The sequence below is a fragment of the Oncorhynchus tshawytscha genome, linkage group LG20 (assembly GCF_018296145.1).
Source record: "Oncorhynchus tshawytscha isolate Ot180627B linkage group LG20, Otsh_v2.0, whole genome shotgun sequence".
NCBI lineage: Eukaryota > Metazoa > Chordata > Actinopteri > Salmoniformes > Salmonidae > Oncorhynchus > Oncorhynchus tshawytscha.
Genome location: NC_056448.1, coordinates 27478786 through 27550874, shown reverse-complemented (window position 1 = coordinate 27550874; position 72089 = coordinate 27478786). Strand labels below are relative to the sequence as shown.

At 42.9% G+C, this 72089-nt stretch overlaps 1 protein-coding gene across 7 annotated transcripts; it reads left to right on the top strand.

Annotated features, from left to right (window-relative positions):
- The first annotated feature begins 28326 nt into the window (after positions 1-28326).
- Positions 28327-69448, top strand: tnca (tenascin Ca). 7 transcript variants are annotated; one of them, XM_024382094.2, is made up of 29 exons: positions 28327-28650; positions 46042-46605; positions 47198-48511; positions 48989-49252; positions 49597-49712; positions 50612-50765; positions 51837-52106; positions 52316-52501; positions 52703-52792; positions 53333-53596; positions 54143-54550; positions 55998-56462; positions 57124-57399; positions 59446-59718; positions 60002-60274; positions 60507-60779; positions 61270-61575; positions 62981-63253; positions 64386-64508; positions 64884-65027; positions 65389-65508; positions 65690-65833; positions 66454-66584; positions 66703-66835; positions 66981-67132; positions 67291-67387; positions 67563-67724; positions 67926-68089; positions 68304-69448. In XM_024382094.2, exons 2-29 carry the CDS (start codon positions 46122-46124, stop codon positions 68412-68414), a joined length of 7170 nt encoding a protein of 2389 aa, XP_024237862.1. In that variant the 5' UTR covers positions 28327-28650; positions 46042-46121; the 3' UTR covers positions 68415-69448. The 7 variants fall into 7 exon arrangements, with proteins under 7 accessions (XP_024237862.1, XP_024237863.1, XP_024237864.1 ...); XM_024382095.2 differs by lacking the exon at positions 54143-54550 and having other exon boundaries at positions 28328-28650; XM_024382096.2 differs by lacking the exons at positions 54143-54550; positions 55998-56462 and having other exon boundaries at positions 28328-28650.
- Positions 69449-72089: the final 2641 nt, after the last annotated feature.

The window sequence follows — 72089 nt, the reverse complement described above, 5'->3', positions numbered from 1 at the left end:
GCCCCAGTGATGTACTGGGCCGTACGCACTACCCACTATAGTGCCTTGCGGTCGGAGGCCGAGCATTTGCCATACCAGGCAGTGATGCAACCAGTCAGGATGCTCTCGATGTTGCAGGGGCATAACCTTTTGAGGATCTGAGGACCCATGCCAAATCTTTTCAGTCTCCTGAGGGGGAATAGGTTTTGTCGTGCCCTCTTCACGACTATCTTGGTGTGCTTGGACCATGTTAGTTTGTTGGTGATGTGGACACCAAGGAACTTGAAGCTCTCAACCTGATCCACTACAGCCCCATCGATGAGAATGGGGGTGTGCTCGGGCCTCTCTTTCCTGTAGTCCACAATAATCTCCTTTGTCTTGATCACGTTGAGGGAGAGGTTGCTGTCCTGGCACCACACGGCCAGGTCTCTGACCTCCTCCTCCTGTTGTGTCATCTGCAAACTTAATGATGGTGTTGGAGTCATGCCTGGCCGTGCAGGCATGAGTGAACAGGGAGTACCAGGAGGGGACTGAGCACGTACCCCTGAGGGGCCCCTGTGTTGAGGATCAGCGTGGTGGATGTGTTGTTACCTACCCTTACCTCCTGGGGGCAACCCCTCAGGAAGTCCAGTTTCCAGTTGCAGAGGGAGGTGTTTAGTCCCAGGGTCCTTAGCTTATTGATGAGCTTTGAGGGCACTATGGTGTTGAACGCTGAGCTGTAGTCAATGAATAGCAATTCTCACATAGGTGTTCCTTTTGTCCAGGTGGGAAAAGGCAGTGTGGAGTGCAATAGAGATTGCATCATCTGTGGATCTGATGGGGCAGTATGCACATTGGAGTGGGTCTAGGGTTTCTGGGATAAAGGTGTTGATTTGAGCTATGAACAGCCTTTCAAAGCACTTCATGGCTACAGACATGAGTGCTATGGGTCGGTAGTCATTTAGGCAGGTTACCTTAGTGTTCTTGGGCACAGGGACTATGGGGCTCTGATTAAAACATGTTGGTGTTACAGACTCGGACAGGGAGAGGTTGAAAATATCAGTGAAGACACTTGCCAGTTGGTCAGCGCATGCTCGCAGTACACATCCTGTTAATTTATCTGGCCCTGCAGCCTTGTGAATGTTTACCTGTTTAAAGGTCTTACTCACATCAGCTGCGGAGAGTGTGATCCCACAGTCTTCCGGAACAGCTGGTGCTCTCATGCATGCTTCAGTGTAATTTGCATCGAAGCGAGCATAGAAGTAGTTTAGCTCGTCCGGTAGGCTCATTTCACTGGGCAGCTCTCGGCTGTGCTTCCCTTTGTAGTCTGTAATGCTGTAATGGTTTGCAGGCCCTGCCACATCCGACGAGTGTCAGTGCCGCTGTAGTACGATTCGATCTTAGTCCTGTATTGCCTGTTTGATGGTTCGTTGGAGGGCATAGCGGGATTTCTTATAAGCTTCCGGGTTAGAATCTCGCTCCTTGAAAGCGGCAGCTCTAGCCTTTAGCTCAGTTTGGATGTTGCCTGTAATCCATGGCCTCTGGTTGGTGTTATGTATGTACGGTCACTGTGGGAACGATGTCATCAATGCACTTATTGATGAAGCCAATGACTGATGTGGTGTACTCCTCAATGCCATTGGAGGACTCCAAGAACATATTCCAGTCTGTGCTGTGAAAACAGTCCTGTAGCTTAGCATCTGCTTCATCTGACCACTTTTTTTTATTGATCGAGTCACTGGTGCTTCCTGCTTGCCAAATGGAGCATGATGGAGAGCTTTGCCTTAGAACTAATTAAGAGTAATCTTGGAAGGAACTATGATCATGCAGAACTCACTTTGGGAAGACAATGTACTACAACTATAACATACTATCAGACCTGGGCAGAAAATAGTTGTATTTTGTATTTTATTTGAAAATACAAACTTTTTCCAAATACTTGAGGTAGTTGAATATAGTTTATATAGAGTTTCAACTAAAAGGCTCATTAAAATACAGGTATCAGAATGTTTTTTTTTTTGTTAAAATTGAGATAAAATAATATATATATATATATATTTGATGGCTGCCAAATACTTGACAAAAAAACAAAAATTACAACAGTTAGTTGAGTTATATTGTCATAAGCACAGGGTTTGGAGGCCTCTTAGATATGAATCCTAATATAGCCTATAGCCTAGAATTAAATACATGAGGGACATGGAATCACCTCAACACTAGAGTAGACCACTTTTGCAGCTTCAAAATGAATAATACAGTAAAACTTGATATCAAGTTCTTATACATGTGTTGTAACTTTAGGATTATTCCAATAGCAACATTGTTGTTACATAGGACTTTAGAAATGGCTTTATAAGTGCATAATAATGGGGTTATTACATAAATGGAGTAAGGAACAGTCACTATTTCTCTTGTGTACAGTAGTTATAAAAACTCAGCTCATTGCTACAGAATTAAAATTGAATTACCAAAGTATTATGTAACAACATGCTAATAATATGTTGTTCCAACAGTAATTACAGTTTGAGTACACAGGCACAATAATAGTTTGTTAAGTGTTACTGAGAATGCTAACAGTAATATGACTAATACGTGTTGAAAGGAAACGAAATATCCAAAACTGATTCTTGAATAAACTACAGCCAAGGTAGTTGGAAAATCATGTTAGTTGGTATTCTGAGTAGACCATCCCTTTTAATGATGGTATAGTGTGTGTTTGAATCAAGAATACTTACCCGCAGATGGTTCGCATATGGTTCAAAGTTGTTTTTACTAAGCTTCCAACTTGCTGTTTGCACTGCAGCATTTTCAGGTATCATAAAATTAATTGCAGCTTTCTACCTTTTCAGTGTCATGTTGAAAGAGTCATACAGTAGTTGAGCGTCACAACTTATTTATACTTATCTGTACAAAATATAATGGGCAATGGACATTCAAGAGAATGGACATTTACAGAATGTACAGATAGAAATGTATTGTGTAGATCAAATATGACTGTCAGATAGATTGAATTACTATATTGTGTTATCTAGTAATTATATTTCTTCAACATGCAGTTCCAGATAAAGCCTTGCCATTAGTTGAAGGCAGCCAATCCAATAGTTTCTGAAAAGTAGTCACTTCCTGAGATCTTTAGTCCCCAAAATGGAGTTGCTGCTTTCTCAGATCTGTATTCAACTAGTTTTGAAAAAGTAGTTGCTTCCTGAGACCTGTATTCAAATATGTTTTCAGGTAGCTGCTTTCTCAGATCTGTATTCAAATCGTTTTAAAAAGTAGTCACTTTCTGAGATTTGTATTCAAATAGTTGTAGTCCCCTCCAAAGTAACTATTTGTTCACCCAAAATAAATAGTTACTTTCCACAAAGCATAGTTAAAACTGTAGTTATCCCAGGTCTGCATACTATTAGTGATAATACTACTGTAATACCAACATGCCTTGAAGTGATGCTGGCAGGCTGAGCTAAATTTATAAAATTACCACTAGCATTACATTTCTGTATATCGGAAATGTCTAAAGGTGTTTTTAATTCCCATCTGAGCCTAGATGAGGAAATCCGTTGCACACTCATGGACATCTGGTCAACAAGCCGGATAATGTTAATAGACTGAGTTCGGTGGAGCATCCCAACATGTGTTTATTGCTGATATAAATTATGACCACATCGAGGTCCTGAGAACCTTGCAGTGTCTGCTGCCAGCCAGGAGGAGTGACTGTCAATGACTGTGGAAGGAATCACTCCAATGAACGTTCAAAGACTCGCATCAAGGACGCAGTCCAGCGTACAATGACATCCCACAATCGTCAGCAGAAGCTTTGGAGGCACTGTTTAAATGTTCAAATGACCATCAGCTACAAAATTTAAATCATTTGAAAGCTAGCTATATAAAGGTAAACGTTTGAGTTTGACGTCATCGCAAAGGTTTCATTTGCCTTTTTCCTGTAAGCTGCCAATCCTCTTTCAATTTTATAAATATTTAGCCAGAAACATTTTCCAACATCAGGTTCTCTACCTAAAATACTGTAACTACACTGAACAAAAATATAAATGCAACATAACACAATTTCAAAGATTTTACTGAGTTACAGTTCATAAAAGGAAATCAGTCAATTGAAATAAATTCATTAGGCCCTAGTCTATGGATTTCACATGACTGGGAATACAGATATGCATCTGTTGGTCACGGATACCTTAAAGAAAAGGTAGGGGTGTGGATCAGAAAACCAGTCTTGTGTGACCACCGTTTGTCCCATGCAGTGCGACACATCTTCTTCGAATAGAGTTGATCAGGCTGTTGATTGTGGCCTGTAGAATGTTGAACCACTCCTCTTCAATGGCTGTGCAAAGTTTCTGGATATTGGTGGGAACTGGAACACACTGTCATGCACATCAATCCAGAGCATCGCAAACATGCTCAATTGGTGACGTGAGTATGCAGGCTACTAGAGATCTGGGACATGTTCAGCTTCCAGGAATTGTGTACAGATCCTTGTGACATAGGGCCATGCATTATCATGCTGAAACATGGCAAGACAATGGGCCTCAGGAACTCGTCACTGTATCTCTATGCATTCAAATTGCCATCGATAAAATGCAGTTGTGTTCGTTAGCTTATGCCTGAGCATACCATAACCCCACCACCACCATGGGGTACTGTTCACAACGTTGACATCAGCAAACCATTCGCCAACACGACGCTATACAAGTGGTCTGCGGTTGTGAGGCCGGTTGGACGCACTGCCAAATTCTCTAAAATGACATTGGAGGCGGCTTATGGTAAAGAAATTAACGTTCAATCATCTGGCAACAGCTCTGGTGGAAATTCCTGCAGTCAGCATGCCAATTACACACTCCCTCAAAACTTGAGACATCTGTAGCATTGTGTTGTGTGACAAAACTGCACATTTTAATATGGCCTTTTGTTGTCCGCAGCACAAGGTGCACCTGTGCAATGATCATGCTGTTTAATCATCTTCTTGATATGCCACACCTGTCAGGTGAATGCATTATCTTGGCAAAGGAGAAATGGTCACTAACAATGTAAACCAAATTTGAGAGAAATAAGCTTTTTGTGCTTATGGAACAATTCTGGGATATTTTATTTCAGCTCATGAAACATGGGACCAACACTTGACATGTTATGTTAATATTTTTGTTTAGAGTAAAACCTTGAGTTTCAGAAAGTCATAACTAAGAAAAATGGAATGCAGGTATAAATTCTAATCGGAGGAGGCCCAAAATCCTCAGTGTGTCATATTCATACGAATCAGTAAAGTCCCAAAAATATGAAACGCATTCCCAGAACCTGATATGACGTCATACGGAGAACACAGCATGTAAATCTCATTATCTTAATTTACCGTGGGTCATAAAACTGTAGCAGGAAATAGAGGGAAAGGATGAGCGAGGGGAGATTCAACATGTGAACACACAAAATTAAAGGGCTTCCTGGAAGGGGTAATAAGTCCGCCGTTTGATGTTAAGTCCCCTATATGGGGGACTTTGGTTCTGGACCGGTTCCGACTGACATTTTGGTGTACAAAGCACTCTGTGAATGCCGTAGGGTCCCTTGCCTTATAGTGCCATGAAGGGCCATCTGTTGGCTCTCCGCTTCCACTTTCTCAGCGGAACTGTCTTGAACTGCTAGGTTTCAGATCCAACATTTACATAAGGAGTGATGTCACATTTCCAGGAAAACATGACCACTTTCTTTTAGTCACAGACAGACAAAATCACTTTGTGTTTATAGCTGAAGTTGTAACAAGTCTTAGCACATTTGAATGGTGTCTCAGCAGCGCTCAGCAGACGTTCAGGAGAAAATGATCTGTCGTCAGTTATATGAAATATTGCCAAGTATGATCATATTTATTTGAATTATGAGTAAGTTAAAGTCTTATACAAAGTTGTTTATAATTGTATTATTTTTATGTTTAGAATGCATTTCAGTCATTTCAAGCCCTGTTGTCCCACTTTTGTTGAATAGGAAAAAAACAATATATGATTGTTCATATTTTCATAATATTTTACTATGTACTTGAGCTTGTGTCCTCAAATGTGACTACAACAGCAATTTATAACCATTTTTTAACAGAAAGGTGAGTTCCAGACCTTTCTAAAACTATGCATTCTTGCCATTTGTTCATGGCCATCTCATGAAAAATAACTACATTTGGGTATGTCTATTTGGGTGGAAATAATTGTTTTACTCATCATTCAATCAATATGTGTATGAATATAGTGGGAGTAAGAGAACGAAATAGAGAGAGAACAAAATGAGGATAGAACAAAAAATGAAATAGAGAGAGAAAGTTGGAGAGGGTGAAAGAGACAAAAAGAAAGCAAGAGAGACGAGGCATCTTTGCATTATGACGTTCCGACTACAACAGCCCAACACACTAACTCAGCCAGAGGTGCTTCATCTGCAGACGCTGAGCAGAGCAGTGCTGACAGAACCTGTATAAACATGAACAAATATGGGTCTGAAGCCACCAGCCCAGCGGACATTTTATTTTGACGCCTCCATTTGACGTCTTCTCTGAGGTGAGAGCTCCTCTGAGCTTGGTATAATGATGCATGTATATATTTAAAATAAAATGATGATGTGCTTATCCTTAGCCAACATGCTACCCTATTTCACTGAGAGATTCACTTCCAGGGAAAAGAGGGCAATCCTGGCAACGTCCCAAAACAAAATCGGATTGGTTTTGGAGAGCACAACTGCAAAGCAGCCATTTGGTGTGTTGTTTTCTGATGTTTTTTGTGTGGGCTCTGGTATTAGACTGGAAGGCAGTGCAGTAGTTCCCTGAGCCTGGTGAATACTCATTACAAGTTGACAAAGAAGGGATTCAGAGAGCCCAGGCCCAGTGAGAGGATTACACAGGTGTTGTTGAAGGATGCGCAACTGGGATTTATGATACACACTATTTGGCTGAGACTGTTTTGGATTTCCAATCTCCATCAGCTACAAGGCAAGATGATCACCCTCAGTATCAAACATAAAGATATAAAACTGTATTTTTTTGTGAAGAATCAACAACAAGTGGGACACAATCACGAAGTGGAACGACATTTATTGGATATTTCAAACTTTTTTAACAAATCAAAAACTGAAAAATTGGGTGTGCAAAATTATTCAGCCCCCTTAAGTTAATACTTTGTAGCGCCACCTTTTGCTGCGATTACAGCTGTAAGTCGCTTGGGGTATGTCTCTATCAGTTTTGCACATCGAGAGACTGAAATTTTTTCCCATTCCTCCTTGCAAAACAGCTCGAGCTCAGTGAGGTTGGATGGAGAGCATTTGTGAACAGCAGTTTTCAGTTCTTTCCACAGATTCTCGATTGGATTCAGGTCTGGACTTTGACTTGGCCATTCTAACACCTGGATATGTTTATTTTTGAACCATTCCATTGTAGATTTTGCTTTATGTTTTGGATCATTGTCTTGTTGGAAGACAAATCTCCGTCCCAGTCTCAGGTCTTTTGCAGACTCCATCAGGTTTTCTTCCAGAATGGTCCTGTATTTGGCTCCATCCATCTTCCCATCAATTTTAACCATCTTCCCTGTCCCTGCTGAAGAAAAGCAGGCCCAAACCATGATGCTGCCACCACCATGTTTGACACTGGGGATGGTGTGTTCAGGGTGATGAGCTGTGTTGCTTTTACGCCAAACATAACATTTTGCATTGTTGCCAAAAAGTTCAATTTTGGTTTTATCTGACCAGAGCACCTTCTTCCACATGTTTGGTGTGTCTCCCAGGTGGCTTGTGGCAAACTTTAAATGACACTTTTTATGGATATCTTTAAGAAATGGCTTTCTTCTTGCCACTCTTCCATAAAGGCCAGATTTGTGCAATATACGACTGATTGTTGTCCTATGGACAGAGTCTCCCACAGCTGTAGATCTCTGCAGTTCATCCAGAGTGATCATGGGCCTCTTGGCTGCATCTCTGATCAGTCTTCTCCTTGTATGAGCTGAAAGTTTAGAGGGACGGCCAGGTCTTGGTAGATTTGCAGTGGTCTGATACTCCTTCCATTTCAATATTATCGCTTGCACAGTGCTCCTTGGGATGTTTAAATCTTGAGAAATCTTTTTGTATCCAAATCCGGCTTTAAACTTCTTCACAACAGTATCTCGGACCTGCCTGGTGTGTTCCTTGTTCTTCATGATGCTCTCTGCACTTTTAACGGACCTCTGAGACTATCACAGTGCAGGTGCATTTATATGGAGACTTGATTACACACAGGTGGATTGTATTAATCATCATTAGTCATTTAGGTCAACATTGGATCATTCAGAGATCCTCACTGAACTTCTGGAGAGAGTTTGCTGCACTGAAAGTAAAGGGGTGTAATAATTTTGCACGCCCAATTTTTCAGTTTTTGATTTGTTAAAAAAGTTTGAAATATCCAACAAATGTCGTTCCACTTCATGATTGTGTCCCACTTGTTGTTGATTCTTCACAAAAAAATACAGTTTTCTATCTTTATGTTTGAAGCCTGAAATGTGGCAAAAGGTCGCAAAGTTCAAGGGGGCCGAATACTTTCGCAAGGCACTGTAGATAAATAAGGATGGGCTCATTGTAATGGCTGGAATGGAACAGTATCAAATACATGACATCCATGTGTTTGATACCTTTCCATCCATTCCATTCCAATCATTACGATGAGCCCATCTTCCTATAACCCCACCCACCAGGCTCCTCTGTCTACAAGTGATGAGAAGACACCCAGGTCCATGTAAGTAATTTGCTTCCAGGTGGCAACACTTCCCTCCTTACCTCTCTACTGTGATAGAACCCCAGCAGCATACCCCTCTGCATACCACTGCTGGTTTGCCTCTGAAGCTATGCAGGGTTGGTCCTGTAGGTCCCTGGATGGGAGACCAGATGCTGCTGGAAGTGGTGTTGGAGGGCCAGTAGGGGCCACTTTTCCCTCTGGTCTAAGGAGATCTTAGGGCAGTGAAGGGCACATTGCCTTGGGTAGGGTGCTGTCTTTTGGATGGGACATTAAATATGGGTCCTGACTCTCTATGGTCATTAAAAATACCATGGCACTTATTGTAAGAGTACGGTGTTAACCCCAGTGTCATGCCTAAATTCCCAACCTGGCACCATTCCATCATGGCCACTTAATCATCCCCCACATTCCTAATGGGCATATAGATCTCTAGCTGATGTGTGGTGAGTGTTTTGGCACAAAAATGGTTGCTGTGCATCACATTGGTGTTGGATGAGATGAGTTCCCTCTTACTATGTAAAGTGCTTTGAGTACCTCAGTTGGTAGAAAAGTGCTATATATATATCCAATCAATTAATGTAGTGTTATGACACAAAATGGCTGTTTTGTATCACTCCGGTGGTAGATAAAATGAGTTCTACAAAGATGCAATTCATCTTCCAATTCACCTTCCACATTGGGTGAAATATTCAATGCATTTTAGCTGTGTCCTATACACCTCCTGAAAATGCTGTGGAACCATAATTGTTAACGGCTGGCGCCATGAACTGGCTCTATTGCAAACATCTGCAGCAATCAGTGAGATGACCAAATGGAAGATTCCTGTCATTGTCACCAATAGGGATTGTGTTGTTCATATTTTAATGTTATTCGTCTGGAGGTAATCGCTTTTCCTTGGTCTTTTCAACCTTCCTCTTCATTAGCATCTAACATTAGATTAGGCTCTATTGGTTGCTTCAACTTTGTGCTGCATGACCTCATAGTAGTTTTAAGTTTACATTTTTGTAGCCTTTTGCTATTGAGTGCTAAGGGCTTGGGAGATGCATTCGCTTCAGTTTCAGCTCCACCCTCAAATCTCTCCACCAAATCTAACCATATAAATCAAAGGTCATTAACCATGGTGCTGTAGAACTATCTGATGTGCAGGCTTTAATTCCACCACTAACACATATCATTTAACTAATCAAGATCTTGATGTGTAGCCATTGTGTTTGCGCCCGACTAAAACTTTGCATTTAGAGGCTGGTGACCACTAATGTAAATAAAGTCAAACCTGGTCTGGGCATTGTAGACTGGGTGAGGGTCAAACCTGGTCTGGGCATTGTAGACTGGGTGAGGGTCAAACCTGGTCTGGGCATTGTAGACTGGGTGAGGGTCAAACCTGGTCTGGGCATTGTAGACTGGGTGAGGGTCAAACCTGGTCTGGGCATTGTAGACTGGGTGAGGGTTAAACCTGGTCTGGGCATTGTCGACTGGGTGAGGGTCAAACCAGGGGCTGGGCATTGTAGACTGGGTGAGGGTCAAACCAGGGGCTGGGCATTGTAGACTGGGTGAGGGTCAAACCTGGTCTGGGCATTATAGACTGGGTGAGGGTCAAACCAGGTCTGGGCATTGTAGACTGGGTGAGGGTCAAACCTGGTCTGGGGTCAAACCTGGTCTGGGCATTGTAGACTGGGTGACTGGGTGAGGGTCAAACCAGGGGCTGGGCATTGTAGACTGGGTGAGGGTCAAACCTGGTCTGGGCATTGTAGACTGGGTGAGGGTCAAACCAGGGGCTGGCATTAACAGAAGCCTGACACATGGAACTAAAGGAAAGACATGCTCATGTTGTAACCTACCGTAACATTATTAACCTCCCACGAAAGAGGTGAGCCAGTCCACTCACCAACATCTTCCAAAATAGTTACCACAGTTCAAAAGCTTAATCAACCATTGTGTCATCAATAAAATGTACACTGAACAAAAATATAAACACAACATGTAAAGTGTTGGGTCCATGTTTCATGAACTGAAATAAAAGATCCCAGAAATGTTCCATACTCTCATATTTTGTGCAGAAATTTGCCAAGATAATCCATCCACCTGACAGGTGTGGCATATCAAGAAGCTGAGTAAATAGCATGATCATTACAAAGGTGCACCTTGTGCTGGGACAACAAAAGGCCACTCTAAAATGTGCAGTTTTGTCACACAGCACAATGCCAAAGATTTCTTACATGTTGAGGGAGCGTGCATTTGACATGCTGACGTCCACCAGAGCTGCTGCCAGATAAATTATTGTTCATTTCTCTACCATAATCAAAAGGCAATGTCGTTTTAGACCGGCCTCACAACCACATACCCAGGATCGTCTGAGACCAGCCTACCGGAAAGCTGATGAAACTGTGGGTTTTGGCAGACCGTCTTTTTTATTTTATCATTATTTAACTAGGCAAGTCAGTTAAGAACAAACTCTTATTTTCAATGACGGCCTAGGAACAGTGGGTTAACTGCCTGTTCAGGGGCAGAACGACAGATTTGTACCTTGTCAGCTCGGGGGTTTGAATTTGAAACCTTCCAGTTACTAGTCCAACGCTCTAACCACTAGGCTACCCTGCCGCCCCCGGAAGCTCATCTGAGTGTTCATCGTCCTCACCAGGGTCTTGACTTAACTGCAGTTCAGCATTGTAAATGACTTCAGGCAGATGGCAGACAGCTTGTATGGCGTCATGTGGGTGAGCGGTTTGCTGATGTCAATGTTGTGAACAGAGTGCCCCATGGTGGCGGTGGGGTTATGGTATGGGCATGCATGTGTTAGGGACAACGAACACAGCTGCATTTTATCTATGGCAAATTTAATGCATAGAGATACAGTGACAAGATCCTGAGGCCCATTGTCGTGCTATGTTTCGGCATGATAATGCACAGCCCCATGTCACAAGGAGCTGTACACAATTCCTGGAAGCTGAAAATGTCCCAGTTTTTCCATGGCATGCATACTCACCAGACATGTCACCCATTGAGCATGTTTGGGATGCTCTGGATCGATGTGTACGACAGCGTGTTCCAGTTCCTGCCAATATCCAGCAATTTCGAACACAGCCATTGAAGAGGAGTGGGACCACATTCCAAAGTCTTGATCAACTCTATGCAAAGGAGATGTGTCACGCTGCATGAGTCAAATGGTGGTCACACCAGATATTGACTGGTTTTCTGATCCATGCCCCTACATTTTTTTAAAAGGTATCTGTGACCAACAGATGCATAACTGTATTCCCAGTCGTGAAATACATAGATTAGGGCCTAATGAATTTACTTCAATTGACTGATTTCCTTATATGAACTGTAATTCAGTAAAGTTTTTGAAATTGCTGCATGTTGGATTTATATTTTTGTTTATTACAGATAATCATTCATGTCTCATACAATACAGATACCAAGTTTGAGATTTGTTCCTTATGTTGTTGTGTGGCTCGCTGGTTGTCAAGGTGATTTCTCTCCATCTTACTCCCTGTGTCACATTGTTTATGAATAACTGGTTATGTGTTGGTTATTTACTGTCAGTCCCCCTTCTGGACAATAAGTAATTGGCCAAGAGTCTGGCAAAACTCTGTGTTTGCATACTTCTCAATCGCCTGGCTCTCTTTCAGAGGAAGATTCAATAGGCTCGCGATCACCGACCTGACAGTTTGGTCAACGCTATGTTTGGTCATGTCAACCTAAACTTTGACATTGTGCGCCTTTTTTGGTCAAAAGGCAAAATAACATGTAATGGTGTGGAATGCTCAAGCCCTACTCTTAGTTACTCCAGAAAAGGTGCTGACGTTTAAGTGATAAACAGATAAACAGCTAGCTATCTAATGGCCACTCCGCTCATATAGGACTGATAAAGGTCTAGTGCACAAATTTGGTGGGTGACATTTTTTTTGCCCCCAATATATATTTTTAAGTGTTGTGTTTTTTTTATTGTGATCAGCACCACTACTTTCTGCGGCTATGAGCTACCTCCTAAAGTAGTCTAATCGGCACACTACTGGGTAACACTTTATTTGGATAGTCCATCTGTCGATGCTCTACAGACTATCAGCAACAGTTCAACTACTACCCCTAACCCTAACTTTAATCCTTATCCTAACCCTAAACTTAACCCTTAAGCTAACCCTAACCTTAACCCTTACCCTAACCCTTATTCTAAACCTAAACCTAGCAAGCAGTTGCTTAACAACAGATAGTTTGTTGATGTATGACCATCTGTAGAGCATCTACAGATGGAAAATATGGACTATCCAAATAAAGTGTGATCCACCACTGTGCTAGCTTTCTTTCTCTTTTTGGTCTCTCCATCAGACTGTCAGGTTATTTAGTCCTAGTCCTGTCATACTACAGAAAGAGACCAATGTAAAGGATTTGATTTATCTTCAGAGACGATGTAAGAAATTGATTCAACAAAGATATTAGTATACAGACATCACTGCGTCTGTTTTAAACATCTCTCAACCATTTTCACATAAGCTGTATGATTTGTTTTTATTGAATCTTTTATGATGCAGTGTTTTACCACAAGTCATACCGTTTTTGGTATCTCCTTATTCGACCAATGACAGGAGAGGAAATACCTCTTATGACCCATGGTGCATGATAATGACAGCCTGGTACCGAGGTCGTGTCAGAGACCTTGTGTTTTCACTGCTGATAATTGTAGTGTTTTGGTGATGAAAGTCATGAGCTGGAACTCCGTTGGTTAGATGTATTTGTTTTCACACTCTTTACTTCAAACATCTGGATTTCTCTGGCTGCCTGCTGTTGGGTTAACCCTTTGACCATGTCCTTGAGGTCAATGCGAACAGTATTCTTTCATTACAAGTGTTTATGTGAAACATGAAGTCGCCAGAGCAATATATCTGCCTGCTACTGTAGATATGGGACAAACATTTGTATTTGTTTTTCTGCGTTGAAAACAATATTGTTGAAAATGTGTTGAATACATCTTGAATAAAGTTACTATGTTATTACTTTGGTAATCAGACTGTAAATATCCTGTGCATTAACCGAGAATTGTCCATGACAAATTTCAAAATGATTATCTAGTGTTGTTGTTACGGCTTAATTTCCTGTAACAACAATCAGCATTTGAAATCCGTTGTAAATACTTACAGTGGCAAGAAAAAGTATATGACCCCTTTGCAATTCCCAGGATTTCTGCATATATTTTACATATAATTTGATCCGATCTTCATCTAAGTCACGACAATAGACAAGGACAGTGTGCTTAAACTAATAACACACAAATTATTGTATTTGTATTGTCTTTATTGAATACATAATTTAAACATTCACAGTGTAGGTTGGAAAAAGTATTTGAACCCCTAGGCTAATGACTTCTCCAAAAGCTAATTGTAGTCAGGAGTCAACTAACCTGGAGTGGAATCAATGAGACGAGATTGGAGATTTTGGTCAGAGCTGCCCTGCCCCATAAAAAAACAACATTTGAGTTTGCTATTCACAAGAAGCATTGCCTGATGTGAACTATGTCTCGAACAAAAGAGATCTCAGAAGACCTAAGATTAAGAATTGTTGCCCTGCATAAAGCTGGAAAGGGTTACAGAAGAATCTCTAAAAGTCAGTCCACGGTAAAACAAATAGTCTGTTAATGGAGAAATTTCAGCGCTGTTGCTACTCTCCATAGGATTGTCCGTCCTGCAAAGATGTCTGCAAGAGCAGGACGCAGAATGCTCAATGAGGTAAAGAAGAATCCTAGAGTGTCAGTTAAAGACCTACAGAAATCTCTGGAAGATGCTAACATCTCTGTTGACAAGTCTACAATACATAAAACACTAAACAAGAATGGTGTTCATGGGAGGACACCATGGAAGCAACTGCTGCCCCCCAAAAACATTGCTGCACGTCTGAAGTTCGCAAAAGAGTACCTTGATGTTCCACAGCGCTACTAGCAAAATATTATGTGGACAGATGAAACTAAAGTTGTGTTGTTTGGAAGGAACACACAACACTATGTGTGGAGAAAATAAGGCACAGCACACCAAAATCAAAACCTGATCCCAACCGTAAACTATGGTGGAGGGAGCATCATTGTTTGGGGCTGCTATGCTGCCTCAGGGCCTGGACGGCTTGCTATCATCGACGGAAAAATGAATTCCCAAGTTTATCAGGACATTTTGCAAGAGAATGTAACGCTATCTGTCCACCGATTGAAGCTCAACAGAAGTTGGGTGATGTGACGGGACAACAACCCAAAAGACAGAGAGAGAGGGAGGTCATGTTTAGATGAGCTCCCACATTTTTTAGCATGTTTTTAAAAATAGATAGATTTAGAGTTAGACAAACTTAGATTTCTTGGCAGGCATATATACAGGATATTACCCTAAACAACATAACCTTCCAAATCAAACCTCCAAGCCTACTACCTGATTTTTGGATGGAATTACTTGGAATGCTTCCTACATCTAGGATTATTATTCCTAAACTATACATCAAATGCTCTGGCAAACAAGCAGAGACCTGAAAACACCATCCAACCTCGAGCTGAGTGAGTAATGCTTAGTCTGAAGCTATTTTTGTACTTTAAAAAACTTTTTTAACTTTCAAAAGCCAATTACAATGATATATTTGACTTATGAAAACCTGTCACGGCTAGACGTGCCGCTAGCGGGACACCTCGACAACATCCGGTGAAATTGCAGAGAGCGAAATTCAAACTAAAGCAATATAAATATTTAACATTCATGAAAATACATGTGTAATACATCAAAATAAAGCTTAACTTCTTGTTAATCCAGATTTCAAAAAGGCTTTACGGCGAAAGCACACCGTGCGATTATCTGAGGACAGCGCCAGCGCCAGCGACAAAACCATGAAACATTTTTCAACCAGGCAGGTGCGACACAAAAGTCAGAAATAGCGATATAATAAATGCCTTACGTTTGAAGATCTTCTTCTGTTGGCACTCCAAAAGGTCCCAGTTACATCACAAATGGTCTTTTTGTTCGATAAAGTCCTTCTTTATATCTATAAAAACTCAGTTTAGCTGCGCACTTCAGTCAATAATCCACCGGTTTTCCTCCATCAAAATGCATACAAAATAAATCCCAAACGTTACTAATAAACTTTTCCAAACAAGTCAAACAATGTTTATAAACAAACTGCAGGTACCCTAATACGTAAATAAATGATACAATTTAAGACGGAGAATAGTATGTTCATTACTGGAGATTAATAACAACGAACGCACTTCCATCCACGCACATGGAAACACTACAGCCAAAATGGGAGCCACTTCGAAAAACTACAACTTCTAACTCGTTTTTCCAAAAACCAGCCTGAAACTCTTTCTAAAGACTGTTGACATCTAGTGGAAGCCCTAGGAACTGCAATCTGGGAGGATTTCGCCTTATAATAAAAGTGACAGCCATTGAAAACAGTGGTAGGCTGAATTTTTTATTTTTGGGGGATGGTTTGTCCTCGGGGTTTCGCCTGCCATATCAGTCCTGTTATACTCACAGACATTATTTTAGATTTTAGAAACTTTAGAGTGTTTTCTATCCAAATCTACCAATGATATGCATATCCTAGCTTCTGGGCCTGAGTAACAGGCAGTTTACTTTGGGTACACTTTTCATCCTGCGTGAAAATACTGTCCCCTAGCCCAAAGAGGATAAGGACTGAAAGCTGAGGCTACCAAGCTTTGCTAGGACAAAGAGTTACAACTTCAATTAGCACACCTTGTGAAGCGAGAGGTGTCAAAGCCTTTGAGCCCAACAAATGGCAGGCTACCCCACCCAGATCCAGAGGCCTTGAAGCCCCCTCCTGCTGTTCAAAGACCATCCACTGGCATTTTCTTCAAGAAATCTGCCTCCATAAATAAAAGCTTCACCCAAGTGGGTGACACCTACTCCCATCGCCTGCTGCACTGCTGCTTGGATCCCACCTGGCGATCTGTACATTGTCTGCCCTGGCCTGTCTCCCCCTGTCTGGTACAGGTACCCCCTCCCCCTCTCTCTGGATCAGTTGAAAGTGTGGGTTCACAGCTCCAATCCAGATGTGTTGGTCATTACTGAAACGTGGTTAAGGAAGAGTGTTTTGAATACTGATGTTAACCTTTCTGGTTATAACTTTTTTCGGCAAGACAAATCTCCCAAAGGTGGGGGAGTGGCAATCTTTACCAAGGACCACCTTCAGTACTCGGTTGTCTTCACCAAGTCTGTCCCCAAACAATTTGATTTGCTGGTTTTAATTATTAAACTTTCAAATATCTCTTTGTTGACTGTTGCTGGGTGCTATCGTCCTCCAACAGCACCGGCCTGTACCCTACCTGCCCTAAGCTGTGTCCTGGCCCCTTACACCAAGTCTAAATTTGTCCTGCTAGGTGACCTAAAGTGGAACATGCTTAAACCACCTGACCAAGTCCCAAAGCAATGGGATTCCCTAAATCTTTCTCAGATTATTACCAATCCCACAAGGTTTGACTCCAAACATCCAGAAAAGCCTGCTTTTCTTGATTTTATCCTCACAAATAATCCTGATAGGTATCAGTCGGGTGTTTTCTGTAATGACCTTAGTGATCACTGTTTTACAGCCTGTGTTTGTAATGGCTGCTCAGTGAAACAACATGTCCTGATTTGTCATAGATACTTGCTAAAAAACTTTAATGGTCATGCCTTCCTTCATGAACTGGCCTCTGTAAAATGGTGTAGAATCAGCTTGTTCCCTTCTGTCAAAGACGCGTGGACCTTATTTTTTAATATTTTCAGTGGTTTTGTTAACAAACACGCCCCCATAAAGAAAATTAGAATTAAAAACAGGTTCAGCTCCTGGTTCGAACGTGATCTTACAGAGTTACTCCACCTCAATAATTGCATTTGGCAAAAGGCTCAGCACACGCATACTCAAGCTGACTGGCTATCTTTCAGGGAAATAAGTGCACTTAGGCTCTCTGGAAGGCCATAGTTAGTTACTTTAAGGAACAGTTCTCTCTCTGTGGGTCTAACCCCAAGAAGTTCTGGAAAACTGTTCAAGACTTGGAGAATAAACCGTCCTCCTCATAGCTGCCAATGTCCCTAAATGTTGATGATGTGGTTGTTACTGACAAGAAGCACATAGCTGAGCTCTTTAATCACCACTTCATTAAGTCAGGATTCCTATTTGACTCAGCCATGCCTCCTTGCCCGTCCAACATTTCCTCATCTCCCACCCCGTCTAATGCGACTATCCCCAATGCTTCTCCCTCTTTTCCCCTGCCCCGCCTCAAAGTTTCTCCCTGCAGGCAGTCAATGAGTCCGAGGTGCTGAAGGAGCTCCTGAAACTTAACCGTAAAAAAACATCTGGGTGAGATGGTTTTAGACCCTTTCTTTTTAAAGATTGCTGCTCCTATCATTGCCAAGCCTATCTCCAACCTTTTGAACCTGTCTCTCCTTTCTAGGGAGGATCCCATGGATTGGAAGGCAGCCATGGTTCATCCTTTTTTTAAAGGGGAGATCAAGCTGATCCTAACTGTTATAGGCCTATTTCTATTTTGCCCTGTTTATCAAACATTTTGGAAAAACTTGTCAATAATCAACTGACTGTCTTTCTTGATGTCTATAGTATGCAATCTGGTTTCAGCTCAGGTAATGGATGTGTCTCTGCAACCTTAAAGGTCCTCAATGATGTCACTATTGCCCTTGATTCTAAGCAATGTTGTGCTGCTATTTTTATTGACTTGGCCAAAGCTTTTGATACGGTAGACCATTCCATTCTTGTGGGCCGGCTAAGGAGTATTGGTGTCTCCGAGGGGTCTTTGGCCTGGTTTGCTAACTTCCTCTCTCAAAGAGTGCAGTGTATAAAGTCAGAAAATCTGCTGTCTCAGCCACTGCCTGTCACCAAGGGAGTACCCCAAGGCTCATTCCTAGGCACCACACTCTTTTTAATTTACATCAACAACATAGCTCAGGCAGTAGGAAGCTCTCTCATCCATTTATATGCAGATGACACAGTCTTACACTCAGCTGGCCCTTCCCCAGATTTTGTGTTAAATCCTCTACAACAATGCTTTCTTAGTGTCCAACAAGCTTTCTCTACCCTTAACCTTGTTCTGAACAGCTCCATAACAAAGGTCATATGGTTTGGTAAGAAAATGTCCCTCTCCCCACAGGTGTGATCACTACCTCTGAGGGTTTAGAGCTTGAGGTAGTCACATCATAGTACTTGGGAGTATGGCTAGACACTGTCCTTCTCTCAGCACATATCAAAGCTGCAGGCTAAAGTTAAATCTAGACTTGGTTTCCTCTATTGTAATAGCTCCTCTTTCACCCCAGCTGCCAACCTAACCCTGATTCAGGTAACCATCCTACCCATGCTAGATTACGGAGACATAATTTATAGATCAACAGGTAAGGGTGCTCTCGAGCAGCTAGATGTTCTTTACCATTCGGCCATCAGATTTGCCACCAATGCTCCTTATAGGACACATCACTGCACTCTATACTCCTCTGTAAACTGGTCATCTCTGTATACCCGTCGCAAGACCCACTGGTTGATGCTTATTAATAAAACCCTCTTATGCCCCTTATCTGAGATATCTTCTGCAGCCCTCATCCTCCACATACAACACCCATTCTGCCAGTCACATTCTGTTAAAGGTCCCCAAAGCACACACATCCCTTTGTCACTTGTCTTTTCAGTTCGCTGCAGCTAGCGACTGGAACGAGCAGCAACAAACACTCAAACTGGACAGTTTTATCTCAATCTCTTCATTCAAAGACACAATCATGGACACTCTTACTGACAGCTGTGGCTGCTTTGTGTGATGTATTGTTGTTTCTACCTTCTTTCCCTTTGTGCTGTTGTCTATGCCCAATAATGTTTGTATCATGTTTTGTGCTGGTACCATGTTGTTTTGCTACCATGTTGTTGTCATGTTGTGTTGCTACCATGCTGTGTTGTCATGTGTTGCTGTCTTGCTATGTTGTTGTCTTAGGTCTCTCTTCATGTAGTGTCTCTCTTCTCGTGATGTGTGTTTTGTCCTAAATTTATATGTTATTTATTTATTTTTAATGCCAGCCCCCATCCCCGCAGGAGGTCTTTTGCCTTTTGGTAGGCCGTCATTGTAACTATGTCACACCCTGACCATAGTTTGCTTTGTATGTTTCTATGTTTTGTTTGGTCAGGGTGTGATCTGAGTGGGCATTATATGTTACATGTCTAGTTTGTCTATTTCTATGTTTGGCCTGATATGGTTCTCAATCAGAGGCAGGTGTTAGTCATTGTCTCTGATTGGGAACCATATTTAGGTAGCCTGTTTGGTGTTGGGTTTTGTGGGTGATTGTTCCTGTCTCTGTGTTTGCACCAGATAGGGCTGTTTTGTTTTTTTCACATTTCTTGTTTTGTTAGTCTATTCATGCATAGTTTCTTTATTAAAGAACCATGAAAAATAACCACGCTGCGTTTTGGTCCGCCTCTCCTTCGACTCAAGAAAACCGAGGCGCAAAGAGGAATGGACATGGGACGATGTATTGGATGGCAAGGGTTGCTACACATGGGAGGAGATCCTGGCGGGAAAGGATCGCCTTCCATGGGAATCAAATCAAATCAAATCAAATCAAATTTATTTATATAGCCCTTCGTACATCAGCTGATATCTCAAAGTGCTGTATAGAAACCCAGCCTAAAACCCCAAACAGCAAGCAATGCAGGTGTAGAAGCACGGTGGCTAGGAAAAACTCCCTAGAAAGGCCAAAACCTAGAAAGAAACCTAGAGAGGAACCAGGCTATGTGGGGTGGCCAGTCCTCTTCTGGCTGTGCCGGGTGGAGATTATAACATAACATGGCCAAGATGTTCAAATGTTCATAAATGACCAGCATGGTCAAATAATAATAAGGCAGAACATTTGAAACTGGAGCAGCAGCACGGCCAGGTGGACTGGGGACAGCAAGGAGTCATCATGTCAGGTAGTCCTGGGGCATGGTCCTAGGGCTCAGGTCCTCCGAGAGAGAGAGAGAGAGAGAGAAAGAGAGAATTAGAGAACGCACACTTAGATTCACACAGGACACCGAATAGGACAGGAGAGGTACTCCAGATATAACAAACTGACCCTAGCCCCCCGACACATTAACTACTGCAGCATAAATATGGAACAGGTGGAGGCAGCTAGGAGAGCAGAGGCAGCCGGAGAGAGGAGCCGGCGATATGAGGGAACACGGCTGGCAAGGAAGCCCGAGAGGTAGCCCCAAAAATTTCTTGGAGGGGGGCACACAGGAAGGATGGTGAAGCCAGGTAGGAGACCTGAGCCAACTTCCTGTGCTTACCGGAGGGCTAGAGAGAACGGGCAGGCACCGTGTTATGCTTTGGAGTGCACGGTGTCCCCAGTGCGGGTGCATAGCCTGGTGCGGTACATTCCAGCTCCGCGTATCGGCCGGGCAAGAGTGGGCATCGAGCCAAGTGCCATGAAGCCGGCTCTACGCATCTGGTCTCCAGTGCGTATCCTTGGGCCGGCTTACATGGCACCAGCCTTGCGCACGGTGTCCCCGGTTCGCCTGCATAGCCCAGTGCGGGCTATTCCACCTCGCCGCACTGGCAGGGCGACCGGGACCATTCAACCGGGTAAGGTTGGGCAGGCTCGGTGCTCTAGAGCTCCAGTGCGCCTGCACAGTCCGGTCTATCCGGTACCACCTCCACGCACCAGCCCTCCGGTGGCAGCCCCCCGCACCAGGCTGTCTCTCCGTCTCATCCTTACAGGTGCTCCCGCCTGTCCAGCGCTGCTAGAGCCTTCCTCCGCTCCAGCGCAGCCGGAGTCTCCCGCCTGTTCGGCGCTGCCAGAGCTCCCACCCCTCAGTCCAGAGGCGCCAGAGCCCCTCATTCCAGAGGCGCCAGAGCTCCTCAGTCCAGCGCTGCCAGAGCCTTCCTCTCCAGCGTTGCCGGAGCTTCCCGTCTGCCCAGCGCCATCTGAGCTACCCGTCTGCCCAGCGCCGCCTGAGCCACCCGTCTGCCCAGCGCCGCCTGAGCCACCCGTCTGCCCAGGGCCGTCAGTGCCGCCAGTCTGCCCAGCGCCATCTGAGCTACCCGTCTGCCCAGTGCCACCTGAGCCACCCATCTGCCCAGCGCCGCCAGTGCCGCCAGTCTGCCCAGCGCCGCCAGTGCCGCCAGTCTGCAAGGAGCCGCCAGTGCCGCCAGTCTGCAAGGAGCCGCCAGTGCCGCCAGTCTGCAAGGAGCCGCCAGTGTCGCCAGTCAGTCAGGAGCCGCCAGTGCCGCCAGTCAGCCAGGAGCCGCCAGTGCCGCCAGTCAGCCAGGAGCCACCAGTGCCGCCAGTCAGCCAGGATCCGCCAGTGCCGCCAGTCAGCCCAGAGGTGCCAGAGCCCCTCAGCCCAGAGGCACCAGAGCCCCTCAGCCCAGAGGCGCCAGAGCAACTCAGCCCAGAGCCCCTGCCCCTCTGTCCAGAGCCGCTGCCCCTCTGTCCAAAACCCCTGCCCCTCTATCCAGAGCTTCCGCCCCTCTGTCCAGAGCTTTCGCCCTCTGTCCCGAGCTGCCCCTCTGTCCCGAGCTGCCCCTCAGTCCAGTGGGATCATTTAGAAGGGTCGCCGTGGTTAGGAGGCCACGGAAGCGGACAATGGGGCGGACTAAGACTATGGTGAAGTGGGGGCCACGTCCAGCACCAGAGCCGCCACCGCGGACAGATGCCCACCCAGACCCTCCCCAATAGGTTCAGGTTTTGCGGCCGGAGTCCGCACCTTGGGGGTGGGGGGTGGGGGGGGGTACTGTCACACCCTGACCAGAGTTTGCTTTGTATGTTTCTATGTTTTGTTTGGTCAGGGTGTGATCTGAGTGGGCATTCTATGTTACATGTCTAGTTTGTCTATTTCTATGTTTGGCCTGATATGGTTCTCACTCAGAGGCATGTGTTAGTCATTGTCTCTGATTGGGAACCATATTTAGGTAGCCTGTTTGGTGTTGGGTTTTGTGGGTGATTGTTCCTGTCTCTGTGTTTGCACCAGATAGGGCTGTTTTGGTTTTTCACATTTCTTGTTTTGTTAGTCTATTCATGCATAGTTTATTTATTAAAGAACCATGAAAAATAACCACGCTGCGTTTTGGTCCGCCACTCCTTCGACTCAAGAAAATTACAAAATAAGAATTTGTTCTTAACTGACTTGCCTAGTTTAATAAAGGTTAAATAAAATAAATAAATAAAGACAGACAGACAGAAGTAAATCAACAACAGAATGGCTTGAACAGAAGAAAATGCGTCTTCTAGAGTGGCCCAGTCAGTCCTGCCTTCAACCCGAATGAGATGCTGTGGCATGACCTCAAGAGATCAGTTCACACCAGACATCCTACGAATATTGTGGAACTGAAATAGTTTCGTAAAGAGGAATGGTCAAAATTCCTCTTGACCATTGTGCAGGTCTGATCCGCAACTACAGAAAACGTTGGCTCGATGGCACTTGGCTCGATGCCCACTCTTGCCCGGCCGATACGCGGAGCTGGAATGTACCGCACCAGGCTATGCACCCGCACTGGGGACACCGTGCTAAACGAGGGTCAACCTGTTATTAAATCCAAGGGTTCACATACTTTTTCCAACCTGCACTGTGAATGTTTACACGGTGTGTTCAATAAAGACATGAACAATTATAATTGTTTGTGTGTTATTAGTTTAAGCAGACTGTTTTTGTCTATTGTTGTGACTTAGATGAAGATCAGATAACATTTTATGACCAATTTATGCAGTAATCCAGGTAATTCTAAAGGGTTCACAAACTTTTTCTTCCCACTGTATCTGTGCAATTTAATGTAAACCATAACCAAATACCTGAAGGTGTACATCCCTCTCCTAACTCCCTTGTCCTCTCTAATACCATGATCTACCCGCTAATCCAGCTCAAGTCTCCTTTTGACTGTGACAGGGAGTTGTTAGGCCCTGCATCTTGAATGGACATCCATGTTTGACTTCAGCAGGATGTACTGTATCTGTAAGGTTTACTTATGACTCAGACACAAGAACACCTGTGTTGTTTAAAAGAGACTTTTGATTTGTTTATAACAGTCTTGCCATCTGTTTGGCAGATTTAGCTTGTGAATGTGTCTGGGCACTAGCCTGTTTCAACCTTTTGTCCTACAGTAGGCCCTTGTATCACACCTTTACTTTATACAGTATACATCATGTGTTCTAAATCCATTTTTGAGGGACCCCCACAGTGTGCACATTTTTGTTTTAGCCCAACACTTACACATCAACTTATCAAGTGCTTGGTGACATACTACGAGGGTCCTGACTGTTGTGAAGTCAACCTTTTGGTTACATCACCTATAGTGATGACTTGCACGTTGGAGGTGGCTTACATACAAACAAGACACGTTACCCTTCAGAGAGGTCACGGTATACGTGTCAAACACATGTGAAGCCTTCACCTCCGTTCAATAAAAAGAGACAACAGGGTAACCCTCTCACCTCACCACCGAATAAACGTCCCATGTCTACAGGGACTGTCCCCCTCTCTAGTGCACTCCAACAGACTGTCTCCTCATTTTGCTCAGGCAGCCAAGGGAGATATAATTTATGTGACTTCACGAGCCATTCATTAGTGTTTGTTTATGATATGTAAATATTTATAATGGCCCAATGTCAAATGATCACCTCTTCTGGAATGCGAGCTACAATAAGTACAGACAGATCCTGGATGGACACAAAAGAAAAGAACGTCGTGAGCCCCATGCCCCTGTGTTTTTCTAGAGTTGGTATTGAGCAAAACTAAGATTAAATGTGTCCGCGTCCTCTGTGGTCTTGGGTTAAGCTTCCGTTTCCATTGTTGTGATTGTGTTTAGATACACAATCCAATGACTCCACTTCCAGAGAAGAGGGTCGTTGGGAGCAGAGAGAAGCAATGTGTCTGATTTAACTCTGTTTGTGTTTACATAGTGACAGTGTGTTTATGGAAGATCCATTAAATGACTGAGGATGAAGTCATCCCCAAAGACTTGAAATACTTTTATTTTTGAGAGAGAAGTCTGAGTTAATGGTAGCACTTAAAAATGGCTAATGTTATAGTGTGTGTTTACAGTACATGAATGCCTAGTGTATATGTTTTAGGGTTAAGATAAAACTTTGAGCACGAGTATGTGTGTAAATGTTTACATTTGTCAACAGACTGCACTAACTAGCATAACTGTTTGTGATGAGCAGGAAGTGACATGTTGGAAGTCTTGTTTGCTACAACATTACTCATATGACCTATTCCTTATGTGGATGGTAGGACTTGGATCGGTGTTAAAGATAATTGATGACCTCTCTCTATTGTCATGCCCTCTACAGTGTGTAGGAAGTTGTGCGAAACATAGTGGTGCATTTGGGATCATTTGAATGGTATATAAATCACAAGAACCGATTCATGTCTACTTGATAAGGTTTTCTTTGTAATGCCTCAATTAGAAATTGAACTCTATAGGTACAGTATGAGTTCACTGAGAACTGACTTAATTCAATGAGTATATATACAGTGGGGAGAACAAGTATTTGATACACTGCCGATTTTGCAGGTTTTCCTACTTACAAAGCATGTAGAGGTCTGTAATTTTTTATCATAGGTACACTTTAACTGTGAGAGACAGAATCTAAAACAAAATCCAGAAAATCACATTGTATGATTTTTAAGTAATTAATAAGCTTCGGTCTGTGTCTTTGGAAATAACGTCAACCTGTCTTCATATAGTCCCTTGTATCTCAGTTGGTAGAGCATGGCACTTGCAGTGCCAGCGTATTGGGTTCAATTCCTGGGACCACCTGTATGTAAAATGTATGCACGCATGACTAAGTCATTTTGGATAAAAGCATGTGCTAAATGGCATAAACTGTATAATATCTAAATAGAGAATCCAAGTTTATGACAATGGATATTAGAGACCTATGAAGATGTGCTTTTTTCTGTCTGTGCATCAGTCAGTTATCATTAGCAGGTTGAGGGGCCAAGTAGTACTTGTTCAGGCTATGTCATAATCAATTACAACAGCATTTACGACCTACAAGGTGTTCTTGATTAAATAGCTGAATCGCAATCTTTTTGGGTAATACGATCATCAGATGAACCTGAGGGAAACTGAGGGAAAAATCAATCAGTTAGGAAATATATTTTCAACAAGAAACAGGAAGGATATCTCCAGGGATGTGTTCCGCTCCCAGCTATGTTATATTAATGATGGAGAGGAAGTGTTCAATATAAAACAAAGTGTTGAATTTGGCTCCTCTTGGAAATCAATGGGGCATTTGCGCTTGGCTTGGCTTCCACGCAGAGCACAGTTAGTCTGTTTAGGTGATATGCGCTCAGTTGAGCTGTAATTGCGTAATTGAGACCAGTGAAGCGATTACAAACAGGTGGTAGAGACCAGAACCAGGGGTAGCATTTGTTTGGAACCCTCTGTCAACAAGCATGTCAATTTGAGACAGCTGTTTTTAACCATATAAAAAAGTTAATCATTGTACATTCACCATTACTGTTCAAGAGCAGAAAATAGCCATAATTATAATTACAGTATAGACCTATAAGAGTGGATAATGATGAGAGGTGTCCCTTCAATGTAAAAGTAAAAGTATTTCATCCTCCTTTTTCCTTCTGCCTCCCTTCTGAAGACTTCATAAACATATGGTGTAAATTAACAAAGGTGACCCCCCGTAAGGCAAGTCTACAGTTAAAATACTATACTGTCCTTATGGCATGTGATCTCATCAGCATTTACATGCCTACTAACTGTGTCCATCGGATGTGGACTTTTATATGGAGTTTGCGGGGTTGTATTTTACAGCTCAAATCACCGACACAAAACACCAGTCATGTTCCCATAAAGTCTGCTTTTCCCCCATTCCCCGATGCTTCGACACAACGGCAAAAAATGTGTCTGTTTCCTGTCTTTTTCAGCCTCACGGCATCTGTTAAACTAATGAAAGTGTATCTCTGTCAGAGATAAAACTCATCGGTCAGGACAAGAGATGACGAGGGGAGAAAATCCCCCATCATTTTGTCCACTGATAGATTTGGGTTATTTTATAAGTGGCAGCTACTCACCATATGCTTTTGTCATTATTTGGGACGTGCATAAATGGAATGAGTCATATACAGTTGTCTTGAATGAAAATGCAACTCAATACTCCCAAATAATGACCTGAAATGTGGTGGGGAATATACCCAGAACCAGGTATCTAGCCATCCTGCAGCATTTCTGCATTATTTCAACTTTGAAGTTCATTAACTCTTATCTAGTAAGCTAAATGCAACTTTGACGAATGTCCCTTCAGCTGACTGCAGCCACCCAGTACTTTACTGTTTAACAGAGGTTGTGGATGGAGAAGATGAGCTGTGTGTGTATTATCAGTGGGAGAATCAGCTTTGTCTGCCGCCTGATGTGTGTGTGTGAATACATGTGCATGCATGTGGGTGTGTCTCTCCCTCTCTCGGTCTCTCTGTCCCTCTGTCTGTCTTTGTGTCGAAGGATTTGTCTGTGTAGGGAGATAAGGAGAGTGATGGATGGCAGGGAGGCTGGCTATCTCACTCCAAGTCTATTTTGTTTGGGGAACCTGGATTAAGATGGGCAACAGATGACTGAAGGGACTTAGTTATCACAGGGCTATAGTCGAGACCTGTGGTCAGTAGCGAATGGGCAACAGTTGCCATGGCACCATTGAATGCCCTGTTTTGGGGCAGTTGGTGGGTCATGTGTAGGGACTCGCTACGGGAGTCTCAACCTATTGAATGGAAGTCCATCATGCATTCATAGATGTGTTGCTTTGTGTATTTGACTTTAATCAGACACGTGAGAGCTGATTCTTTTAGCCCCTTATGTGTTTGATACCAGGTTTCATTTGGATTAACTTGGCTCATTCAGTACCACTCTACTGCTTTACTGTGACTGTTCTCCCTATTTTTTTTCTATCCTCTGTCTTCTCCCTCTAATTTTCTCTCTCACATACAGTCACTCTCTCCCTCTCTTTCACTCTTTGTCATGAATTGCCAGCAGTCATGTAAAGTACTTAAGTAAAAATACTTTAAAGTACTACTTAAGTAGTTTTTTGGGTATCTGTACTTTACTTATCTATTCATATTTTTGACTACTTTTACTTTTACTCCAACTACATTCCTAAATACAATAATGTAATTTTTACTCCATACATTTTCACTGATGCCCAAGGGTACTCGTTATATTAGGAATGCTTAGCAGGACACAAAACTGGTCCAATTCACACACCTATCAAGAGAAAATCCCTGGTCATCCCTACCACATCTCATCTGGCAGACTCACTAAACACAAATTCTTTGTTTGTAAATTATGTCTGAGTGTTGGAGTGTACTTTTGATACTTAACTATATTTTAGCAATTACATTTACTTTTGATACTTATGTATATTTAAAACCAAATAATTTTATACTTTTACTTAAGTAGTATTTTACTGGGTGACTTTCACTTTTACTTGAGTCATTTTCTATTAACATAACTTTACTTTTACACAAGTATGAATATTGGGTACTTTTTCCACCACCGGTTGCCAGTAAGAACAACAACATACCACTTCAATACAGCAGCCCAGCTAACTCCAACAGTAAGAAAGAGGGAGGGAGGGGGAGAGAAAGGAGAGGAGGGATGGAAAGGGACAGCTATTTAAGGGCTGTAGTTGAGGAATGGGGGTCTGACCAGAATGCTTCTCTCTCAGTTTAAAAGGCCTTTTATCCTCCTCTCTCTTTCTTTCCCACTCTCTCTCTAGCTCGGATCCTCTGTAGGGTCTAGGTGAGGAGAGCAGGCGCCTGAGCTATCAGTGGCAGAGGGGCTTTTCGGAACAGAAGTGTCATCAGGTTCGAGCACAAGGAGAGAGGTTCCGGAACAGTCTTCAAAGTGGACATCCTTTCATTCCCCTTTATTTAATGTGCTGGGTTCCAACGAGGCAATTTGTGTGAGCTGGTGCTGAAGGCTGTGGTGGCGTAGCTCTAAACTGTCTGGTCTGCTAAAGGTAAGAATGAGAGATTCATTTATTTTTACCTGGATGAAACTGATCTTGGATCTTTGAATGAGTTGTTGCTGTTATTTAGATAATTAATTACTGTGTCCATATTTATAAATTGGAAATGTTGAGATTTTTTCAGCCTTCTTGACAGTTAATTGAGATTATTGATGACGTGATCCTTGTGACACTTACATTTATTGTGTTTAGTTGTTCCTGATCATTTTGGAGATTAGATATTTTTTTATTGTAAACATTTTGGTTATTAATGTCAAACCCTTCAAAGCACACTCAATTCAATTTGACATCCAGGTAATTGAATAAAGTGTTTATGAAATATGAATAAGAGAATGTGGAATAATACGTTTATCATACCAAATGAATGAATGACTTCTACGAAGCCAATGTACATTTGAAATAAATGGGAAAGAAGCAGGATGAACTCAATCAGAATACCAGACTGTCATAATACTTATCCAACAACTGTGGCTTCATTGTTCTCCCTCTGCCAGGCTTCGTTCTTTATTTAGCAACAGATGGCTCTCATTGCTCAGCTTTGCTGAGTCGCTAAAGGGAACCAATTATGGTTTATAGGGAACGAATATTAACATACTTCATGCATGCTGAAACTTCTGGGTTGGCCAGTTTGACCCAAGGCTGGGTCTGTGTGATAGAGAAGGAGGATTGGGAGACAGACAGAGCAAGGAGAGCATTAGCTGGGTTGAATAACTGATGAGTGATAGAACATGTGGAGGAGTCATCCACCTCTTTGGTCACCTGGGGCTACAGGGCTTAGAGCCCATGTATGATGTAAGAATGGCATAGAGCCAAAAATATTTTTCCAATTTTTCCAGACTCTAGATCAGTGAACTGACTGGACAGTGTGCTTTAGAAAATAGGAAAGTGTGTGTGTGTCTGTGTATATGTGCATTCTTATGTCTGTGAAAGGTGGTGTGTGTGTGTATGTCTGTGTGTGAGACATGCAGAAATGTGTGTGTGTGGGTTATTCAGGAAGTGTCCCCCCCAGGTTTCTGGAAGTCTTTTGCGGTCTGGTGAATAATCGTTTGTCTGTGGGCGATGCAATTATGGTCTTGTTTTATATGAGTTTTCTATTAAGGAGATTACACAGCAGGAGCAGCAGCCGTTGATGCAGCCTTTTTCCAGTGTGAGTCATGAGATAAAACAGGCACACTGCATGTCCATTTATTTCTAAATCCATTTGCTCTGCTTAATTGGAATCTCACCGCATGCTGTGTGAGTGGTTGATTTTCTTAAGGTTTGCACTCTATGGTCCTGATGGACAGTGCTTTAAGCCTGTGTGTAATTTATACAGTAGCCTAGTGGAGAACCAGGTTTCTCTAAACAGGAAGCCTGGGGAAGTCCATGGCACAAAGTCAGCTAAAAAAGTGTTGGGAACCCGGTGTAAATCAGTGACGCCTCACAACACGTCAAACCAATGCCTTGCTTGGGCGGAAGTGCTCACTAGATTAGGGTCGTAGGTGCAACAGTGTGTGAGCTACAGGTGAACTTTTGTTTGTTTGTTTATTAACCCAGTGTTAATCATTACACTCTTCATAGACTTATCATATAGGTCAAAGACACTGTTGCACACATCCTACAGGCTCACATTTGTAATATTTTCAGTTGATCATATGGACAATTGTAGCCTAATTCATTTACATTCCCCCCCTATTGAAAAAAAAGGTGCTATCTACAACCTAAAAGGGTTCTTCGGCTGTCCCCATAGGGAAACCCTTTAAAGAACCCTTTTTAGTTCCAGGTAGTACCCTTTCTGGTTCCATGTAAAACTCCACATAGGGTTCTACATGGAACCCAAAAGGGTTCTCCTATGGGGACAGTTGAAGAACCCTTTTGGAACCCTTTTTCCTAAGTGTAGTTAGTTTTCCTTGACAATGAATTAACTGATAAAGACCATTTTATGTGGCGCATACAGTACACAAAGTTTATCCACAAAGTTTATCATTGCAAATATGTATTATATGGCATGATGTCAGTCTCAGATATTAAAATCGTATTTTGCTTTTATTTAAAAGGTGTCACGCCCTGACCTTAGAGATCCCTGTTTATTCTCTATATTTTGGTTAGATCACGGTGTGACTAGGGTGGGTACTCTAGTATTTATATATCTATGTTTTCTTTTTCTTTGTTGGCCCAGTATGGTTCCCAATCAGAGACAGCTGTCTATCGTTGTCTCTGATTGGGGATCATACTTAGGCAGCCCTTTTTCCCACCTTCAGTTGTGGGATCTTGTCTTTTTGTGTTGCATATGTTGCACTCCTACCTTTACGTTCGTTGAATTGTTTATTGTTTATTGGTGGAACATTTATAATTAAAGAAAATGTACGCCTACGACGCTGCACCTTGGTCTTCATTTAACGACGGACGATACAGAAGAACCCACCACCAACGGACCAAGCAGCGTGGTCAGGAGGACTGGACCTGGGAGGAAATCCTGGAGGGAGCAGGACCCTGGACAAGGGCCGGGGAGTATCGCCGTCCAAAGGAGAAGATAGAGGCAGCGAAAGCGGAACGGCAACGATATGAGGAGTTAGATGATCCATGGTCTGAAACCTCCAGTGATGATCCATGGCCCGGAGCCTGTAGTGATAATCCATTTCACGAAACCTCCGGTGATGATCCATGGCTCGGAGCCTGTAGTGATGATCCATGGCACGGAGCCTCCAGTGATAATCCGTGTCCCGGAGCCTCTAGTGATGATCCATGGCACGGAGCCTCCAGTGATAATCCGTGTCCCGGAGCCTCTAGTGATAATCCATGGCACGAAGCCTGTAGTGGTAATCCATGGCACGAAGCCTCCAGTAACGATCCATGGCCCGGAGCCTATTACGATGATCTATGGCAAGGAGCCTGCAGGGACGGTCCCCAATCCGGAGCCTGTGGCGATGGTCCGCATTCCGGATCCTCCGGCGACGAGCCGCAGTCCAGAGTCTTCGGCGACGAGCTGCACTCCAGAGCCTCTGGCGGGCGTTCCAAGTCCGGAGCCTCTAGCGATGATCTGCAGTCCGAAGCCTCCAGCGGTGGTTCCCAGTTCAGAGCCTACGGCGATGATCCACGGTCCGGTTCCTACGGCAACGATTCACGGTCTGGAGTCTCCGGCGACGATCCACGGTCCGGTTCCACAGAAGCAGAGGGATCAGCGTAGGGAGCGGGGGCTACGTCCCGAACCGGAGCTGCCACCGAGGGTAGATGCCCACCCGGACCCTCCCCTACTACAGCCAGGGTACTGTCATGCCCTGACCTTAGAGATCCCTGTATATTCTCTATATTTTGGTTAGGTCAGGGTGTGACTAGGGTGGGTACTCTAGTTTTTGTATATCTATGTTTTCTTTTTCTTTGTTGGCCTAGAATGGTTCCCAATCAGAGGCAGCTGTCTATCATTGTCTCTGATTGGGGATCATACTTAGGCAGCCCTTTTTCCCACCTTTTCCCATTTGTAGAGGTCTTGATTATGGAACAGGTTGCAGCTGGTGGGAATCTGCTCTGACTCCAGCACACCTGTCCCCACCCACACAATCACACACACACACACACACACACACACACACACACACACACACACAAATCAAATCAAATCAAATCAAATCAAATTTATTTATATAGCCCTTCGTACATCAGCTGATATCTCAAAGTGCTGTACAGAAACCCAGCCTAAAACCCCAAACAGCAAGCAATGCAGGTGTAGAAGCACGGTGGCTAGGAAAAACTCCCTAGAAAGGCCAAAACCTAGGAAGAAACCTAGAGAGGAACCAGGCTATGTGGGGTGGCCAGTCCTCTTCTGGCTGTGCCGGGTGGAGATTATAACAGAACATGGCCAAGATGTTCAAATGTTCATAAATGACCAGCATGGTCGAATAATAATAAGGCAGAACAGTTGAAACTGGAGCAGCAGCACAGTCAGGTGGAAGTTGAAACTGGAGCAGCAGCATGGCCAGGTGGACTGGGGACAGCAAGGAGTCATCATGTCATGTCACACACACACACACACACACACACACACACACACACACACACACACACACACACACACACACACACACACACAGAGGGAGAGGGAGAGGGAGAGAGTAATGGGGGGCGTGTCATGTGTTTTTATTGCCAATGTCGCAAACTAACTAGCGTAAAGAACAACTTTCTACAAAATGTGTCCTACCTGGTCGGAAAACAGTGTCGAGCATAAAATGTACCACCCCCTTCATCAAGTGTGTAGGGGGAGGGTATTTGAAATGTAACATCCAATTAAAATATTGCTGCTGGGAGACCATTCAAACCGCTTTTCCAATACACAATTCTCCAGACCTCCAAGGGAGGCGTGAAAACGACGTGATTTTGGAGGTATCGGAACGCGAGACAACTTACACAGTAACTGTTGTCGGCAGTATTCTTAACTAATCTTACTAATCTTACTATAAGTAAAATAAGTTAGCTACTTCGGGCATTTAAATCATCATTGTTGTCAACCTTTAACACAAAACCTAAATACCATGTAACATGACCAAGCATTGAGAAAAACTGTTATCTGTGGAGTCACACTTCCCCCAAAACTCAAAGAAGAGGTCACCTCATACACGTGGAGAATTTTGAATGGGACATCTGTTAGTTACTACTTGGCCCCAGTCAGGGTCATGAGGTGGAGGGGGCAGATGCTTTATGGGTCCTCTGCTATGGGGCTGATTAACAGAGAGAAAGCGACAGGCCTCTGTTGGTGTGGGGGATGTGTGGCTGGACAGGCCTCTGTCATGGGCGTGCAAGTGTGCAGGGGGAGGGGGGAGACTGGTGGTATAGTGGCCCCCTTGAGGCCTTTGCCTCAGGGCCTGTCCTGCTTTTGGAGAAGGTATTTCCCTCTCATTTTGACCTCCACTCAGTAGAGAGTGTGACGCCTCAAATATGCAGTTTCTCTCTAGTTATCTTTACCGATCAGATATAAATGTAAATCTTTCTGTTACATGACCCCAAAAATGTTTTTGTTCATGTGGAATCATGTCTACACCAACTGTATGTACCCTATCAAACTATCTTTCATGTAGTTTCAGGTGAATACAATTCAGGTAAAGAAAACCCATTTTGAATTCGATCCACATCCTATTGAATAAAATAATGACATCACTGTATGGAAAAACATGACTGCAATACTCATGTGGATTGATCGACTGATGATGTAATTCTTGATATTATTTGATCATCTTAGAATTCACATGGCCATGTATGGGGCACGGGTTATTGCCTACATATGCAAGATCTGTGTCAAGGAGCGCATACAGACTTTGATATCAGGGCCTGGCACTATAAATCTGCTGGGGCGTCTAGACGGGGTGTGTAACAAGTTGCGTGTGGGACTTGGGGTGCAGATGGCTCCAAACGGCCTGTGAAAATGTTCAGCTTTTTTATTCACCGCTTTCACTTTCTTGGGGATCTGCCAATGAAGCAGTAGTAAATCTGCTGCGATATCGTGCCAAGCATAAAACCCCACACGCTACTTAAACAACACGCATGAGGCAATGTGATTATTCAATGACATCCTAATTATTGTCAACTACTGTCGAGCTTCTATATTTTATTTTGTCACTTGTTTGTAGCATTATCTTGTGGATAATGATAATTGATACAATTCAGAGGTGGAGTGAAGACTTTCTATTTCATTGTGCAGTAGGCGCTGGGAACATAATGTAACAATACAGATCAGATCGGAAACATATGACCCTGCAATGCATGCCATATCTCAAACTCAGGGCGAGGCAGAGTTTACTACTACTTATTGGCATCTCAATTATTTTTTACAACAGCAAAACCAGGCACAACCATTTAGTAATACCTACGTTCATCTGTATGCAGATGGAGGGATGCGCTGTCTAATGAAAATGAGGTGTTTGTGTATGTGTGTATGGGTTATGGTTCACATGAGGGAGAGATCTGTGTGTGTGCATGCAACTGCATGATCACATGTGTCTGTGCATGTGTGTGAATTTGTGTATGTATGTGTTTGTATGAACCAACAAGTCACCTCATGACCTCAGGTATTGCACTCACTACACTCTCACCCACTAAGTGGAAAGATTCCCCAGCTGTTCCAGCAGCTTGGTCAATCAGCCCTTCCTGTTCCCATTAACGGAAAATAAAAAATCCCAAGGGAAAAACGAAATGAGCAAACAAGCAGATGTGCATGATCGACGGCTGTGTCTGGCACAAACCGGGAAGTCCTGACATGCTGTTAACGCCGCTGAGACAAGAGTTTAGAGACTGTTTTCCATAAGAGGTACACCTTGCCGCGCTTCACTCCAACCGTTCCCATGGATATGGTGTTATGAAATACAGAGCGAGAACTGAAGACTCCATAGACACCAGATCCTACTCACTGTGTCTGTGTGTAGGTGGTAGTGGTGAGTGATAGTGGTGAAGAGAACTTTGCTCTCTCAGCTTCCAATGGAATCAATGAATTGTTGAGTTAGAGATACAAAAGACCAACCATGGTTACAGTGCCTACGGGACTATGTCTTTGTTTGTAAAGGGATTGTGCTGCAAGACTACACATTTGAATTCGCTCAACAAAATAATATTTACTGTCTGAGACAAAGAAACTCAACAGCATATTAATTAATAAATAAATAAATATTGCTGTGTGGGAAGAATGATGTATTTAATTAATAATATCCCCCTAGAGTCTAAGCCCTGTCTATGCCGAGGAGGGGCGTGGGGGGGGTATTTTTACAACTGATACTGACGACCTACAGGGGAGTCTTGTGTGAGCAAAACAACTGACATGTACGTGTTTGTGAGAGTCTCATCTTTCCACAGAGGGGTCATATTAGTGTGTAGCCCAAACAGTTCGGACTTCAGACGAATTCCAAGACGCTTGTGGGGGTCGTAGAGCAAAAAGGAGTCTCATCTTTCCATAGAGGGGTCATAATAGTTTGTAGGCTGAAGGCGATTTTGTAAGAAGTCTGATTTTTGGTATGTCTCATGGTCTGACAAACACTGCTCTAGCTATGTCACCTTTCACTGTGAAAGTGTTACATACTGTAGGTGGATGCTGTGGATTGAGACACATGCAATGCAAAAAAACAGATATATCTAGCTTAAACTGACAGATTTTCATGGGGATTTTTAAATTATACGAATTACATTTCCGCGATGGTGCGGGAATCGACCTTAGGGGGTTTTAACAGTTTTCATTTCTCTCTCCGCCTGTGTCACCCCATATGGGACCGACCATAATGCTCTGACTCGAGCAGCCAGGCTGCCCATTTCTCAGAAAGGTGATACAGCTGTGATATAAGTAACCCTGGACCTGCAGGAAAGCTTGTCTTAAGCTTCAGGGGGAATTTAGCTAATTGCTAAAGTGTCTGAGCATAAAGGCTGCCCCAGTCTGGACATACAGTATGACTCGTGTGTTAATGCCTTGGTCTTGGACAAGGCAAAACAGATGTCCTGGATCTAGGGCCAACATTCCTCATCCCTGTTTTCCATGTGGGAAAGTTCACAGTTCCACGCCAGGATGGGAGAAGAGTTATAAGGCTCCAGTAATTCTGTTTTAAAGAAAACACTGATATTTATTTATTTTTTCTTTCTAACAAACGTCTCCCTAAGTCCCATGGTGAAAGGGGATGTCCTTGATCAACCCCATTCTGAATCTGAATTATGTGTCCCTGAAATCGCCGGGTGTCCAAAATATATAACTCAAACTAATAATTATAATTTGTTCTGGGATTTTTAATAGGTGTGAATACCATCAATATTTCTGACCATCTCTTGCAGTTAACTTCAAACCTTCCACTGAGATTCTTTCCTAGCAGATGTAACAGATTCCATTTCTATCTTTATCTCTGCAGACACTTCCAACCCAAAACACACACACACACACACACACACACACACACACACTTAAATTTACTGCCTTTTTAACTCATCCTCCCATAATCTACAAGAGATTAGGACTAAAGATAGGGAAAACCTCCCTGCTGCTCTCAATTTCATACACAAACACAGCAAAACCATACACTTCTGATACAACTCATGAATGAATGAAATCCCATAATTTGGACTTCCCCGTTTCATCATAACACAGCACATTTGCAGATGTTAAAATCTCGGTGTTGAGGTCAAATGTGTTGTGTTATATCTGAGTGTTGATTCTAGTGGGGTTCACATCAGTGGGATTGAAATTGACGCCACCTGCGGTGAATAAACAAAGTGTTATTTGAATCACAGTGGAATCAACACCAGGTGGTGTTGTTGTAACTCAACTGAATGGAGTTAATTACCGGTAACATTGAGTAAAAATGATATGGGAGGGGTATCATGCCATATTTCCCAGCATGTTTTGTTGCAGGTTGCTTTTTAGATGAGTTTGTTAAATATATATATATATATATATATATATATATATATATATATATATATATATGTATATATATATATGCACATTGATTGATTCATTTTTCTTATACTACACAAAGATAAATAACAAATGTTTCTAAACTAATACAATCTTTAAGTGGTTGGACTTATTTCACTTGTTATTGAGATGGTTGATCCAGTTTAGATGGTTTAGGTAGTCTCGTTCATCAATCTTCACTACCTTGACAGTCATTCTATCTGCAGGTTGCGGGTGAGTAAAAGTTCCAGTTGTTGGATATCCTAACTCTGTCTCGATTCCAATAGGAATGATATAAATCAGATTTTATTTGTCACATGCTCCAAATGCAAAGGCGGTAGATTTAATCATGAAATGCGTGTGTTTGTGTGTTTTCGGCATGCGTGTGTGTGTGTGCGTATGTAGTGTATATGAACGTGTGTGGGTTTTGAGTGTCAGTGTAGTGTGTGGGTGTGTGTGTATGTGTATGTATAGTGTGTACTGTATAGTCATGTGAGTATGCATAGACTCAGTGCAGATGCTCTGTGTAACCATTAATGAACTATTTCACAACCACTAGCAAAAACAGTCATGGGTGGTACAGGTACATCTAAACTTCCCTCGAAAGGCACCCTCAGAAATAAATATGCAAATAAGGCTTTACACCCTACAGCACTAAAACAACACTGTAAAACCACAGGTGTTGATTCCCTAACACGGAGAAAGTGTTACAGCAGCAGCACTTATAAAGTGTTAATTTAACTCTGAAATTTCAACACCCATGGTGTTAGGGACCCAACACTCTTGGAGTGTTAGTTTATCAACACTTTGAAAAGTGTTAGTTTAATGCAAGGTGGGTGACATACACACTAAGGTGGTGTAAAAAATATATACATGTACACATCTATATACAAATTTGCTGTATACTTCCCTTTCTACCAATATTACCCTCACCAGGGAAGAGGTCAGCCAACACAAACTTCTAACCCTTTCAAGAAAAGCAAGCAATTTAGGTTACAATTAATCTAAAATATGTCAGTTGCTAAACTCGGGAATTTCTGGGTATTGCTAACTAAGAAAAGTACGTACATGTGGTCCACTCATCATCCACAGAGGCCGTAAATCAAGAGTCTTAGATCCAACAATACTTGTGTAGGATCTTAATTTGAGCCAGTTTGCTAAAACAAGAAATGTGAATTATGTGGATTATAATTAAGACATTTTTTGTAAGGGTTGATACATTTGTGGTAAGGGAAAATCTGACATTTCTAAGTGAAAATTAAACTTCAGAAGCTTTTTTAAACCTAAATACAAGTTTCTGTAGTGTATCCTTGCCTCCAGGGAATAATGGGGTCCTTGTAATCAGCCTATAACAGGTTAACTGCACGTTTGAGTTAGAAACTGACAAATACAGACTCCATATTGATGCAGAGTGTCACATGGAGCGGAACAGGTGAACCCAAGAGCAGACTCAGATGAGGAGACTGGGATGAGGAAACCAAGGCATTTATTGAAACGGGGGGGGGAGATTGAGTGCAGTCCAGGGGAAGCTCGGGCGGGTTGCTGGAAACCAGGTGCGGAGGCTCAGGCTGGAGCGAGAGGTGTGGGGACAGGGTAAGCAGGTCCTGAGGGGAATCCAAGGGAGCGTAGAGTGGGGAATCCAGGACAGAGTAGCAGGACAGACAAGAAGTCTAACTGGAGACAGGGACCAGAGTCAGAGCGGGCAGAACTGTAGCGGAGAGGAAAACAGCATCAGGCACGGAAAAACAGCCACAACAGGAACAAATGGCTAGAAACATGGACTGACTGGCAGCGATTACAATCTGCCAGTGTGGATGTGGCAGGACTGAGTATTTGTAGAGTTCTTGATTATGGAACAGGTTGCAGCTGGTGGGGATCTGCTCTGACTCCAGCACACCTGTCTCCGGCCACACAATCTCACATACACACAGAGAGAGAGGGAGAGAGCACTGGGGGGGTGGCGGCAGGTCAAGGAGACACCGGATGAGCACAGGCAGGAGCAGATGTGGCAGGAGCAGATGTGACACAGAGGTCGTTGGTTTCACAATCTCTGGTGAAGCATTTACCTACAAATGTGGTAAATAACTTATGGGGTCAATTTGTGATGTGTGTATACTAAACACTATGCTGAAACAGTAGACAGAGCATCCACTATAACATAACCCAAACAATGAGTCCTCCAATTACTGGGTGGGCAGAAATGCCTCACTCATTGCAAGACAGTGGAAGAAAGACATTTGAGAGGCAGATAGGGTGGGAATGGAAAAGGAGCGCTGGAATTGCCATCACAGGTGTACTACCGACTGAGCCATGGGCCTGCTATGACATTATTTCCACTGAAACCAGAGAGTAGCAAAATAGATGCTCTGGAATGGTCTTTCTGCAAAGAGTTGACAGAGTCTATAGTGAGCCGTCATGGGTTGGCTCATATATACAGGTCTGGCGTGCCACCTTTCCACTCTGCGTGAAACCTCGTGCCCTTGACGTTGGAGCTGTCAACTTTGCAGTCTACTGTGATACGTATCACTGATGGGATGTGCAAAATAAATGTTTTCTTTTCAATTATTTTAAAACCTGAAAGGAGTTGATAGCCACAATAATATTGATTGATCAGTCAGGCTTCTTTTGCCTCATCTGGGGGCTTGTTATATTACGTACAACATAAAACTGTCTTAGATCAGGCATGACGTGAAAGCATGTGGGCTGTAACATAACCTGTAGTCAAGTAGTATTTATTATGTTCAAGTGGAAATCAGTGGGGGAGAGTAACTCTCTGTGTCAACTGCTGAATTTGCAGTCTATTGTGAACTAGGAAATAGGGCTGGGCATGATCAATCCTACCAGACCTGTGGATTGGCATACCTTCAATGGATCAACCAGGGTCTTGCTACAGTAGTGTCTCCCCTCACACCCACCCAACCTTTGGAAACCCTAAACTCAGTCATCCCTCACTGTTTTCCCATGCTGAGGGAGAAGAACCGTTTGATGTTTCTTCCAATCCGTCTCCCACAAATTACAGGACTACAGTGTCCAGCATATGAAGTCATCAGAGTGATCTGCAGTGGCCGGTGGGAATATAGACTATTGGCTGAATCCTAACATGAGATATGTACAAGTAACTCAAACTGTTGCCCCAAATGCACCACTCATATCCATCATGACAGCTGGTGCATAGACCAGCAACAAAGGATCAGAAGATCTCCACTTCTTGCAGTCTTTGGCCATCTTCCTAAAGCATAATTAATGCAAGTTCAGTTTACATATTCAGTTCTCAAGCTAGGATCTGGCCCATGTGTGTGGGTATGCATCCCCAGTTTAATGCATGAAACAGCTGGTAAGACCAACATGTACAGTGTGGAGTTAAATAAATCCTATGGAACACAATTTTCCATCCAAACTGCTTAATAGAATGATTGTGGTGTCAGAGGAACTGGGGTAAAATACCCAGGAAGATTCATCCCCGAGCGCTGTGACAGGTCGCTCAAAGAGAAAAACAGGGATGGGATTGTTTGTAGATTTTTGTAGATCAAAAGTCCTCCATCATGACCATTTGCTGTGAACATGCCCGGTACATACCGATAGGATCTTCTTTTGAGCATTTTCTCACAGCAGGCAAATAATCCTGCAGTAACAGGAAATGTCAATTATTGTTATTCATTTACATTTTTGTAGGGGTTGATGCATAAATCAAGTCTGACATTTTTAAGTGGAAATTACAAACTTTAGAAGCCTTTGTAGACTTCAAATACACTAGATGTTTGCATTTCCTGCAACAACAGGGTGATACAGTAAAAATCCTACATCCGTATTCACTTTTGATGGGTACAGAGGTGCAACATGAAACTAGAAATAAGCAGGGTGTCATCCTGCTCTCCCTCTCTGGAGCTCGAGGGCGCCAGGCTGCACACCTGTCACCTTCATTACGTGCAGCAGCGCTCATTGGACTCACCTGGACTCCTTCCCTTTGTTGATTGCCTTCTCTATTTCTGTCTGCTTCCCCGTGTGTTCCCCGTGTCTGCATTAATGCTATGTGTTTATGTCCAGATGCTGTCCTGTCCTGTTCCATGTCCGTTGCTCAGTAAATGTTCACTCCCTGGGTCTTTGGCTCCAAGGGGGAAGTTATTTCAGGTCTCAGGGTGCATATGTTAATCTCTAAAAGCTGTTGGGGGGTGGGGGTCTTCTACTAAGCTAACATATGTAATTATTTTAATTCATTTTGCTATTTGATTTAGAATTTTAGGACCCCTTTTTATCATGACACAAGGTGAGACCCAAATGCAGACACAGGAGGCAGATGGTTGGAGTCTTACAATGTTTATTAATCCAAAAGGAGTAGGCAAGAGAATGGTCGTGGACAGGCAAAAGGTCAAAACTAGATCAGAGTCCAGGAGGTACAGAGTGGCAACCAGGCTTGTGGTCAAGGCAGACAGAATGGTCAGGCAAGCAGGTACAGAGTCCAGAAACAGGCAAGGGTCAAACCCGGGAGGACTAGAAAAAGGAGAATAGCAAAAAGCAGCAGAACGGGAAAACCGCTGGTTGACTTGGAAAAACAGACAAGCCGAACTGGCACAGAGAGACAGGAAACACAGGGCTAAATACACTGGGGAAAATCAGTAACACCTGCAGGGGGTGGAGATAATCACAAGCACAGGTGAAACAGATCAGGGCGTGACACTTTTGGTCCTCCCAAAAAGATATACCTATACCAAAAAATTAATCATAAAGAAGGAGGTGTCTGTCCTATATCTATATTAGAAAGCTCAGGAAATATATATATTTTTGGACACATATTTAACCCCTTATTTTTGTTAGCACAAAACTACCTACACACTTCCATTCATTTGTTTGGGTTACCTTGAGAAGAGTATCACGACAGAGAAAAACAAAGAACACCATCATGTTCGTGAGAGTCTCCCCTGGTTTGTAGTGGTTTGTAGGCCACAGGCATTTTCGTGAGAAGACCCATTTTGGGTTGTCTCGGGTCTGACAAACACTGCAGAAGCTCGGCCATAGGCGGATACAGTGGATTAAGATGTAGCGCATGCAAAAATTGTTTTATTATGTAACTTAGATTGATGCACGGGCGTATCAATACACTATTTTAAACACATACATGTCTTACAGGTCCAATGCAGCCGTTTTTATCTCGATATCAAATGATTTCTGGGCAACAATTAAGAACCTTACTGTCACGCCCTGACCTTAGTTATCTATGTTTTATGTATTATTTTGGTCAGGTCAGGGTGTGACGAGTGTGGGTATGTGTGTTTTTGTCCTGTCTACAGTTTTTGTATATCTATAGGGTTTTTGTATGTCTAGGTAATGTAGGTCTATGGTGGCCTGAATTGGTTCCTAATCAGAGGCAGCTGTTTATCGTTGTCTCTGATTGGGGATCCTATTTAGGTTGCCATTTTCCATTTTGGTTTTTGTGGGTTATTGTCTATGTGTAGTTGCATGTCAGCACTCGGTCTATATAGCGTCACGGTCGTTTTGTTTGTTTAGTGTTCTTTATTAAAAGAAGAATGTATTCATATCACGCTACGCCTTGGTCTCCTCTATATGACGAACACGACACTTCCTGAGATTGTTTTAAATTAAAATGGTCAAAAAGTAACTAAAATGACAATTTCTCAAACAAGAATTTTGCTAGGACTGTCTGGGAGTTGCCTGAGTGGGGTGGGGAAAACTGAAAACTAGCTGTTATTGGCAGAGAGGTTTAGACTCAATCTTATTGGTCTATTAACTAATTTACCGCATGGTAGTGCTGAGCGATTAGTGTTTTTTGACGTCGGTTTGGTTCGATTATTGAAAAATAATCACGTTTTTTGATTTCGTCTATGATAAAAAATGGTAACATTAAATGCACTATGCATTATGTGGATTGAATGCTGTAACACATAAAACAATTAATAAAAGCCCCATGACGGTAGTGACTGCCCATTACTGCTTATCACTTATTAACCATAATTTATTCACATTATTTTACCTTAATAAAATATTACATTTGGCAGAGTTGCAAATTAAATCCATATCTCAAACTCGCCAATAAAAAGAAAAGATTAAGATGGGCAAAAGAACACAGACACTGGACAGAGGAACTCTGCCTGGAAGGCTAGCATCACGGAGTCGCCTCTTCACTGTTGACGTTGAGACTGGTGTTTTGCAGGTACTATTTAAAGAAGCTGCCAGTTGAGGACTTGTGAGGCATCTGTTTCTCAAACTAGACACTCTAATGTACTTGCTCAGTTGTGCACCGGGGCCTCCCACTCCTCTTTCTATTCTGGTTAGAGACAGTTTGCGCTGTTCTGTGAAGGGAGTAGTACACAGCGTTGTATGAGATCTTCAGTTTTTAGGCAAATTCTCGCATGGAATGGCCTTCATTTCTCTGAACAAGAATAGACTGACGAGTTTCAGAAGAAAGTTATTTGTTTCTGGCCAATATGAGCCTGTAATCAAACGCACAAATGCTGATGCTCCAGATACTCAACTAGTCTAAAGAAGGGAGGTTTTATTTCTTTTTTAAGCAGAACAACAGTTTTGAGCTGTGCTAACATAATTGCAAAAGGGTCAATGATCAATTAGCCTTATAAAATTATACATTTGTATTAGCTAACACAACGTGCCATTGGAACACAGGAGTGATGGTTGCTGATAATGGGCCTCTGTACGCCTATGTAGATATTCCATAAAAAAATCAGCTGTTTCCAGATACAATAGTCATTTACAACATTAACAATGTCTACGCTGTGTTTCTGATCAATTTGGACATTTCTAGGTGACCCCAAACTTTAGAACAGTAGTGTATATATAATTGTTGGACCAAGGAAATGGTGTGTAATAGAATTCTACACATGGGACATGTGTAGAAGTCAATCTTAAATTAATCATTGTTTTCATTGTCAGCAAGCTGGAGGTCACAGTCAAACTTAGATGCATAAAGTACCGGTCTGAAGTGATCTCCACCAGGGCAGTTCCGTTAGTTCTCTTATGTACTGCTTACACAGACAAGTTATTTTTTACATGATTTAGCTTATGCATTATTCATACTTAATTCATCATTAACGTTTGGTTCATGAATGTAACCGACCAATATTTCATGAGGCTTCTTCTCTCGAAGCTGAGAACTTGAAACTGAGATATCCATTTCATTCTCAAAACAAGGTTCTGGGTGTACTGCCAAATAGCAGATATCAGTCACTTGCATGAACACAGAAATGGGTTATTAGAAAAGCACAAACATAAAATGTAATTAATTAATTACCAGCTAAAATTACTGTCAGTTCTGTGGTTAGCTTGATCTCAGTCGTTTAACATGCAACTGACACTTCACAAGTCTCCAAAGATGTCCCATGATGCAAAAGTAATCTGCGTATATTAAGGTTTAGGTAGCGGGAGAAAAAGTTGCAAACTTTCAGTGGCTCACAGTGGCTCACAGTCAAGTCAAGTCAAATCAAACCAAATCTTATTTATCACATACGCCGAATACAACAGGTGTAGCCTTACAAGCCTTACAAGCCTTTAACTGAAATTGCAGTTTTAAGAAAATACCCCCCAAAAAGTAAGAGATAAAAACAGCAAATAATTAAAGAGCAGCAGTAAATAACAATAGCGGGGCTATATACAGGGGGTACCAGTACAGAGTCAATGTCAATGTGCGGGGGCACCGGTTTCGAGGTAATTGAGGTAATATGTACATGTAGGTAGAGTTATTAAAGTGACTATACATGGATAATAACAGAGAGTAGCAGCAGCATTCCGGGGGAGGGGGGTGGGGGGGATACAAATAGTCTGGGTAGCCATTTGATTAGCTACAGCCCCGTTGATGAGAATGGGTGCGTGCTCGGTCCTCATTTTCTTTTAGTCCACAATCATCTCCTTTGTCTTGATCACTTTGAGGGAGAGGTTGTTGTCCTTCCACCACAAGTTCAGGTCTCTGACCTCCTCCCTATAGGTTGTCTCATTGTTGTTGGTGATCAAGCCTACCACTGTTGTGTCATCAGCAAACTTAATGATGGTGTTGGAGTCGTGCCTGGCCGTGCAGTCATGAGGGAACAGGGAGCACAGTAGGGGGGCTGAGCAAGCACCCCTGAGGGGCCCCCGTGTTGAGGATCAGCATGGCGGATGTGTTGTTACCTACTCTTACCACCTGGGCGTGGCCTATCAGGAGGTCCAGGATCCAGTTGCAGAGGGAGGTGTTTAGTCGCAGGGTCCTTTGCTTAGTGATGAGCTTTGAGGGCACTATGGTGTTGAACGCTGAGCTGTAGTCAATGAATAGCATTAACACATTTTGTCCAGGTGTGAAAGGGCAGTGTGGAGTGCAATAGAGATTGCATAATCTGTGGATCTGTTGGTGCGTTATGCAAATTGGAGTGGGTTTCTGGGATAATGGTGTTGATGTAAGCCATGACCAGCCTTTCAAAGCATTTCATGGCTACAGACGTGAGAGCTACGTTTCGGTAGTCAGTGGTCGCTTTCCTCAGCGGGAAAATACACTAAAGTGTTAGGTGTCAATCACTCACAACTTATATAGACAGTGTTCACCCTGTGAGAATATGTAAATAAAGAGAGGGAGAAAATATTTTAATCTTTTCTCATTTACATCTGAGTGAAACCCATTGATTAGAGGGGTTAATGACATACACACGGGATGCCGCTACATCTCAAACTTCATCCCTCTGGAATGTTATGGCCTTTAGTGTCCGGATTTAGCATTGTCAGTTTTACTGGTGCTGTTATCTAGGGTATAATAGACAGAATGCAGTTGGAATGTGCAGGTGTAACAATCTCCATTAGTCTGGACAAAAAAGTTATGTTGACTGCTCATTGATCTATTTTTACCGTCTTGTAGTTCACGGAGTGCACAGGTTATTGTCTGCCTTTACAAGTTTTACAGTCATGGACGTCTCCCCAGCGTGACCCTGTGAAAATGTAGTTATCCATGTGCGTTATTGAGGCTATCTTTGACTTAATGTTTTTTGTTTACCTTCCAGGGCCCCTACACTGTTTTTCCAGATTTGGCCAGTCTTTGTCCCGATATTCCTAAAGCTGAGTCCAGTTAAGAGAGCCAAACATGAGTACTAAAAGCATTCTAGGCTGCCTCTTCCTGACTCTCCTTTTCAGCCTCTGCCAATCTGGGCTGGTGAGAAAAATACTTAGGCATAAACGGGCAACTCTGACAGCCACGGGAGGAGACAACATAACCCTCCCCAGTGCTGACCAGCCAGTGGTCTTCAACCATGTCTACAACATCAACGTCCCTGCTAGCTCCTTGTGCTCAGTGGACCTGGATGCGCCAGGAAGTACCAGCCTTGAGCCCCAGGACGCAGTTCCGCCATCAGGCCTCCACACCACCGAACATACCATGGATGGGCAGAACCAGATTGTTTTCACCCACCGCATTAACATTCCTCAGCAGGCGTGTGCATGCACCGAAGGGTTCCCGGATTTGAAGGACCTCCTGAGCAGGTTGGAGATTCTGGAGGGAGAGCTGTCCACGCTGAGAGATCAGTGCACTACTGGAGACTCTGGCTTCTGCAGCGCTCAGCCAGTCACAGGTACTGTACTGTATACACGTCAACCTAATCACCTCCAGCTTCTGATTGGCTCATTCAACCCCTCTCCTCTCCCCTGGTCATCACTGTAAATGATCATGTGCTCTCACTCAACTTACCTGGTAAATAAATGGTTAGGAAACACAACACAACAGTTAGGATACTGCAAATAATATAATTGGGACAAGTTTAGGGTGTTTTGAAGGTTAAAGAGTTGAGAAATCCTGGTACATTATAGCATGCTTAGGATGACTGTCACCTCATCACCTCCCCTTCCTTCAGAGGGACATCTGTTTTACTCAACCTCTGGGAAGCTTCACTGGAATTGAATGTGGGGTTGGGCTTAGCAGTGCTTTCTCTTTTACAGGGAAAAATGCTCTTGAAAATGGAATGAACATCGAAGCATGGACATACTCCGTGCTGATTAGAAGATTGTTATTCAGGACATAATTGGGGTTTCAAATGTCTCTGGTCTATAATGATAATACTTGATTACAATATTTCTAAATTACATTTGTTAGAGAAGTGGATTGGGGGGGGTGAGGGGCAGGATTATGATTCAGAGGGTTGTAATCACTTAACTCTGCTCCTTTAGGTGAAGTGGGGACCAAGCCTTACTGCAATGGCCGTGGCAACTACAGTGCTGACACCTGTGGCTGTATTTGCAAGCCTGGCTGGAAGGGACCCAATTGCACTGAGTCTGAATGCCCCAATGACTGCCAGGACCAAGGTCGATGCATAGACGGGAAATGCATCTGCTTCGAGGGCTTTGGCGGGAACGACTGTTTGCTTGAGGTTTGCAAAGTGGACTGTGGTGAGAACGGACAATGCATTGGCGGGGTCTGCATCTGTGCCGAGGGTTTCATTGGAGAGGACTGTTCTCAGACGGACTGCCTGAACAACTGCCAAGGCCGTGGAAAGTGTGTAGATGAGGAGTGTGTGTGTGAAGAGCCCTGGACGGGTTCTGACTGCTCGGAACTCATCTGCCCCAACGACTGCTATGACCGTGGACACTGTGTCAATGGAACCTGCTACTGTGAAGAAGGTTTCACCGGGGAGGACTGTGGGGAGACAACCTGCCCCAGCGACTGCATGAGTCATGGTTTCTGTGTGAACGGCCAGTGTGTCTGCAGCGCTGGCTACACCGGAGAGGACTGCTCCAAGCTCACCTGCCCCAGTGATTGCAACGATAGAGGTACCTGCTTCAATGGCATGTGTATCTGCGATGCTGGCTACCAAGGAGAAGACTGTAGCCAGCTGGCTTGCCTCAACAACTGCCATAACAGGGGGCAGTGTGTCAATGGGCAGTGCCATTGCGACGTAGGGTACCAGGGAGAGGACTGCTCTGAGCTCTCCTGCCCCAATAACTGCCTCAACCGGGGCCGCTGTGTCAACGGACAGTGTGTATGCGATGAAGGCTTTGGTGGAGAGGACTGCAGTATTAAGACCTGCCCCTCGGACTGCTACGGCCGTGGAGACTGTGTGGACGGCCAATGTGTCTGCTATGCTGGCTTCACTGGTGAGGACTGCAGCGAGCTGAGCTGCCCCAACAACTGCCTGAACCGTGGACGCTGCGTTGACGGGCAGTGTGTCTGTGATGAGGGCTTCACCGGTGAGGACTGCAGTGAGAAGCGCTGTCCCAATGACTGCCTGGGCCAGGGATACTGTGTGGATGGAAAATGTGTCTGCCAGGACAGCTATGCGGGTGACGACTGCTCTGGACTCACCTGCCCTGATAACTGCAACAACAGGGGACTCTGTGTTAATGGGAAATGCATTTGTGAGGAGGGATACGTGGGAGACAACTGCGGAGAGCTGAGCTGCCTCAACAACTGCCAGGACAAAGGCCGCTGTGTGAATGGACAATGTCTCTGTGAAGAGGGATACATCGGAGAAGACTGCTCAGAAGGTAAGAATGGTTTCATTCAACTGACCCACTGATACTTCCATGTGCTGGTTGAATGCCACATTAAATCCAATTACTTATTTTTCCGTTATGTTTTATACTCAAAACATAATAAAATCCCCAAATACCATTTGAATTCATTTCAAAGGGGTTTTGCAAAAAGGATTAAAACTTCCATCTATGATTTCCTCTGATGCCAAAAGCTGTGCATTTCAGTTGTCTGTACTTCTGTCTCAAAGATCTTTGGCGGTCCAAACCACTACCAGATGTGAGTCTGGGGAAAGCATTAGCTTTGTGTGGAGGATTGTTAGTGGCTGAGTGGCTTTGGATAAAAGTGTCTGCTAAATGCCATATATACAGTATATTATATATTATTAAATTGAGAGCATGGGAAACTTAGTGTCTGAGATAGTAAAAAACTCAGATCAAAATATAACTATTTTCTGTCCCTCTTTTTTCTTTCTTTCTCATTCACTTTAGTTTCCCCTCCAAAGGGCCTGACCGTAACAGAGGTCACCACTGAGACAGTGGACCTGACCTGGAATAATGAGATGCTGGTGACAGAGTATCTGATCACTTACGTGCCAAATGGTCCTGGGGGTCTGTATCAGGAGTTCACAGTGGGCGGAGACAAGACTGCTGCCACTGTCAGCGAGCTGGAGCCTGGCATCGAGTACCTGATCAACGTCTATGCCATCCTCAGCAACAAAAAGAGCATCCCAATCAGCGCCAGGGTGGCCACATGTAGGTCATGCCCGTTTAACCAGGCTTGCGTAATAAGACATCTTGCCTAAGATGTGAGAACTTGGGTCTCTGAGCAGTCTGGGTTCATGGGAATGTGATCCACGTTAGAAAAAAAATGTAAAAAAACAAACATTTGCATATTAACTGTAATCAGAATGCTATTCAGTCCAGTGGAGAACATTTCACAGCACAATGTTTACACAAGGCTTTCTTTTTAAGGTGATTCCAACACAACCACTACATTTGACTGATGCTGAACACGTTTTGAAACCACACACTGTCTCGATGCACAATATCTTGTCATCAGGCATAACATATTATTGTCTCTCGCTCTGTCCTGCCAGATCTGCCAGAACCAGAAGGCTTGAAGTTTAAATCGGTGAGGGAGACCTCAGTAGAGGTGCTGTGGGATCAGCTGGACATTCCTTTTGATGCCTGGGAGCTCTACATCCGCAACACGGTCAGTCTGTCTATGTCTCTTTGCAATCTATCCACCTCTCTGCAAGTGATGTCTGCTGGGTCTTACCTAGAATTCCACTAAACAGCAGGGACAAGATGACAGATTTTCACAAGCTGGCTTTGTTCTTTTAGTGAGGAGATCTTGAAATACTTGGCTATTTATCATGTCCAGTGAAGTAGCAATAACTATCAGGGTTGGGGTCAGTTCAGTTTTCAATTTAAGACAACTCAAAATAACAAGGTTAAAAATTAAACATACACGATAAACCACAAATTGCTATTACACTATTGAAGCGTGCTGTACTTTACACTTTAAAGAATGACGCTGATGTGAACCGGTACGTGGAAAATAACTGCATTGCCTCAGATCACAAATCTAGGGGCTTATTATTACTGGCACGTTTTCTGCTCAGCTGCTAATGGCAAAGGTCTGGGCAGCCATAACCCATAATACCCTTCATATTGTTCCCAAGTTCATTTTCACAAAGGGCTGTATCCTCATTATAACAGCAGCCAGCAGCCAGGACATGCTCAGCACTGTTTATTGCTAATCCCATTCTCCTCAGCGCTTGGGCTTTATTGCCCCATACATAAAATGTAAGGACCTGTAATCCATGATCAGCACTTCATCCCTATTACTATGGGCCAAATGGGCTTTGTTTGTAGCATTCTAATCTGAGGTAATCAAATACCTGCTAAAATAACCATGAGACATTTTAATATTGTAGCAATTGTTATTGTTTAACTCAACATTAACTGTGTGAAATATTGATTTTGTTGATCCAAAGGACAAATTGACGTGGCTTACCTCAGCTTGCCTGTTGGATATGTAAGTAGGCTATGTAGCATGTATGAATCCAGAAATGGTATATTAAAAACAGTATGTATTTGTCCTTTCAGAAAGAGGAGAGTGGGAAAACCCTTACCACCCTTCCATCCTCCCAGACCTTGTATGAGCAGACGGGGCTAGGTCCTGGTCAGGAGTACGAGGTTTCAGTGGGCGTCATCAAGAACAATACCAGGGGACCTCAGTCTACTAAAATCATCACTACCAGTAAGCTTATGTAATGTTTTTTTCCCCCTAGTCAAATGCAGATCTGTATGTGCAAACTGGGAAGCCAACTCTTCTGACATTGTCATGCCATGCATGAATGAATCTAAACCAGGCTTCTCCCACTCATCCTGGCGACCACCCACATCCCATGGGGTGGATAAGGAAAATGCCTACACCTCACAAATCATACAAGCAGACAGAGGAACTGAACAGACCAATTTAACTGTGAAAAAAAAAGAAAAAAAAGTGGCTAAACCCCCATTGTCGTTTAACAGTCTTTTTTGCAAAAGTGAACAATGCTGAGTCTCAGCCCAGCCTGTATATTACAATAGAGAGTATTTGTATCTTTCAAGGAGCCCTGCCATAAGCTTCTACTGCCAACTGTTTAGTCCATATATTAAGGTCAAATGGGTTTCTAGCGTGAACTATGCTACCTTGTCTATGGAAAAGCCATTTCATTAAATATTCCTTGTTGATGGAGCCTATAAATATATCTTCTCCTGACTTGTTCATAATTTATTTATACAGGCTTAAGTTCAGCACAGTTTTCAAGAATGAGGAATGAAGAAGTAGGTGATTTATACAGTGTGAACCTATGGCCTATTTCACCCGGTGAAGTCACCACAGCATGGAATTGAGAAACTTCTCCTGTGAAAATAAACACAGGAACTTACCAGAGGTCCTGTCAGAACACAGATCAGTGAAATCACATACCAAACAGTCAGAGTAACCAAACTGTTAATTACATTTGTTATGCCATAATTGTAACAGTGTTATGCAGTTCTTAAAATGTAGTTAAAGTAAAACCAATACTCCTTGTGTCCTTGTGTCTGTAGCCCAAAGGGAGGACTTAAAACATGTGTGTGATCATTGTCCATAACAAACAGCACATACTTTCACCCTTTTAATTCCTTGTGATTGAATCCGTATTTTAGCAGGTAAGTTGACTGAGAACACATTCTCATTTACAGCAACGCCCTGAGGAATAGTTACAGGGGAGAGGGGGGTGGGTGAATGAGCCTGCAATAGTCATCCTTAACATATTGTATTCCTTGGGTCCCTTTCCCCCAGGGATTGATGGGCCCAGGCAGGTAGAGATGCGTGACGTGACAGACATTTCAGGCTTGGTCACCTGGTTCCATCCCGTGGCTCAGGTGGATGGTGTCACCGTGTCCTATGGCCCCAGCTCCAACCCCACAAATAGGACCAGCGTGGACCTGTCCACCTCAGACAAACAGTACAGCATTGACAGCCTCAGCCCAGACACTGAGTACCAGGTGTCCCTGGTCTCCAGGAGGGGAAACAGCACCAGCGATCCAGTCACTGAGATATTCACCACAGGTCGGGGCTTTATTTTATCCACTTCTGATAAGTGCACTCCTGATAAGTGCAAACTGTGTTTGAGCACACTACAATTTTACAGTCCCAATTCAATTCCATGTCCAGTCCATTCTTTTAAGTGTACCTGATAACAGGTACACTTGGATTGATCAAGAGTTCACTGTCAACAGTCTTTATTATATTCCTTTCTTCTTCTTGCATTGTTACAGACCTGGACTCTCCTAAGGACCTGCAGCCACTGGGCCAGTCAGACAACAGCGTCACACTGGAGTGGAAAAACAGCCGGGCAGACGTTGACAGCTACCGGGTGAAGTACAGCCCTATCTCTGGGGGTTCCCATGGCGAAGAGGTGTTCCCCCGTGGGCCAGGAGGCAACACTCAGGCAACTATCACTGGTGAGTGTCAACCATGACCAAATCCCAACATGCAATTATGTCAGTAGAAGGTATAAGGGCTTTTTTCAAGATAGGATTCGCTATGACTTTGTTACTCTTGATGTCAATTCAATCAGGTACTCAAATCCTTCTCTGTTCTGCTCGATTGCAGGACTGAAGCTAATCAGGTACTCAATTAATCTCTGTTCTTCACCATTACAGGATTGAAGCCGGGTACAGAGTACGGAATTGGTGTGACCGCCATGAAGAACGAGAGGGAGAGCCTGCCTGCCACCACAAATGCAGCAACCAGTGAGAGCATACGTTGACATGTTTTCATAGGATAGCCACTGTTCAACAGCAGTCCAAATATCCACCACCATAAGTGACCACAGACACTCTGCAGTCGTAGATATATATATATATATATATATAAAAGTTACAAGTTTTATTTTATATATATATATATATAAAAGTTACAAGTTTTATTTATATATATATATATATATATATATATATATATAATATAAAAGTTACAAGTTTTATTTATATATATATATATATATATATATATATATATATATATATATATATAAATAACTTTCAATGCAACAGATTATTAGGGAACAATATGAGGCAAACATAGATGCGTTATGAGGTTCTGATGTTTCTAAGTGGTTTGGGAAACAATCTTCAAACCAAAGAACTATCATAGAACAAAATGAAATATGAAAGCACTACACTATCCATTGTTAAAACAGAAGAATTCTGTTTGTACTTTCACTACCCTATGAATTGTACCTAAGGCTTGATAATCACTGATTGAAAGCTTTATACCACTTTCCTCCACAGACCTTGATGGGCCCAAGGACTTGGAAGTGAGCGAGTCCACAGAGACCAGCATGACGCTGGTGTGGAAGAGACCCCGAGCCAAGATCCCCGTCTACAGGCTGGTGTACATCTCCAAGGATGGCCGGAGGGAGGAGGTGGAGGTCCCTGGAACAGCCACCTCCTACAACCTAAACAACCTGAACCCTGGCATGATGTACACCATCACCCTGGTTGCTGAGAGGGGCTCAAAGAAGAGCACACCTGCCACCCTGTCCGCATCTACAGGTGAGGGTTGAAACAGAATCTTCACAACTGACTCCACCCTCGTATTGCAAGGCACAAATATGTGTGGTTGATCCTTTAAGAAAGTAGTTTCAGTTCTGCTCTCCGCAAATAGCAATTTTCCAGTATACAATAATATTTTGCCAATTTGAAGTCATAGATTTGGTTTCAGGTCTGGGTAAAAAACATAGTCTCTTGTGGGAAACATTCAGCAAGTGCTAAACGTATGGATCCTATTGTACTGCTAACAGTTTTGAATTGCATTTTATAATCCTAAGAGATAAAGACATCTGTAACAGCTTTACCAATCCAAACATATTTCACAACACAAGCTCTTGGGAGTGAAATCATTTCCTCATATACACACCAATACTTGACAGAAGAATGTGGAATTACTAAGGGCAAGGGTCCGGTAGTTGTAGGCTGTAACTTACTTTATCAGTGGGACAAAAATAGACAACACTGAGGCCAACAGTAACAGTGCAGAAAGACACACAATCTCTAAATGTCTTCCTTATCTGAATTTGTGCCTTTGTGTTTCTCTTGTAGCCTCTTTCACGTTTTACATAGCCAACCCTGCCCCTGAGCTTACCACTCCCATAGGCTCGGAGGACAATATCATTAGTTTTGTGTCGTTAGACCCCTCTGACCCAGACCTACAGATCTCAGGGATGGGGCTTGAGCTCGAGGATAAGCTGGGAGAGCTGACTGTCTCAGTTGTAACATCCGAAGGATTTGAACTTTCGTGGGAACCAAAGGCACATGTTGTCTATGATAGTTATATTTTAGAATGTAGAGACACTCTGGGATTATGGGATGTAAAAGAGGTCCATCTCCATGGAGATGCCAAAGGTTCTAGATTTCAAGGCCTGAGGGAATCCACAGAATATCGAGTAAAGCTTTACGGAGTAAGCAATAGCCAAAGATCCTCTCCGCTTGAAGCAGTCACAGTTACAGGTATATGCTTTACTTTTGGGCTGCATGCCTTCAGTACAATAGATATCCCTTTGTTGTTGAACATTGCTCATTTTAAGTCTGCCTGGATAGCAAAGTCAGGATTTGAACAAAGGAGTTGAGAAATTCAAAACCAGACCTTTCACGTTTTGCATGATGGTATTGTGATTTTTAACTGCAGTGGATCAGTACGCATGGCATGATATTAGAGGTTTGAGATAATACCATCTTTACAAAATGGCCATTTGGCTTCATCCCATCCAGTCACTTCTTGCATGCTGAGGACGGCAGTCCTAAAATGGAAAGTGTTGCTTTCAAACTATGAAGAGGAATCCATGCCTTCTCTATTCCAGAGAAATTCAGATGAAGGACATTACTAAAATTGGTTATAGCAAATATAGCAATGGATACTGGGACTGTAAATGCTGTCATTTGCAGGGCATAATTTGCGGCTTTCTGTCAGCAACGATACTATCTATTGGTTGTTTAAAAACACGTTGTGGAACCCCCCCCCCTCCCCCAAATAGGTTTGTTATCAGAAAAGTTGATACCTTCTAGCTGAAGAGATAAAGCATTAAGAAAATCAGTGAATTCCATGGAATGGCAATTCAGAGGTTACAATGTCTCCACTGTTTCCCTGCAGATCAGCATGACATCCAGAAAAGTCAATTAGACTACATTTGCACACCAATTTCCTCCTTCATTGGAGTTTTTAAAAGCACCCAATTTGTTCTCTGTATGTCTGTGCCAACAAACTCATCCACTTCACTGTCATTGCTTGCGATCCCATTCACATTGCATTTTCATTCTGAAATGTTTACAGTATTGCTTGCAAAGGACAATGTTAAAATAGTATATTATGCATCTTGAAACAACAAGACATGAATCAAACTCTAAAGTGTTCCACCAGGGTTCTGTTCCAATATGCATGCTTGCATAGTACACTAGTGGTGACCTAATATGGATATTGGAACATAAACAAAGTTGTAGGATAACTTTGGCAGTGCATGGCTTCTTCATCCATTTGAAGTGTACTGGGTACTGTCACTACGGTGGACTATTCGGAACCTTCAAAAATTAATGGCCCTCGTTCAAGGGCCATTAATGCATGAGCTGCTCAGTGTAAATGTACGTCTCCGATGCATGTGGAAGTTTATGGTCCCTGACAACAAGAAAACCCGCACAGCACCATAGAGAGAAAATGGTGATGAATGCAGAATTATTCCTTCCAAACCTCAATGGGAGAAAGTTAGACAAAAGACAATATACCTTTTGTTACTGTAATCAATCATTATGCTTTTGTGGGTACTTATGTTAATCTTTTACTCTACCAGTTATTTCTTCTAACCAGATCTTCTTCCCACAGGTTAACCACTCTTTTTGTTTTTCTTCTGCTCCTTTAGAGGTCACAGGTTACACATTTAATCCTTTTGAATGTACTTTCATTTAGCACCCAAGTCTACCTCTACTGATGTAGTCGCTCTGAGTGTCAAAAGTGCTCAGACGACACAGTCTCCTGACACAGGAGCTGTTCATCCAACAGTCCTTCCCCTGGCTCCTCTGATCACAGAGGGGCCTACATCTACATCTCTGTACCCCACGGGGGACATCCCCTCTGGGGCTGAATCTGAACCAGAGGCCTCCAGCCTGGAGACGCTAGGGGACCTCAATGTCACAGACGTGAGCCCCACTAGCGTGAGGCTAGCCTGGTCAGCCCCAGATGAAGCCTTTGATAGCTTTTTGGTGGAGGTGAATGCTCTGTCAGGGATGGCACAAGCTCATGTGACCACGGTACCAGGAAGTGCCAGGAAGACCCTTATAGAAGGCTTGTCCCCTGGGACACGTTATGAGGTTTCGTTGTATGGGAAGGTGGAGGGGGAGCAGTCTCTGCCTCTTCATGCTTTTGCCAATACAGGTACATGGAGCAGTGATTCTTTGCCATAGACATCCATAACCATCGGTCATCTTTCTCTCCATCCCTCTCTCCATCCTATCCTTATACATGTCATACATCCTCCTATTCATCCATCTGTCTTTGTATTCGTGTGTTCTGTGTCATCATAACTGACTAAGAAAGTGCTGCTGAAACACATCACAGTTTAATCCCTGCAATACATTGTATAGTTGATGTGAAATATATGGAATATATAAAGCAGGGTTCCCTAATTTCTGGCCCGCGGGTGATTTTATTTGTTGTTGCATTTTATTTTTTAATTGTCGGACATAAAAGACTGTAAAACCTCCAGCAAATCAACTCCAAGTGATTTCAATTTTGGAAATCTATTCCAAAGTATTCCCACACATAATAAAGAGATACATGTGATCGTATACAAATGTAAGCAAGGTTTGAAATTTGTTTGGGCTTCTTGCGGTCAATTTGCAGTATACAAATTATTTGTAATTATGTTACGGCCCCCTAACCATCCGCTCAAGAAAGAAATCGACCCTTGGCTGAATCTAGTTGATGATCCCTGATTATGGGATATAAAACATAATATGATGTGAAATATCGATTTTTGATATATTTCATATAGTGTATATTTTATTGACTGTACTATGATCTGTTTGTCTGCTAGAGGAGCTGAGGCCTGTGGTGGCCAACCTCACAGTCTCTGACGTGACATGGGACAGCTTCAATGTGTACTGGACTCCCGAGGACGGGGAGTTTGAGAGCTTTGTCATTGAGGTGACAAACTTAGAGGGAGGTCCAGAGAGTGAGAATCTCACCCTGTCGGCTGATGCCTTCAACCTGGGCATTTCTGGCCTGAGCTCTAACACTTTGTATAGGATTGGCCTGTACGGGCTCCACCAGGGCTCCTTCCAGGAGCCGGTGTATACTGAAGCCACTACAGGTACCAATGAATGGAGGTGTCCCCCAAGGTTCTGTTCTTATCCCTCTCTTTACTTTTTCTTCACTGTGCCTTTTGAGCAATTTCTCTCTATTCCAGTTGGGATCTGTGGTGAACAGCATACACACACACCTGCCTGTTTCCATTCACATGCAAGCCTCCACAGCATTGCACGTAGCAAGCAAGATCACTGATGTAACCCTTCAATTTAGCCTTTTATACCAATGACAATGTTTCATTCTAACAACACCATGCCATGTGTCATTCTTACCCTCCAGCCACTGTGTCAGTCTTTCACCACAGGGCAGGGTGCTGGGCATCACCCACACAAACCCTTACCTTATAACTGAAACAAGCAAGCTGCCCGCAAGTGACCAACCTCACCCTGTCTCGCCCCCTCCTCACATTCCTGAGTGCATGAAGCCCTCCCCCTGCCATTACATGCATCGTGGTGAGTTTTGATGTGCTGCAATGATTGCAAAAGAAAACCAAACAACACCTCCTCCCCCCCATCCACATTAAACAGTGTCCATTCGCCATCATTCCATCAACCCCCCCATTCTCACAGACTGAGTAATTAACCTATAGCTTGTTTGCCTGTTGGAGTCATGCTTTAACTGAGTGGCCAGAACGGCTGAGTGACATTAGAGGCCTATGTATTGATTTCAGTACGAGAGAGACTGGAAATGTAGGCCTAATAGTATACAATGAACAATGGAGGCTGCTGAGGGGAGAACAGCTGGCTGGAAAGGAGCAAATGAAATGGCATCAAACACCTGGAAACCATGTGTTTGATGTATTTGATACTGCTCCAGTCATTACCATGAGCCTGTTTCTCCCCAATTAAGGTGCCACCAACCTCCTGTGACAATGAATACTATGTACTGTGTGTGTGTTGTAACAACATTAACTCCTCTTTTAGATATTATATTTGTGAAACATTGTTTATTCCTACTATAGTGCAACAAAAACGGCAACGTATTGTCCTACTCAATGTAATGTGTGTGCATGATTTGAACTTGTTTGTGAATGTCTCTTGCACATAAGTGTTTTCCTTTCCCTTGTCAACAAACTCTTCCAAAGGCATGGAGTGTTTTTAACATCATCACCCATCCATATTATTAACATCATAAGTGAATGGCTCTCCTGCTTGGGTTTGGCAATGTACTATCTCACCAACAACATGTCCACTGTCTTCTAGCCCAGGGTTCTCCAACTCCTGTCCTGCAGAGCTACTGAGTATCCATGCTTTTGTTCCAGCCCAGCACTAACTACAGGCTACAATTGTTTACTATTTGAAACAGGTGAGTTAGTGCTGGGCTGGAACAAAACCTTACATTACACACCCAGTAGCTCTCCAGCACCAGAGTTGGAGACCCCTGCCTTACGTCACATTTTGACACTAAATTCCACCGTACACTTCTGTCAAAAAGCATACTTGTCAAGTCTAGCAAATCAAGTCAAATCAAGTCAAATCCTGTTGACTTTCTTTCTCTCTCCGGCACTTTGGCTATCTGTCACTTTCCCTGTTTGTGTCTATGTCAGTGTCTTACTCTGTCTTGTCTGAACAAACACTGAACAAAACATGCACATCTATTTTTAGAATAAGAGCTAGTCCTGACCTGGCTTAAATTGGAATAATGATGATATCACTTACACTTTATATGGCACAAATGCTATTATTATTCATGTGACACATTATGATGAGTACTGATGTGTTACACTGCAATATATTTGTACCTTTCTTTAGTCTTCACCACATCCCCAAAAGCTTGCCATTGTATTGTCAGAATTCAAATGTGCATGTCATTCATTTTTCATTATATTCAAAGACTATCGAGAATGGCAGGTGTGAGGTGAGTGCCATGTGAAATTGCACTTATTATTCTCATTTATCTTTGATAAACAAAATCATCTACAATCTATTATCATCCCCTTAGATAGATAATTGAATATGTAGCAGCCAAACGAGTGATTTCATAGGCAATAGGCATATTGCTTTTAACATTTTAGCTTATTTAAAAATCCAATAACTGTTTCTTCCTTTAGTGAGCGAGCCAGTGGTTGGCAATCTGTATGTATCTAATTTAACGTCAGAGAGTTTCTCCATCTCCTGGAATGGCACTGAGGGAGAGTTTGACGGTTATGTCCTGGAGATTATTGATTCAGATTGGCTGAAGGAGCCAAAGGAATATAACATATCCCAGAATGCAATGTCTCATGACATCACAGGGCTAAGGCCCAGCACTGACTATATAGCTTACCTCACTGGGATTGTCAAGGGATCACGAACCCATGCCGTCAGTATTATTGCATCAACAGGTATTTCTATTTTGTTTGTTTTGTTTATTTCTAAAGCCAGAACGAGCGCATGATCACTTTGCTCCATATTGAAGTTTGCAATGCTTTTCTGATCATTTTTCTTGAGCACACATACTTATTATATAAAATACACATGACTACCCATTGACTTCATTATAATCTGGGTCACTTGAAGTTTTTGACACTGGATTAAATGGAAAACAGTTAATTGAGGGGACAAAAGGATAGTAAGTGTGCCAGCCTTAAAAAAATGAATGAATGCTGACTTTTCTCTCCTTTGTAGCTGCAGAGCCTGACTTGTCCAGGCTAGTTGTTTCTAACGTTACCTCAGACAGACTTTCACTGTCATGGAGGAGAGGGGAGAAGGCTTTTGATAACTTTATAGTAGAAGTCAGAGAGTCTGCTTTGCCCTCGCAGGCCATGGGCCGCACCCTGCCTGGAGCGGCTCGCGCCACAGTTATGACTGGCCTCAAAGGGAGTACAACCTACGACATCAAACTGTACGCTAGCTCCGCTGGACAGAATACACAGCCCCTATTCGCCGTAGTCACCACAGGTATTGCATCGCATGTATTTTTTCTCCATATGTTACATTATAACATATTATAATTCCGAATTCAAAAGCTATTACTCTTAACCAGCTCATGAGTAGTCAAACCCGGACTGTGAAAATAATCCTAACTTTATAGTTTCAGCCATAGTACTAGACTGTCAAACAGATAACGTCTAAATTTTATATCACACTCCTCATCTCCCCTAATTCAAAATCACTGTTCTCTTTTGTCCAGAGGCAGTCCCACAGTTGGGCTCAATAGCTGTGTCCGAATCTAGCCCCGATAACTTCACCCTGTCCTGGGGCACAGTGGCTGGTCACTTTGATGGCTTTGTCATCCGGGTCGGTGACCCTGAACAGCTGTTTGATACACTGGAGTTCACGCCGTCTGGCGAGGTCCGTAACATTACAGTCACCGGCCTAGTGGACGCCACTGACTATGACATTGAACTGTACGGTATTTCTCATGGGCGCCGCACCCCTTCCGTTTTAGCCCATGCCGTCACAGGTACTATGTCATTTACTCAAATCTTACCACTTATGTTGAAACACTGACAGGGTGGAAATGTGTGTCCCAGTAGCCAAAGAATTACACATGAACTCTCCAGGGACCCACCCAGGTTTAAGCGGGACAAATTTGCAGGCTTTGAATAGTGTTCAAGTGAACATTACAAAGAGGCGTGATGGATACAGTATTCTTGGATGAGGATCTTTACTTTAGTGTTTCAACACCCCCTTTTATCTACATGACCACCGTTTTTAATTAAGAGTTTGTCACCCATTTATAAACATGATATCAATCTATTTAGGCTATGTGCATGACTAGATTCTCCTAATTGAATTGGGGCTCTACAAGTCAAAGGGCCAACTGCGCCGAAGACAACAATTACTTTTGCAATCATTGCACACATCAACTACCATATGTATTCTCACCACGTCTTACCCCTCCTCTACCCGACCCTAATCCCCCCCCCCAAAAAAACTCCTGCTCCCTCCAGCATCATTACCCAAAGTGGAAAACTTGACCATTTCTGAGATCACCCCATTCGGCTTCCGCGTGTCCTGGAGGGCGCATCATCCTCAACAACAGGAAGGGGCTCCCTCTACTGGTGGCTTCGGCCACTTTCACATAGTGGTGTCAGACTCAGGCTGGCTACTGGAACCTCAGGAGTTCATTGTCCCTGGCAACCAGAGCTTCTTGGACATCTGGGGCCTGATCACTGGCATAGGCTATGAGGTCAGGCTGACTGGGGTATCCAGTACTGGGCTGGTCTCCCGCCCACTGACCACAGTGGCTGTGACAGGTACCACCCACAGAGGCATCATGGCTGTTGAAAATGAGGGGGCATGAGCCCCCTACCAATTTGATCAATTTGTAGATAAAAGGTATACAAGATATAGATGATTTTTCTCACAATTCATTGAAATACATTGAATTCGGTCATCAGTGCCCCCTCAAAAAATAAGGTGCATGATGCCTCTGGCCACACTACACACACTGTAGGCTGAAATTCTAAGATGCACACAAGTAACTTGGAGTTAGGATTCGGCCCTGTACAAAGAGGCTTCTCCATCACAGTGAGGTGTCATTTAGGACAGCTTGAGGGATTGGTCACTATTCAGTCGAAGTGAAAACACAGGTTTACTTTACTTACTGAAGGGGTGATTGATTCCCAACTTGTACTTTTACTGTATCACAAAAAACTAGTAGGCCTTTCCACTGTAATCTTCTGAGAAAGGATGAAATATTAATGCCATCAATGCTTTACTTTGGTGGGGAAGCCTCAACACACAACCCTACTACCTCCTCCAACATCTCACTTACTTTTCCAGAGCAATCTGATTACTCTTAATATTTTCTTCATCCTCTTCATGTTTGAAGCATCATGGAGGTCTTGCCTGTGTTTTCAGTTTGAAGCTTAATTGTTACAGCGAAGAAGTGTGTGGTGCTCTGCTTTTTCCTCTCTCCAAAATATGAAAATATGTTTTCATATTTTAAACTGTGTTTTCCCCTCAGATTTCGCATAATGTGACACTGTGAACGTTACGGTGTAAAGGATGTCATTTTCAGTGGACACATCACTGTCACTAAGAATTGTTTGAGGTAGGCTAAGCAAGCAATATCTAAGTTTCACCTGTAAATATTAGACTGATAAGGCGTTTAAAAAACAGTCTTTATTTCCAGTTGAAAATGTCTGAGGATGGTTATGGACCATTGATTGGATAGTAGGCCTAGCCTATAAGTAGGAAAACACAGACAAATCAACATGGCATTTTCAGCATGAAATGTCAGTTGACCTAACCACTCGTTTTCTTATTTACCTTTGAATGCACTGAATGCAGGGCTGGCATTGAGGATGCATGCGGTGTGGATGGATTGTTTTGGCCAAATCCTTGGCTTGATGCAACAATCACGGAGAATAGTAATTGTGGATGTTGACTTGCTAATTGACGTCAATAAATGTCTCCACAACCATGAACGTGTCTATTTCTCAATAAAATAACAAAGGAATGCAAAGCACCTTGACGATTTGAAAGCATGTCAGAGTGGTGGTAGCCAGTTCATGAGAATTTAACCAAAAACTAGGAGTCCTACTCTCTCACCTTTTCCATCTAGTCGCCGAAAGTTGCCGTCGTTAAATTTGTTTTCTAGTAATTGGGTGAATGTTTCTCGACAAATACGTCGAATTGAATTCTCTTTCCAACCAGAGGCTGAGCCAGAAGTGGAGCACATGTTTGTCTCGGACATCACTTCAGACAGTTTCCGCCTGGCCTGGACCGCAGATGAAGACATGTTTGATAGATTTGTGATCAAAATTAAGGACTCCACAAAGTTTGCGCATCCGCAAGAAGTCAACGTCCTTGGTGACGAGCGAACCAAGATTTTAACGGGACTCACCGGCGGCACCGAGTACGAAATCGAGCTGTACGGTGTCACTTTGGAACAGCGCTCCCAACCAATTACCGGTGTTGCTCGAACAGGTATTTAAATAAAGGGCCTATTTTCTGACAATCTGAACTATCAGTAAATGCCAAAGCACAATGTGGTCTGCATCTCACATCTCTCGTCTGATTTCTCTGGAAACAGGTGTCTTGATTACAAGATGCAATACTGATCTTTGTTTTGACTGGGTTTTGTAATAATACCTTTTGTTTTGACTGGTTTCCTTTTCCAAGGGGTATGCCTTCAGGGATATATCTAAATTGCCACTGATAATTATTTTATGTATTAATAGTTCTAGGCCTGTGAGCATCAAGGGACCAAACAAGTGGCTCCTGAGGGGTGCAGCGGTCTAAGGCACTGCATCTCAATGCTTGAAGTGTCACTACAGACACCCTGGTTCTAATCCAGGCTGTATCACAACCGGCTGGGATTGGGAGTCCCATAGGGTGGCGCACAATTGGGCTAGCGTTGTCTGGGTTTGGCTGGTGTAGGCCGTCATTGTAAATAAGAATTTGTTCTTAACTGACTTGCCTAGTTAAATAAAGGTTACATTTAAAAAATTGGTTTTGCATGTCTCTTTTTCCCCATATGATATCCTTTTCAGGAATATGGAGACACATGTTTTTGCATTAGATTGTGCTTGGATTTAAATGCAGCTCAAAGTCCATGTGTTCTGATGCCCATTATAGACCAATTTTCATAGCCTATACATTTTACTGGCCACTAAACTGGTTAAATTGTGGTTACTAAACTGGTTACATTTTTTTGTAGCATGTTTGACAAAAGTTTAATGGTTTGGTTCATGCATTGAAATGTGCTCCCTAAAGAGCACACTTTTTTTTTTAGCATTTTGGGAAGTGTGATACTGATGCACCCTGTTGGTCTGTAGATTGCAGTGGGTTTCAATCTTACTCTGGCTGGGGTGATTGTGGTGGGCCTTTGTTGGTTTTCAGCAAATATGTTTTCTCACTGGAATTTTGTGTGTGTTTATGTGCCTTTCTGATTTGTCAGTGTGTATATTGACACACCATAGGGCAATAGGCCTATTCCATTGAATAAACTGACCTCAGTAAAATCGATTCCTGATCAAAAATCAAACTCAAAACAGATCAATCTAACTTTTCTCATTTTTTGCTTGCCTTTTTAACCCTGACCCCATCGCTGTGCCAGGCCTGGGCGCTCCAAGAGGCATCCGCTTCTCTGAAGTGACTGAGTCCTCGGCCATAGTACACTGGATCATGCCTCGTGCCAGAGTGGATAACTACCGCATCATCTATGTGCCTCTCCAAGGAGGTGAGTTAATAGCCTCATATCTTATAGTGGCAGTAAAGTCTACCCATTATAATAAGGATATTGGACTGCGTTTATATAGTACTTTCAGGCCTCTTCCTGTGGCATGGGGGGAGGAATTTCCTCTCCTCCAGTATTTTTCAAATTGGACAAAGCACTCTCTCTAGTGGAATATAGAGTAATCACACGGTTTCTTCACACAATAATTTACACTAGTGTAGAACTGTGAATATCTGCAGCTGCTACCAGGGAAGGAAAGGAAACCAGTTCCTTAAAGTGGATTTAGCAGTACGATTTAACAGCACCATTCAACATTTATTTACTTCAGGATAGAAGAACGTAAAGTAGCATAAATGCAATATTTTCTCTCATCAACAGGCAGCCCAATGACAGTGCTAGCAGATGGGACTGAGACCCAGGCCATGTTGCCTAACATGTTGCCAGGAGTGACCTATCAGGTCACCATCTTTGCTGGGAAGGGCCTGGAGGAGAGTGACCCGGGGACAGAGAACATCACCACAGGTGTCCGACTACTCTTTAGCATACATTTACACATGTAACCTTTTACGAAATACATGAAATTATATAATACGTTTGCATTCAAGTCACAGTGCTATGAGGAGGATAGACAGAAGTCTCTGTGTCATGCATAGACATTATGAGCATTTCATAAATCATTAGCTTCACACATTCATACTCAACAGCACATATGGTCCTCCTCTACTCTGTCCACCCCAGTCAATTATTCCAGGAAAAAGTATGACATCATTGCATTGGGTTGTTTGCAGGTCATAATATTGTCTGTACAGGTGTTAGTTTTCTGAAGCTGTTGTGGCTACAGGCCTATGTGTGTAACAAAGCTGTGTATTTTCCTCCTCCTTAGCTCTGGACAGGCCTCAAGCTCTTTCTGCTGTCAACGTCACTGACACGACCGCCCTGCTGCTATGGCAACCAGCTCAGGCCACTGTCGATGGCTACGTCATCACCTACAGCGCAGATTCAGGTTTGTGTGTGTTTCACAAGAGGCCCAAGGCACAGATTGCCAGGAGCTGACATGTATTTATGTACATGATGTATTTGTATCAATGGTATCCCTCATCACTAGCCAAAGAGACACAGCACAATAGGACTGTTGGTGGTGGTAACCGGGTGGTGATATTGTCTCTTTCCTCTGCTGTCTGCAGTGTCCCCAGTGATGGAGCACGTTTCTGGGAACACGGTGGAGTTTGAGATGGGCTCCCTGGTCCCTGCCACACACTACACAGTAGGGGTGTACGCCATGAGGGAGGCACAGAAGAGTGGCACCATCACCACTGAATTCACAACGGGTAGCTCTCCAATCAGATGCTTCATATAGGAGCATTGGGTCTGATTTTCAAACAACAATCAAACTGTGTAATATTTTATTGTTCATAAATTCAATGAAGTGCAGTATTGTATTGTTCATGAATTCAATATTAAGACATCTGTGATATCATTATTATTATTTATTTTTTTGTTTTTTTGTTGTTGAATTTGACCCCTTTTTCTCCCCAATTTCGTGGTACGGCCTCGGGAGAGACGAAGGTTGAAGGTCATGCGTCCTCCGATACACAACCCAACCAAGCCGCACTGCTTCTTAACACAGCGCGCATCCAACCCGGAAGCCAGCCGCACCAATGTGTCGGAGGAAACACAGTGCACCTGGCAACCTTGGTTAGCGTGCACTGCGCCCGGACCGCCACAGGAATCACTGGTGCGCGATGAGTCAAGGATATCCCTACCGGCCAACCCCACGGACCTCCTGGTCGGGGCCGGTTGCGACAGAGCACGAACCCAGAGTCTCTGGTGGCACAGCTGGCGCTGCAGTACAGCGCCCTTAACCACTGCGCCACCCGGGAGGACCTGTGATATAATTATTTAACATGTTTAACATGTGATCCTTCCACTTTCCTCTTTGTGTCTGTAGATGTGGATTCTCCTCGTGACCTGGCGGCCACTAATGTCCAGACAGACGGTGCCACTCTCACCTGGAAGCCTCCGCGTGCCGCCATCACCGGATACATCCTCACCTTCACCTCACCCGACGGCACAGTCCGGGTACGGGTTTATGAGTTCACACACTGGCCCCCACTATCGATCATCAATGGCTATTTTACAGCTACATTTTCCAAAGTGCTTTACATTATGAATAAAGATTGATTTGATTTGAATACAGGAAGTTGTCCTGAGCCCTACAGCCACATCGTACAGCATGAGTGAGTTGAGTGGCTCTTCAGAGTACAGCGTCAGGCTACAGGCCATCGCTGGAGCCCAGCGGAGCCGCCACGTCACCAATGTCTTCACCACCAGTAAGTAGACTGCTACACACACCACCTCCTTCCCCTCACAGCTTTACAATGGGCAGATCTCAAGTGATGCTCTATTTCCTATGTAGTGCACTGTTCTTGATGTGTGTGTGTGTGTGCGTGTGTGTGTGTGTGTGTGTGTGTGTAGTTGGAGGATTATACAGATACCCTAAGGACTGCTCGCAGGCTCTGCTGAATGGAGACACGATCTCTGGCACCTACAACATCTACCTGGGAGGGGACGAGAGCCAGCCCATCCAGGTCTACTGTGACATGACCACGGACGGAGGAGGATGGATGGTGAAGAACACACACACGCGCGTACACACACACGCACACACACAAAGTTTAAACTCCAGGTTTGATTGGATTGACCTTTACATGTTTGTGATAACACTGAAGCCAAACCACTGACATCAGGGCTTGTATATGACAGGTTCTGTCAACTCTCTTTACAGGTGTTCCTGAGGCGCCAGAATGGAAATCTGGAGTTCTTCAGGAACTGGAAGAATTACACCGGTGGCTTTGGGGACATGAATGATGAATTCTGGTTTGGTGAGTCCACATCTCTCCACCCTTCCTTTATTTGTATTTTATTTTCTCCCTTTATTCAGTAATTGTGGCCAATGCGGAAGTCAAACCACAATCATGGGGTTGCATCACCATGCTCCAACCAATTGAGCCATAGGAAACAGGAATGGCACTGTGATGTCATTTCCTGTCGTTTCAGGTCTGGCCAACCTCCACAAGATGACGGCATCAGGCCAGTACGAGCTGCGTGTGGACCTGAGGGACAACGGGAAGTCGGCCTACGCTCAGTATGACAAGTTCACCATCGCAGAGCCACGTAGCCGCTACAAGATATACTTAGGAAGATATAGCGGCACAGCAGGTAAGGACAATTATAATAATAGCTGTGTTTATTAGTGCTCCTGCATAGAAAATCTAGTCAGATCTAACTTGATTAAAATTCCATTGAAATATACCAATACACTTTACAGTAAAAAAAAGTTACAATAAAAGACACAATATAACTGTGATTGAACTATCCATATTTCTTCTCACCAGTCAATGTGTTTTTCTTGTTTCCTAGGTGACTCTATGACCTATCACCATGGTCGGCCCTTCTCCACGTACGACAATGACAACGACATTGCAGTAACCAACTGTGCACTGTCCTATAAGGGTGCCTTCTGGTACAAGAACTGCCATCGTGTCAACCTCATGGGAAAATATGGTGACAATAGTCACAGCAAGGTACAAAAAGTGTGGCCTACAATGTATTGACTTCCTTTCTGCTATCACAAAGTGTGTGTGTGTATGTGTGTGTTTGTACGTGTGCGTATATTATATTCTTGTCAGAGTATGAAACAAGATTATTACATGTATTATTTATTACACATGCACACATATTTTGAAATACTGCGGTGTGTAAAATGTAAACATGTTAAAAAAGTATACTTTTTTTCAGGGTATCAACTGGTTCCATTGGAAGGGACACGAGCATTCAATCCAGTTCGTCGAGATGAAGATTAGACCCGTCAACTTCAGAAACGTTGAAAGCCGACGGAAAAGATCATAGACTTAATACCTGTACATGGTTATATTGTGAAGATATGTGGTGGAGGGTTTGGAATGGTCAGAATAGGCACTTTTGTGTGTTTGATTTGTTTTATTGTTTGCGTTCATTGGAGAATGCTCAAGCCAAATATGGCTCCTTATATTATGTCCAAAGATATTTGAATATGCTAATTAAGAATAAGGCAGTTTTATTATGAAATGTGAAACAATGAATGGAGATTTCGGTTACACTTATTTTTATGGTGAGGGTAAAAAGAGTCCTCCTGTAAGTTTCACTCTCATGTTCTATTCTCCCACACTGTTACGTTCTCTTTCTGGCAGTCGATTCAAAAAACTGTATGAGCACCGTTAAGCTTTTCAACTAGGCACATGGAAATAATAACGTGTCTTTATGCCACATCCCTCAGTCTTCCCAGACGTTGAGGGACGGGGAAATAAAGCTATCGAGGTTAAAGGAAAATTCCACTCAAAAACGTCAGCAGATACGTTTTCAAGATACTGGACTTTCAAGAAGCAAAGTGTCACTTGTCACATCAGCATAATGATGTAAAACACATCGTATGATGCCAAACGCATCATTATGATAATGTGACAAATGACACTTTGCCTCTTGAAAGTCCAATGTCTTGGAACCTTGCCTGCTGACCTGCAAAACATTTTGGGACTGGATCAAAGGGGGATGAATGAAAAAAATACAAAAAAATTGTTTCCTTGTACAGACCTGAGGGCAGGACTGACTAAACTGGGTATCATTTGTTTCATATTGAGTGATTGATATTTCAAATATCATTTTATATTATTTAAACCTATTGGAATTCATTAACAGTATGTCCACAAATACAACAAAGCAGGAAAACTATTCTTGAGAAGATTATGGTAGTGATTTTAACCACTGACATCATTGAATACAGGTTTAAATTATGTCTGACATTTTTTTTCAACTGAATAAAAAACAGATGTCTATATGAAACCCTCAATACAATAAAATATACTTTGTTAAAAGGTGTCAGCATTTTTCTTGCTGCCAATGTCAAACATATCTGTTTCTTTACTTAATAGTTTCCCTTCAACAGCAGATGGCAGTGTTGAGTGTTCATGTGTTCATGCCTTAACCATGAGAAAAGTACTCATCAGTATGCATCACACAGATTGAGAGCATATTAACCTCACTAGGGTATGTGGGACACTAGCGTCCCACCTGGCCAACATCCAGTGAAATAGGAGAGCGCCAAATTCAAAAACAGAAATACTCATTATAAAATAAGCCTAAAATAGCAAAAGTATTCAACAAACAATAATACACATCAACTTACTAGACTACTTCTGTAAAAGTGGCTCTTTAATGTTGTCTTTTTGTAATCTAGGGTAAACAATAAAAAAGTAAGCTCAAATCAAAAGGATTAAATATGCTGTGGTGTCATGTACCTACAGAGTGATAATATCAAATATTGATATTTTGGTAAGGGGGACATGTGAAAGCAGGGAAGAATGTAGAGCAGCAGATAGATAGCAGATAGATAGATAGGGGAGTCAGCCTGGTCTGGGATCATGTGGTTCTACAGGTCAAGTCAGAAGAATCACTCATGTATCCCTATCTCCTCATGTTAAAGGCTTAAAGGCCCATGACTTAATTTGAAAAACCACATAACGGCAGCCCGGTGACTTTCATGTTGACCCATACAGAATAGAAAAAATACATCTGACGCAGGTATCAATTTATGACAGTAATGTAGGTGAAGAAAAACATGGTGTGAAATAGTTGCAAAGACTATAAGGCTGTGTTTACTGAAAAGTCCCTGGTTGATATTGTGAGCATTCATCATATACCATGTACATGTAGCACACAAACTAACATCCAGCACACAGGCAAGCATTCCCTTTCAGTAATGCCATGATTGGATGATAATATTACCTAACAGTAATACAGAACAATAATATTTCATAACTAGGCCTGGATGAAATCAGCTTTTTGATCAAGTTTATTTGTCTGCCTTTTTAATCCATTACATGAAATGTACTGTATTGCAGTGTTTTGATTGATGATTTCAAATCCTACTTGAGGGGTTTAAGGAAATTCTTATTTAATCTGTCTGTATTCATAACATATGAACTTGGGTTGCAGGAGATTTCCAGTGGGACATCTTATAGAGACTTTACCTGATTGCATGTACTGAATACATTATTGTCCATTTAATTTATAGGGCAATGCATAGTTACCTCCCACCCCATCGGCAAATACACATTAGAATAGAACAAAAATATTATTACGCAACATAATGAACAGTTAGACACATATGTCATACATTGTCACACACATAATGAAATAGAACATCTCTATGGTCACAGATAAATAGGGTCAACAAGTTCAGTAGACCAAATACCGGCATGTTAGTTGACAAATTAATGGATTTTTAATGGATAATGTACTGTATGTCAATAATTCTACAGTTGGATATGAGCCTTCATCACATCCTATTTTTGGTCCAGATTCTGGGTACTGGTGGATGCCATTCATTCCTCGGAAGGTCAGTTCTTTGCCAAGGACATTTCAATTCTCTCACACTAGACAAGTTCCAACAGCTTCCTTTGTATCTGTGGTGGAATCTGACTGAGAGCAGCTGGGTTCATGTCGACAAGTGTTGAGTATATAATAATAATAATTTGAAGAGGCGACTCTGGAATGCTGGCCTTCTAGGCAGCGTTGCAAAGAAAAATCCATATCTCAGACTGGCCAATAAGATAAAATGGGCAAAAGAACACAGACACTGGACAGATGAACTCTGCCTAGAAGGCCAGCATCCCGGTGTCGCCCCTTCACTGTTGACATTGAGACTGGTGCTTTACGGGTACTATTTAAAGAAGCTGCCAGTTGAAGACTTGTGAGGCATCTGTTTCTCAAACTAGACACTCTAATGTACTTGTCCTTTTGCTCAGTTTTGCACCGTGTCCTTCCACTCCTTTTTCTATTCTGGTTAGGGCCAGTTTGCGCTGTTCTGTGAAGGGAGTAGTAAACAGCGTTGTACAAGATCTTCAGTTTCTTGGATATTCCTAGCATGGAATGGCCTTTATTTCTCTGAATAAGAATAGACATGAGTTTCAGAAGAAAGTTCTTTGTTTCTGGCCATTTTGAGCCTGTAATCGAACCCAGAAATGCTGATGCTCCAGATACTCAATTAGTCTAAAGAAAGACAGTTTTATTGATTCTTTAAGCAGAACAACAATTTTCAGCTGTGCTAACATAATTGCAAAAGGGTCAATGATCAATTAGGCTTTGCGTGTACTGGAGTGATGGTTGCTGATAATGGGCCTCTGTACGCCTCTGTATGTTGATATTCCATAAAAAATCTGCCATTTCCAGCTACAATAGTAATTTACAACATTAACAATGTCTACACTGTATTTCTGATCAATTTTGATGTTATTTTAATGGAGAATTTTTTGTTGTTGCTTTTCTTTCAAAAACAAGGACATTTCTAAGTGACCCCAAACTTTTGAACAGTAGTGCATATCATGTATATATATATATATATATATATATATATATATATATATTTTATTTTATTTTTTATTTAACCTTTATTTAACCAGGCAGACTAGTTGAGAACAAGTTCTCATTTACAACTGCGACCTGGCCAAGATAAAGCAAAGCAGTGCAACATAAACAACAACACAGAGT

Excerpts from the sequence above, each read along its gene's own strand:
- tnca (XM_024382094.2), top strand. The coding sequence starts at position 46,122 with ATGAGTACTAAAAGCATTCTAGGCTGCCTCTTCCTGACTCTCCTTTTC. Across the intron at positions 56,463-57,123 it reads TCATGCTTTTGCCAATACAG|AGGAGCTGAGGCCTGTGGTG; the intron begins GTACATGGAGCA and ends TTTGTCTGCTAG. Across the intron at positions 65,834-66,453 it reads CACCACTGAATTCACAACGG|ATGTGGATTCTCCTCGTGAC; the intron begins GTAGCTCTCCAA and ends TTGTGTCTGTAG.